Below are 72,089 nucleotides of genomic sequence, written 5' to 3' on the forward strand. Positions count from 1 at the left end.
AAACATGCGGTGGCAGTTTTGTAAATATTTTACATACTTCACGCAGTTTAAAAAATATTATAAATAGTATACACTACTTGATATATTAGTCAAGACTTCTATAGTCTTTTAATAACTTTATAAAAGTTATAAATCTTTTGCTTCACGTACTCAGCACTTAGCATTCTTTCAAACACAACCCTAATTTATGCCCTCTTTCTCTCTTGCCGCCTCTGTTCTCTCAAAGCGATTTTAGAAAACAAACCCAGAGTCCCAAACAAAACACTAAATCCCTAATCTCAGAGGGTAAGGAGAAGCAAAAAGGGATAGTTTTCAGTCTCTCTTCTTTTCTCGTGCGTACAAGCTTGTGGTCCAAGAAGAGGATGGCAATGGTGATGGAGCTAAGATATGGTTAAGAGTTGATATTCATTGTAGACGGAGCTTTCAAGAAAAATACAGTTTTCTTTTTCTTCGATCTAAAAATTTCCTAACCGCAGTGCTCTTCTTCTTCATTTTTCTCTCAGATCTAAAATACACTATTGACGATGGCGCAACAGGTGGTTCTCTTTGTTCACGGCGTTATCGATGGTGCAGCAGGTGGTTGGCGACGGAATTGTTTATTAGCGCTTCAACGACACCTAGATCTTCTTTGGCGACGAACATTGATACTCCTGCAGGCAGCGACGTCCGAGAGAAAGCTTGCGTGTTGAGGCTTCAACGTACGACGGGAGAAGGCTGGTGACGCAGGAGTACATTGAGGCGTACGATGGCAGGTGACCGGCGAGGCACATTTGGCGGCAGTGATGAATTTGAGGTATGCTCTATTTTTTTTTTTTTTTTTTTTTTTTTTTGCCACCGGCGAGGCACATTCAACCTACGAGTTTACATTGTAAAGTAAAACCCATTTGGAATTCATATTCAGGAAATTTGAGTATAAGACTAAGACCTGGATTTTGCTTATCTTCATTTCTGAAATTTTGTTTGACTGTACTGACACAATGACAATATGGCTAAAATTTTGATGTTTTTCTGCTCTACTTATGAAGCTTGTTCACTATTAAAATTTTATACAACTCTTAGAGAACCCAACCTCAATATTATCATGAAAATTGATGTTGTATAATGAGTAGTTGTATTAAGTTAAGCCTTTTTTTTTTTTTTTTGGTGAAAGTTTTATTAAGCCTGTGATAAAGGGTGACAAGGAACCAGTTGTCCTTCACTGTTTTGACAGGTATATCTATCTATGCTAATAGTCTGTTAACATGTTTCAATTTTTCAATTGACATTTGGCTTCAGTGATTGGTGGGTCTTATTTGTATTGTTTACTCTATGAACTCAGTTCATGCTTGGAGTGGAAGCTCACGTATACGTTACTTGAGGATATTGGTCTCGAAGCATGGGCGATAGACATTCTTGGATGTAGTTTCTCTGATTTAGGTTTGGTTCTCTTGCCTTGCTTCTACTTTCAATTAAAGCTGTAGTGCCTACTTTAATTTCAGTGTTTGCACATATCTACACTGATCAACATTCGGTGTGGCTTACCAAGATGTCAAGGTGTTGTTAATGATACTGATGCTGAGGAACGGATGGAAAAACTGGTTGTGCCACAGTGAATTGATAGACTGGATGGCAGAATAAGAGAAGTCAGTGAACCCATACTATTTTGCATGCTTTAATATCTTCTCTTTATTTTTGTTCCATGCATTAACAGTTATTGTTACTTTATTCTGCCGTCTGTAATTAATTTTCATATAATGATATTTTCTTTTTGGTAATTGATTGTGATATAATCTTGTCAAGCACTGCCTTTTAATGCAAGGTTATTGAAATTCTTACTTCATATATGGGAGGGACAATGTTCATATATCATGGTTACTTGTGAGTTTGGCATCCATAATAGTTCGAGTAAATTGTTTTACTTTGATGTAGATTGTAGATCATATTAGTCTTTCTACATACCTTGTGTAGTATAATTATATCTGCTGAGAAAGAATTTTCTTGCTGTAGGCCTGTAGCAACTTCATGATTTACTATTTAAAACATATGATTTTTTTTCCACATATTTCATTTTTGGAACTGCTTTTGGTATTTATCATACTCATTTGCATTTAAGTGCAATGTTGAAGAACCTATTGAATTTAGCATTGAATTTCGTACTTTTTCCCTATAGGATATCCGATTTAGGGTCACAAGAAAATTTGCTAATTTTACACCAAAAAAAAAAAAAAAATTGATTGACAAGGGCTCTCCACATTTTTATTTTTAGAAAATTAGTGATATATATTATGTTGAATGGTTTGGACCATATAAATGTTGTTTGGTAGTAGAATTTACTGTTAGAGCAAGGATTAGTACAGGATACTATTGAATTACATTAAGTATTAAAATTATATATATATATATATAACAGTAGGTGTTTTTACCTTCACGGTAAAGACGCCTATCGTTTTTTTTTAAATTTTTGTTAAATACAATACGCGTCTTTACTTAACTAGTAAAGACGCGTATAGTCCACCTTTACGCGGCATCCAAGTAAAGACGCGTAAAGTTGTCAACTTTCAGCGTCTAGGCCATACGCGTCTTTACTAGAAAAGGCGCGTATTGTCAATTAGTAAAGACGCGTATGGCTCATTTTGTACTAGTGTCAGTACCCACTAGTACAAAAAAAAGTTTTAGAGTCTCCCATAAAACACTTTCCGAGTCACCTGTACAGGTGACTCGGATCTTGGAGACTGTGAAAGTCCTCCGCTTTCTGAGTCACCCGTAAATGGTGACTCGGAAAGCGGAAGATGATTTTTTTTAATTTTTTAATACGGACTTTCCAAGGCACATGCTCCGCTGCAGGTGCCTCGAATTGTCCTTTATTATTATTTTATTAATTTGTTTCCAAGACACCCACTTACAAGTGGGTGCCTCGGATAGTCCTTTATTATTATTTTATTAATTTGTTTCCAAGACACCCACTTACAAGTGGGTGCCTCGGAAAGTTACCATTTAAAAAAAAAATTAAAATAAATAAATAAATAAATAAATAAATATATATATATATATATATATATATATATATAAATTAATCTCCATTACTATATAAATTTTCAACAATAAATTACTATAATTTTTGGTTGATTAGCTGTGTATTCATCACTATTTTAAAAAAAAATTATTTCTTTATAAAATTACGTATCGTAATATGTTTTTTTGTCATTATATTAAAGATATATTATCTATTATGATTTCATACAATGTTATTGAATTTGTGTACTCATTCAGTTTTAAATATTTGATGGAATGGAAAAGGAATGTTCCTTTTTATCTGGATTATTATTTTATATTAATGGTAAATGGGTAATCCATGTAATATGTTTATCTATATAAGAGTTGTGTTTTTATTATATTACCATCACTAGTATTTGCACCCGTGCGATGCACGGAATGAATATGTCGTAATATATTAAGAATATATGAATCGATATATAATTATTTAAATTAGAACATCAAATATTATATAGTGCACTTAAAGATATGATTTGAATCGTTTATATATTTTGATGTTATCATTGCTTGAATTTGTGCAAATAATTGCTCAAATTAATAGCTAATGTCTAGATGTACGGATGCGGTCCTATAATTTTGAAGATTTTTTTTTTTTTTTATCATTGTTTAGTATTTTCATACATTAGGTAAATGTGTTCGTTCTCTAACAACTCAGTTATAGAAATGAATTGCTATCCATATTCATTTTATGGAAGATATATTTTTTTGTCTAGATATATAGCAATTTTTTCATTTAAAAAAAATTAATATCACCGATTATATTTACACATTATTGAAACCTCTTTGTATACGACATTGGTAGTGACAACACAATCTTGTTCATCTTCGTCTAGAGCTAACATCTTCTCCATCAGGAAAGGTTACTTGGGTGAAAATATATAATGGTAGAATATCACTTAATTAGTTATCCTTTTATATTTTGAGTCAATTCGTAATATCATATTCATTTTAAGCCAATTATTCTTTTTTATTTTCAATCAATTAGAATATCAAATGCAGTGATATTTTTACCTAACTTCCGTTCCATTTTTAATTGATGATGTAGATATTATTATTGAAATATTTCCGTTCCATTTTTAATTTACCTTTACTATTGTTTAAAATATTCATTTACTATTGATAATGTAGAATATTATTATTGAAATATTTTCCTCCAATTTTTAATTTTCATTCAATTTTTAATTAAAATGCAATGATCTTACCAATTTTTTAGTCAATTATAGATCATTTTTTATTTGCAGTCAATTATTAATATTCATTTCCTTTTATATTTTCAATCAATTAGTAATATTAGATTCATTTTCAGTTAATTATTCATTTTTATTTCCAATCAATCAGTCAATTAGAATATAGATGCAATGATATTTTTACCTAATTTTCGTTCCATTTTAATTTGATGATGTAAAATATTATTAATGAAATATTTTCGTTCCATTTTTAATTTATCTTTACTATTTTTAAAAATATGTCTTTACTATTTGATGATGTAAAATATTATTATTAAAATATTTCATTTCCATTTTTAATTTTCTTTTACTTCTAACCAAAAAAAAAAAAAAATACTTGCCCACATTGATTTTTTGTTGTTGGTAAACCCAGGGTTTCCACCGTTGGACACAATGACTAATCCCCTCGCTAAATTGTAAGCACCTCTTTTGGGTGGGACAACTGGCTTAGAGATTTAAGGCTGCTCCATTCCCAAATCCAAGGATCGAACCCTTGACCTTTGGTTAAGGATGGATGAGTCCCTTACACTTAACCACACCCTTCAGGTTACTTGCCTACATTGATGGGCAAGCAATTATGTTTGTAAGAGGAGCATTGCTCCTCTTTCCAAACATTTTCAATGTGAGATCAAAATGATCCCACATCATTTACAAAGGGAGCCCGTGACTCCCTTTTGTCTTCTCCTTATTTTTTTTTAAATTTTAATTTTATTTTGTATATCGTTTTATTTGGATTATTATTATTATTATTATTATTATTATTATTATTATTATTATTATTATTATTATTATTATTATTATTATTATTGACAAATTCGTCATTTTAACAATTTATCTTTAATCAAAACATCAAAAATATTATTTAATAACTAAGTAATTTGCTCCAAACTGCTAAAATCTAAAACAACACATATATTTTGAGTTAATCTTTCCTAACCCCCAATAATAAATAATAAACGCTAAAATAAGAAGACAAAGCTAAGGTTTCTTAAATAAGAACCTTTTGACTTCTCAATACTCGCCACATCGATGGGCAAACAATTATGTTTGTACTTCTTATATAGAAGAGCTCAGGAGCTCATCTTTTCAAACATTTTCAATTTGGGATGAAAATGAACCCACATCATTTACAAAGGGAGCATGTGGCTCCCCTTTGCCTTTTTTTTTTTTTTTTAAAAAAAAAAAATTTATTTTGTATATAGTTTTGTTTGGATTATTATTATTATTATTATTATTATTATTATTATTATTATTATTATTATTATTGTTGTTGTTGTTGTTGTTGTTGTTGTTGTTGTGTTGTAATTTGATTATTTGGCAAATTCTCCAAAATTTTAAGAAATTCGTCTGTTTAATATTTTATATTTAATCAAAAAAAACAAAATATTATTTAATAACTTAGCAATTTCCTCCAAACTGCTAAAAACTAAAACAACACATACATTTTGGGTTAATCTATCCAAACCCCCACTAATAATAAATAAATAAATTAATAAAAACTAAAATAAGAAGACAACGCTAAAGCTTCTTAAATAAGAACATTTTGACTTCTCAATACTTGCCCACATTGATGTGCAAGTAATTATGTTTGTAAGATGAGTTTTGCTCCTCTTATATAGATAAGTTCTCTCGTTTCAAACATTTTCAATGTGTGATCAAAATGATCCCATCATTTACAAAAGGAGTCTGTGATTCCTCTTTGTTTTTTCTTGTTTTTTTTTTTAATTTTAATTTTATTTTGTATATAGTTTTGTTTGGATTATTATTATTATTATTATTATTATTGTTGTTGTTGTTATTGTTATTGTTATTGTTATTGTTGTTGTTATTGTTGTTGTTGTTGTTATTGTAATTTGATTATTTGGAGAATTCTCCAAAATTTTTAAAAATTCGCTTGTTTAACATTTTATATTTAATCAAAACATCAAAAATATTATTTAATAACTTAACAATTTTCTCCAAACTGCTAAAAACAACACATATACATTTTGGGTTAATCTTAGCCAAACCCCCTAATAAATTAAAAAAAAAAAAAAACTAAAATAAGAAGCCATTAAAATAAGGTTTCTTAAATAAGAGCCTTTTGAAACGTTGGGCTTCAATAGGTTGAGTAAGTCTATATGAACAGATACTACATGTAACACGGTGAATCAAATAGTTATGCTGTGGAACCGTGTCCACTCTGCAAGGTGGACACAGTTCTATGTTCATAATTACTGAACTATATGTTCATAATTATAAAGCTAAATATTCAGAATCTTTGAACTTCATATTCATAATTATTGAACTCTATGTTCATAATTATAAAGCTATATATTTATAATTTTTAAACTTCATATTCACAATTATTGAGTCTCTATATTCATAATTACATAACTATATGTTCATAATTATGTTCACAACACTATATTCATAATTTTAGAACTATATATTCATAATTTTTGAACTATATATATAATTATGAGCAATTTTAGAACCGTGTCTACCTTGCTAGGTGGACACGATTCTACAACATAATTTGACGGGTCAATAGTACTCAAAAAATAAAATATTTGCCTTTGGACTTCTCAATACTTGTCCACATTGATGGACAAACAATTATATTTGTAAGAAGAGCATCGCTCCTCTTATATAGAGGAGCTCAAGAGCTCCTTTTCCAAACATTTTTAATGTGGGATCAAAATGATCCAACATCATTTACAAAGGGGAGCCTGTGGCTCCTTTTTGTCTTCTTCTTTTTTTTTTTTTTTAAATTTTAATTTTATTTTGTATATCGTTTTGTTTGGATTATGATGATGATTATTATTATTATTATCATTATTACTATTATTATTATTATTATTATTATTATTATTATTATTATTATTATTATTATTATTATTATTATTATTATTATTATTATTATAAATGTTTGTATATCGTTTTATTTGGATATATGTATTCATAATTTTTGAATTTCATATTCACAATTATTAAATCTCTATATTCATAATTACATAACTATATATTTATAATAATGTTCATAACACTATGTTTATAATTATAGAACTATATATTCATAATTATAAACAATTTTTGAAATGTGTCTACTTTGCAACGTGGACACGGTGCCACGGCATAATTTGTCGAGTCAATAATACTAAAAAAAAAGTCTTTGGACTTCTCTATACTTGCCCACATTGATGGGCAAGCAATTATATGTTTGTAAGAGGAGCAATGATCCTCTTATAGAGCTCCTCTTTCCAAACATTTTCAATGTGGGATCAAAATGATCCCACATCATTTACAAAGGGGAGTCACCTTTGTCTTCTTCTTATTTTTTTTTAAATTTTAATTTTAATTTGTATATGGTTTTGTTTGGATTATTATTATTATTATTATTATTATTATTATTATTATTATTATTATTATTATTATTATTTACGAATTAATAAATTTTATTTAATTTCCATTTGAGATTTACTTATCAAATAAGCTTTACTACAAAAGTTTGGGGGGGGGGGGGGGGGGGGGGAATAAATTAGGATGATTTTGTTTTTAATTATATATAGATATAGATAAATTGATTCTATTTCATTTTTAAGCAAAATCTTCCTTAAAGATTAATAGTAAAATAAAGCTAACTTATTAATAACCGATTCTATTACTTTTTTTAGGCAGAATTTTTCTTAAAGATTAATAGTCAAATAAGGCCTAAATTATTAATAACCAATTCTATTCAATTTTTTATGCAAAATTTTTTCTAAAAAATTAATAGTATCTTAATGATTCTTTTTCTTATACTGCTTATTGATTCTTTTCCATTTTTCAGAGTGTAGAAAACATTCACATGAATAATATTTCCTTCCATTATTTTCCATACTTCCATATTATTATTAATTTTCTTTCCAATATTATTATTAATTGTTTGGGGGTACGACTTTCTTCCATTCTTTTTCATTTTTTCATATTATTATTAATTGTTTAGGCGGGAGCTTGTAAAGATGATTTGTGTCTATTAATTAATATAGAATATAAATATAGATTAATATAGAATATACATTACCCAATTAAAATAAGTTTTTTTTTAATATTATATTGAACAATAATATTACCAATAATAATAATAATAATAATAATAATAATAATAATAATAATAATAATAATAATAATAATAATAATAATAATTATTATTATTATTATTATTATTATTATTATTATTATTATTAGTATTATTATTATTGGTTCACATAGTTGAATTATTTATTTTTTGTTTAATTATTATAAACATAAATGATATTTTACTAATTAATTTATGATATTTATCAAATTGTATTTTTTAAATATAGTGTTTTATCCATGCATTGCACGGAATTTTATTTTTGTTATTATGAATTTAAAATAAAAATAGAAAAAATAAAAAGATGTTAAAATGTACAATATAATAATATAGTTGGACTTTTATATATTTAGTCAAGTATCTATTTCATAACATACAAAATTAAAATTAAAATTTTGTTTGGTTAATATATTCTCTAATCATGTACATATTTAGATAAATTTATAGAAAAAATTCATATAATTAAGTTGATTTATTCCAAATTGTATTTCATATTTATATATGAAATTTAAAAATATGAATAATAAAAACTAAGAGAATTGTACTTAGAAATCAATAAAAAAATGTAAATTCTAAATTTTGTATTAATAAATAAATATTCTAATCGGACGCATATCCTTATATGATTGTATAATACTTTGTATATACACATAATATTTATTAATATGTATATAGGAAAGTCCTATCATATAATTTCATTAATTATAATTTATATTGATAGATTTATACGTATTTAAATTATATTTAGAAATTTAAAGAGTACATGTATGTATATTTAAAAAAATTATAAATATTCATGTTTTGTTAATTTTATAATTTCATTTCTTTAATTATATTTTATATTTTATTAATTATAATTTAATAAAATTGTCACAAATATGTCTACGGAAGAAATCATATATTTCTCAATTTCATTACTTATATTAATTATAATTACAAAATATTGTGGCAATTACCACAATAATTTCATTAATTATAACATTTGTTTTCTTCCAATATTTAAATACATTACCATAAAATTACCATAATAATAACACAAAAGAATGAAAGAAAAATTATGAGAATAATCTATATCTATATATAATTAAAAGTAAAATCCTCCTAACCAAGTGTATCCCCAAAACTTAGGGGCATATATATATATATAAATTGCATATTTACCATACATGCATATTTTGTGTTTATATAGTATAATTTTTGGTATCAAACATTTGAATGGTAATAAACGGGGGAAAATGTCAACATACAAATGATAATTCTTTCATTACTATACTAATTTTAATGGTAATTCATTAATTATTATATTTCACGATGAGTCAGCCTGTTCATGCCCATCATTTTTCAAGAAACATAGAAATGAAATAGTCAATTATTAAAATTGTTTATGATTTCGTTTTTAATTTTTGTTTAAAGTTAAAGATATATATTTTCGGCGATTATAACATTTTTTTTATTAACTGAAAATTTGAAAGTTTTACCTTTTTTGAGATCTCTTACCATTTTATAATTTCAATATTGTGCTATTTTGAACTCATCCATGGTGTATAAATACACTCTATATGTCCATACAAAATCCATTGAGGAGACATTTGTACTCAAGAGTAAACTTCTTAAACTAAATTCGGGTGTCAAGAAAATCTCCGTTTTTATTCATAATGATATTCCTATTTCTGAGTCTCTCATCATCGTTCGGTACATCAATGATGTCTGGATTTCTGGGTCTTCGATTGTTCCCTTTGATCCTTATGATTGTGCCATTGCCAGTATTTTTTTATTTGGGTTCAGTACAACGTGGATTTGTTTGGGAGGTTTCTCTAATTAAATTTTTGGTTAAAAATTTATATTTCCTTTGTATTTTATTTTATTACTTTTTTATTTATTTATACTAATATGTGAATGGAGTAACACAAAATCTGAAATTGTATTTGTTATTTATTTCTTCTTTTTAAATAATCATTATTTTTGTGTTTTACACAAATTTAGAAAAAATCAAATATAGCGAGATTTTTAACAGGTTAAACAAACACTCTACTCAAGTTGTGATATATATATATATATATATATATATATATATATATATATATATATATATATATATATATAAATTATAAAAAATGCTGTAAAATGAACTCTGCTTGGTAAAAAAAAAAAAAACATAGAAACTTGAATGACATGTACAAATCTCGAAGTCAACATACTAACTCTAAGTTTCAGAAAATCTTACAAAATTATCAAAATTACTGTCTTTATCATCCTCAATCGCATCTCTACAATCTTCCATAAAAACTAAACCAATAGGGTTCTGTTACAAATGCTCTTCCTCCTCAATTTCCTTCTGTTGAAGCAGAGCCTCCTTAAGTATCTTCAAACTCATACCAGATGATATAAACTGCAAAACATATTGAAGTACGTGAGAATATAGTTAGAAAAATGTAAAAAATTCATACAAAAAGAAAGCAGAGAGATGAGTCTGAGATTCTTTGATTGAAGAAGCCATTGTATTTATAAGTAGAAAATACTAATTCAAAAGGAAAGTATAATAATTTATTTATTTAAGGTAATAACATTATTATTTTTATTTATTTATTTATTTATTTATTTTCTATTTGACATTTACTTACCAAATAAGTTTTACTACAAAAGTTTTGGGGGGAAAATTTGTTAGGAGGATTTTACTTTTATATATATATAGATTTGTTAATGGTGGTAATCCCAACTCAATACTTGACTTGATTTTGTTACGATTCAGAGCTATTTATTTTCGGTAATATTTTTGTGATATTTTCTTCTCTATTTTAAGGCACCTAATTATTTTAATATTATGTGATTATTATGGCTATTCATTGCAATTATGGAATTTTGCATTTGTCATAATTTGATAATATTTTTAATTATATAGTGTGATTTTTGTATCACGATTTTAGAAAAATATATTTTTTTATGACAATTGAATATTGTTTTCCATTGCAGACTTATTGCCGTAATGATTTTGATTATGATGTTAAGAAATATATTTTGAGATTCTTATTGTATTTGCTAATCCAAAACTTTAATGTTAATAATGATGATATTATGTAACATTTAATAACAATAAGTATAAGTATTATTAATATTAAATGTTGTTCGGTTACGATTAAGAAAATTGATTATTCCATTATTGGTGTTATGTAACAATTATTAGAATTATTATAGTAATAACCATTATCATTTTTTGAACGGATGGATCAATGATTTGTACCATTACTATCGTTATTAGTTTTGGATTTTGATAGTATGATTTGAAATCATAATTTTGAAACAATTTCATTTTGGTCCAAAACATGTGTTAATAATGATAATATTTTGTAAAATTTTATTGTTATTGCTATTAAATGTCAATGGTTACAATTGATGAAATTGATTGTTTAGTTATTACTGTCACATAATTATTATTACAGTAATAAGTAATAACGGTTATCGATTTTGAACTGAGGAATCAATATGTCTAACATTGTTATCATTATTGTTTTTGGATTATGATGCCCACTTTGATTGAGTATGAATATTTGATTATATATTCATATTTTTAATGAGTTTGTTTTATGCATATAATTAAATTAAGTGCATAATATTACAATTTAAATTATGCAATTTAATTTTGTGAGAATTTAATTTGTAAATGTCAACTTATCATATGATTTTGATATAGTTAGAATTTACAATTTTAAGCTAGTTCTCATACAATTTACTATATACATTGAATCATTTTTGTATTGGGCCTACAAGTTAAAACCATTCCATTATTGAAAAGTATATAGTTATTATAAATTATAATTCAAATTTTGTAATCCTTTAAGTTTTGATTTATGTTATTATTTGAATAATAATTTTATAGCTTATTTTAAATTGATATTATGGTATACAATTTATTTGGATATGAGCTTATTAAATTTCATGCATAACTGTTCGGTCACTAGCATACTATTATATTTTTTAGTTGTGTGAATTTAGGATGCTGCTGTTCGCAGCGCACTAGAAGAAAAAGCACGAATCGCGACAGAAACATCGCGACGGAACGTAATACGTTGTCGATTCACGATGGTTTTTTCTATGGAACGTGTTCCGTCACGATTTTGCATCGGAAATGGTGATGAAATTCAATTCCGTAGCGAGTTTTGGCGCAAAGTGAGAAAACACCCGGGAAATTTTGGCGCCCACATTTTGGTGATGGATTTTGCGATGGAATTAAGTTTTGTCACCACAATGGCGATAGAAAAGGCAACGACCGATGGTTCCATCACGGTTTTGCGACAGAATCGACGGCGATAATAAATTCCGTTGTGATATTTGCCGCAAAGTGGAAAATATTACCACGTAATCTTTGCACCAAAGAATTGACGACGGATGCTGACGACGGAAATTGCGACAGATATTTTTCTGTCGCAAAATATTTAAATTTTAAAGTAAAGTTTATTTTTGCTACAGAAAAGGACGACAGAATCAATTCCGTCACAAATATGTTGACACGTTGGCGACAGAAAATGCGACACCCTACATGTTAGTAGCGCTATGCCGATGGAATCGGCAACAGAAATTAATTTTGTTGTGATGTTTGGCGTAAAGATAGATTTGACGTTTGAGATTGGCGACGGTACTTGCGACGATCGTTCTTTCCGTCGCTAAAATATTTATTTTTTTTTAAGTAAAATTTATTTTTGCTACAGGATTAGACGACAAAATCAATTTCTTTGCCAATATGTTAACACATTGTCGATAGAAAATGCGATGCCCCACATGTCCGTCGCGCTATGGCAATGGAATCATCAATGAAAATTAATTCTGTTGCGATATTTAGAATTTGCGACGATCATTCTTTCCGTCACTAAAATATTTAATTTTCAAGTAAAGTTTATTTTCGCTATAGAATGAGACGATGGAATCGATTCCGTTGCAATAGGTTAACACATTGGCGACAGAAAATGTGATGCCCCACATGTCTGTGGTGCTACGGCGATGGAATTAACAACAGAAATTAATTCTGTTGCGATGTTTGGCGCAAAGATAGATTTGACGTTTGAGGTTGGCGACGATCGTTATTTCTGTCACTAAATATTTAATTTTTTAAGTAAAGTTTTTTTTTTTTTTACGCTACAGAATGAGATGACAGAATCAATTCCGTCGCCAAATATGTTAAAACATTCGTGAAAGAACATGTGATACCCCACATGCCCGTCGCGCTACGACGGCGAAATCAACAACAAAAATTAATTTTGTTGGGGTGTTTGGCACAAAGATAGATTTCACGTTTGAGTTTTGCGACAAAATTTACGACGATCATTCTTTTCTGTCACAAGAATATTTAATTTTTTTTATGTAAAATTTATAATTTTTAATGGTCGAATTTTGCACTAGATTTGGTATTACAATTGGAAAATTTTCAAAAATATTTAAAGTAAATTAAAATTGCATATGAATTATTAAAAATTATTAAGGTTATTTAATTGTATACATAAAAATGTAATAGGGGGTTTACTCATTTATAAATTTTTTTTATTTAATAATAATAATAATAATAATAATAATAATAATAATAATAATATTTATTTGTACTTTGTATCTTCAGACAAAGTAAAATCAAAATTGGGTAAGAGAAATAATCGTCGGGGTGTTTTAGATAGAGTTGCCCAATTCACGCATACCACAGGATAAACACCTCATGTCAAAGTTGCCATTCAACTTGTAAGTCCATTTGAATTGTTTAAGTTACAAGTGATTATGTTTGGATTGTTTGAATTATGTGTTATTGTGTTGGTAGAAAGTTTTGTTGAGATTATTGTGATATGATTTTATTGTGCCTATTGAGTTGATGTTTGAGATGTTTGTGTTATATATTAAGCAGAGAGATAGTTCTATTTATAAAGTAAAGTTTGCTGATTTTTTTTTCTTCAAAATTTCGTTTGTTTTAAAATTATAATTATGTATTTTTGTGTTGGTAGAAACTTTTGTTGAGACTATTGTGATAAAAACAATGTGATTATGTTATATTTTGCTTACTGAGTTGATGTTTGAAATATTTGTATTATATATTATAGTCTTATTTTTCTTAATTTTTGTTTTATTTTGTTTCCGTTTTAACTAACTTTTAGGAAGAGCAATTCAGTCATCGTCCATAATATTTTGAATTGTTCATGTATACACATACCAAAAAAATATGATGGCCAAACATTTATAGTTGAAAAAGACAAACGAATCCATGTAATTTTATTTATCTTAAATTTCCTTGAATATATATGAATTTTGATAAAAATTATACTAAATTTTTTAATTTTTTCAGGAGCAAATTGCACTGTAACGGGAGATATTAACACAAAATAGAGAGGGAGTAGTTGAGAGTCAATTGTACTCTGATGCAATTGGTGAGCATGATAAGAAAAGAAGAGTTTATGGGCTTGGCTCATATGGTACCTTCATTCGTTGTCCAATAAATGCTAACACATCAGACAATATAACATTAACCTCGCAACCATCATACAATGCTAATTCTACAAAGATGCAAGATGAGATTGAGAATGTGAAGGCTTCTATGATTCTTATGCAGCAAAGTTTAGATATTCTTGAGAGTAAGAGAACTGGTACTTCATCATCACCCTCATCGCAACCGAATTCAACTTGATATTGATTTTTCTTTTATGGATTATTATATTATTGTTTAGACATGAATTCGGTATTAAGTAAAACATTTAATTTTTTGAACTATAAAGTAGTATCACTTTTATATTAGAAATTATATTGTATTTTAATTTGCATTTTAATATTTTAAATAAAAATAATAGAATTTTAATAAAATAATAATAATTATCAAAATATTTAAATAATAATAATTTAGAAGAGTCGCGACGAAATATGATTTTAGCGATGGAATAATCATTGTCATTATGGCAACGAAATTGGTAACGGAAATATTATTGCCGCCTAAAACGCGATAGAAGCACGACAGTGATTAGTTTCGTTATTTTTTTACGACGAATTTTTGTGATGGAAAACAAACTTTGCGACGGAATATCTAGCGATGGAATCACTACGGAAATTTATTCCGTCGTTTTCTTACGACGAAATTTTGCGATATAAGGCGAAATTTGCAACAGAAAAGTTAGCGATGGAATCGCGACGATAATTTGTTCCGTCATATTTTAATGACGGAATTTTACAACAGAATACAATAATTATTTTCGTCAGAATACAAATTTGCAACGAAAAAGGATAGTGACAGAATCGCGACAATAATTATTTTCGTCGTTATAATTCACAACAGAAATATGCAACGGAATATGAGTTTTGCGATGGAATATTTGTTCACAGGATGGCGACAGAAAGAAACATTTTCGTTGCTAAAACCGCGATGGACTCACGACGAAGTGATTTTCGTCGCCTACTTTGCGACGAAATTTTCCATCACCACTTTCCGTCGCCATCTCTCGCGACATATTATTTCCGTCGTGAAATGAAATACGACAAGCCTTGACACTACGGAATGGATTATGTCGCAGAAATGTAAAATTCCGTCGCAAAATGCGATTTGCGACGGAATTTTGCATTTTCGCGACAGAATCTTTCTGTCGCAAATCACAATTTTTCTTGTAGTGAGCGGATTTAAGCAAATTTAAAATCTGCTACGAACAGTAGTAAGCTGATGTTGTTCGCAACAGATTTTTGCTATTCTCAGCATGTTCGCTGCTGTGAACAGCAAGCTTGTTGTGGACACGCAGCAAGCAAATTTGCTGCGAACAGCAGCAAGAAATTCTTGTTGTTCGCAACAAACACAAAATTGCATAAATAATAATAATAAATTACAACATATAGTATTATGAAAATTTTGAAACATACCGGAAATTGATGAGAAATTTGTCTGGTTTAGATAGAGGAAAAAAACTCTATAGGGAAAATTGAAAAGTTTGGGGTTGGAGGGTCGGATTTCATCGATTTATATTAATGAAGAAAAAGTCTACAGAAATCCTATTCTAATAGAGTCTATGAAAGTTGATAAATATTTGAATACCAGTAGACTTTTAAAGACTATAAAAGTCTTAAACGAATACCAGTATACTTTTAAAAACTTTTGAAAAGTCTGAATCGAATACCAGTAGACTTTTAAATACTCTTTAAAAGTCTAACTTGAATACCACCAAACATTGAAATTCGTTAAAAGTCATTAAAACTCTTTTAAAAGTCTGGATTGAATACACCCCCCTTAATTATGCCTTTAGGATTGCATAAGTTAGGAATTATAATAATTCATTGTTAAGTTAAACTTTATGTGTGGAATTATATACGGCAGTGCATTATGTTTAACCACCTTTAGACCATCTAGAATGTTCACTTGAGATTAAAAGTCTTTCTATACGTGAACTATTAAAGATTTGGAAAGATTACTCGTCAATTATGCCTTTAGTGCGAGAAAACATGAACCGGAGAAAAGTTTCTCGGGAAGTGGCCAATGTGCTACTAGATCCTTTGAAACATTACTCTGTGTAAGAATTGTTTATCACATTGCTGCATAATTATTTTTAGGCTTTAAAGTTGATGCCTAAAATATCAAGATAATCGTCTAGTGATAATATAATTTTGATTAATTAAGGAGTAGGCACAAAATCTTTAATTAATTGAAATTTTCTGAGGTCACATACCATCATAGACATATTTTTTTGGTTTCCCAAAGGTATCCCTCCAGCCGATAGCCAGAAGACTAATCCCCCGTCCTTACTGTCAACACACTAAGTTGTAGGGGACTGGCCAAATGGTTTGCTCCATTCACATGGGTGGGAATCGAACCCCCTGTTGGATACTTTGTTGGTAAAAATCTAAATAATAATCCTACAAAAAGATTATTATTTTATGGAAAAGTTGGGAAGGAAAGGGTGAAGAGAAATGGCTCGGGTTTGGTGTAGGTTGTTAGCACGAGTCGAGCGAATCACTCTTTCCTTAAAACCTTATTTGCTACCTCCTATAAGTGCTAGGAGCGTTGTAGCCTAGGTTTCCCAGGATAAAACGTACTACGATTCAACGTTTGAGCACCCAAACTTTGAACCCGTTGAACAAGAGCAAGGCTTAGAACACAGTAGGCTAAAGAAATGAGTAGAAGCAGTGATTTTGGAGCTAAAACTATGGTTTCTTGTTATGAAAATTCTGCTGCTCTTACCCCTTCTTATATTGGGTTGAAGGAGTCGAATAGCTTCATTATGGCCATTAAAACTAACATAAAGCCAAGTGTCGTAACACCTGAAACAGCAGCCCACTAACTGAGATTAAATTCAAAATTTAAAATTGAAATTAATTCAAAATTAATTCCGTAACGGATGAATTTAATCTCACAATAGTCCAGAATGATTCTAGTTAGTCGAGCCAACAAAAAGGCTCGTGGTGTTGGAAAAGTATACCGAAGTTTGACCAACAAATGGCTTGTGGTGTTGGAAAAGTATACCGAATTTGACGGAGAATCAATATAAGAATGCGACTTTCGTTTCCAGTCTTCTTTTTTTGTTTTTTGTTTTTTTTTTTTTTTTGATTTTTTTGAATATTTGTTGATTAAAGGAAAAAGGGGGGGTTCCCTCTTTTTCTAACTGAAAAAAATAAAAAAAAGATTTGATTGAAGCATTTTTTGCTTCAATCCGCGGAACGATAGACTCTGGTGGAGTTTTGGATTCATATGAAGGATATGGGGATATAATAAAGAAGACACTAAAAGAAAATGAAAAAGAAAGAGAAGAAATTCAGACTTATAATGAATATATGTAGTATACATAGAAATTAGAAGAATTTTTCTTAATCTCACGAACAAGATCTAAGAATCACATTACTTACTGGAATAAGAATGGGAATAGGTCTGAATATCCGTGGTATTGATATTGAGAGGGGGTATCGCTTGGTCCTTGAACAATTTTTTCAAAAGATTCGTCTATCTGATTGAATTGGCATCTTGTCTTTGAACAGTTTTTTCAAAAGATTCATCTATTTGATTGAATTGGCATCTTCTTCTTGAACAGATTTTTCAAAAGATTCATCTATCTAATTGAATTGGCATTAGATGACAATGACATTCGTGCCGGCGTACACGAGTTTAGGCCTGAATTAAGCCCTTTCAGTCTCATTTTGAGATTTGATTTACACCCTTCCCCTCCCCCCCTCCTCTTCACTTTTCAAACTCAAATGCTACTTTGAGAATCAATATCTCATTCACTCATTATCGGTTTTGAGCGTACAATATATCATTCTCTTCATCTCACTACAAAGAACCTAAATCCACTTTTACCGGATCCAAATCAGAAGTGGACCCCATTAGTAATTGTACCACAAAATAGCCACTTAATATGTCATTTTAAGCTATTTTTTCCAACAATCCCCCACATGAATGAAAAATTGATTTTCAGGGTATTTTGAAATCGAAAACAAATGTGTTCATCGGTCGATCCCTGCATAGGATAGGTAGGGATTACCGCACCCTTTGAACCTTCCCTTATGAAGATATGTTTACTCTACTGGCTGTACGGTAGAACTCGATGTCTTTGAACCGACTGCCGTTTCTGTAGATGATGACATATCTCACACAGGAACCTCCCAACCATGCTCTGTTCTCATGACTGTGCCCGTTTTGGTCGTGGGTCACCGTTCCTGGTTCTGCAAGAGTTTGTGAAGAAATGAGCCATATTCAATTCTCATTTGAAGCGATCCTCACTTCTCTCTCACATAGGTGATTCTTCACCGAGTATCCCACATACTCACACATGTCAACCGACATTCGAATCATTAAAGCATCGACGTGCTAACCTCGTACAGGAATCACTATTCTAACGAGGAGTGGTAGGGAGTCTGAGACCCCCACAGTGACACACTCCGTTCCAGAATTTAGTTGTCCCATTGAACCTAGGTTCCAGCTTGGTTGGGTATCCACTATAGAAATTTTTAATCCAAGGGCTTTAGACACATTCCTCGTGTAACACCCCTAATTTTTAAAATATTTAAAGCTTATGGAATAAAGGCAAGTCTAACATTGATTGCCAAACAGAGCATAAACTAAACATGATAGTCGGGGTGCTATGCCACACCTGAGTTGGAGAACCCAGATACACAGGCTAAACTAATTAACAAAGCGTAATTAATATCCAAATACAAATCAAGGCACGCAGGCCATCTCATCAAACTAGAACTATCTAAACTAAGTCCACGAATCCAACTAGCGCGCTCCTAAGCTACTCAACAGATCCTGAAAAACATTCGGTGTAACAACCGTCATCGAATAATGCTGGTAACACACTCCAACGCGTTAAGTAAAATATAGGTAGATATAGGAAAATCATTTTGAAACTGGAATACATATATAACTTACGAGACTCTAATTTAAATCCAAGATCAAGACACAAGACATAACAATAAGCTCGACACTATAGAAATATCATAAAGACTAGCATGCGTTCTAAGAATACGATATAAGACATAATAGACAAATAAGCTCATAAATAGAAAATAGAGACAATAATGACATTCAAAGACAATCAATTAACAAGTAATCATCAAGGCACACAATCCATTTTCCAACCTTATACCAAGTTCCAACCTTGTGGCTCCCCTCCGTCCTTATATCAGTTCCAACCTATACCTCCAGGCCACCCTTATATCGCCTCCCTTATTCCTCCGAACAACTACATGCCCCCACCGACGAACCACCTATCAACCACCAACATATCAAGATAGCGCCGCAGTGCCATTTGCATGATCTGCACCTCTAGTACCAATATCAAGGGGTCAGCGCATATAGCCCAGACATGGCACCGCAGCACTTATAACCTAACCCATGCTCAACGACAAGCTAGTCGATGGTGGGTTTCTGCCTTTAACACAGTAACCGCTAGGCCTATACCTTTAGTACAATGACTGGACACTTGTTGTGCCAACTGCCAACAATTCATTTCCACCAATCACAATCTCAACATCATTATCATCTGTCACACCGGCCATTGCGTAATGACCACGATAGTCATCATCATTCAATCAACACATAATCAATCAAGACATAACAACAATGACACGTACTACGCATAAAATCCTAGAACGGTATTCAAAACTGTAATTTTGCATATCCTCAGTATAAGACTATCGATAGTTTTTAGCAACTGGAATACTGGACTGATAGACTCAGAGACTTAATTTATCGGTCATCCAGTTAGAAAGCAGATTAGTTTAAAGCGGAAGACTAAAGCGGAAAATAAATCAACACATATGATGTTTACCCAGTTCGATACAGTGTGTATCTACATATGGGGGACGATCACCGAGGCATCCAATCCACTAAATCATAATCCAATGTACAAAGGTAGAGAAATAGCAATCTCACCCAAGTGCCCCACACAAGGTTAGTACCCAGTCTACAAAGGTTTAGTGGATTGTTGAAGTCAGAGAGCCACGCATGCAGAAGTCCAATGAACTCCCTTCAATTGTAGAGCTAACTCTGATGCAGTCTATTTTAATGACGCAGTCCCACGTTGTTCCTACAACTGAGTGATCTTCGCGTCCTTTCGTTTAAGCAACGTTGATTCTTCTCAAGTTCTTCATCATAATCACCAAGAACTTATTGTCTTGAGAAGAGGCATGACAATCAGAGATGTGTGTTTCTGTTTAGCATCGAGTATTTTTTGCTTCAATCAACGCAACCCTAAATCTTGATCGACTGAGGATATATATATATATATATATATATATATATATATATATATATATATATATATATATATATATATATATATGTGTGTGTGTGTGTGTGTGTGTGTGTGTGTGTGTGTGTGTGTATATATATATATATATATGTGTGTGTGTGTGTGTAGATGGTAGGACTTTTTGTGAAGAATGAAATCTTTAAGATTCGGTCCATACCTTCCATGCTGATCTGCTGATATTCTTTCCAAAACTGTCATCACAAACCGCGTTCAGCATTTTGGAAACATCTTCCTTTATCAGATCCTCAGTGGCAGTGCGTTTGTTGATTATACTGATCGCTCAGTCTTCTATAAGAACAAACAGACACCAAGCTAAACCCTATCTTAATTTGCCATAATAATATTGCCAATTATATGTTGGGGTTTTGAAAAAAATAAAACACTAACAAACTCCCCCTTTGACTATTATTTGGCTAAACAACTCGACTAAGGATCGAACAATTTAGCTAAAGATAGAGACGAATAAATAACTGGCACATAAAGGAAATAATGTATGAAATACAACCAATAAAGACATCAGCACACAAGCCGTGCTGGGTAAAAACAAGGAACAGATCAATTCTTCACAAAACATAAAGTCACCACAAAAACACGCCCAGACAGAACCAGAAGATACCATAGAACACCATCACAATCACAAAAACTCCCCCTGAGTTTAGGCACTCCCCCTTTTTGCCAAAGATAGACAAAGGACACGTTAAGTATTGGAGGGACCTTCACTGTCAGACTTCACAGTATCACCAGCAGCAGACTCAATCAAGCTCAATCGAAGTAGAACAGTTGCAAGTTCAGTGCGGGCCGCATTGATCTGCCTTGAGATAATATCACTCACAATCTCCAGCTCAGACACATGAGCCTTCAGACGCAGGGACAACTGTACATCTCGAGCATATGGAGTATCTTCAACAGTAGCATCAGCCTCAGAGGTATGCGGAGGATCAACAGGTGTAACATCCCTAACGTGTTTGCCAGTCAACAGGCGTGGATCGACAGTATATAGGAGAGAAGGAGTAACAACCTCACTTTGCATCGGAACCAACCCCTGAGAAGTTAATACACCAAAAATGAGATTTGGATACGGAAGTCGTACCTTCTGTTCCCTGGGATGTATCAGTGTAAGAATATGATAGAAGATCCATTTCCCCAAGTCAACAGTCATCTTGGTACCAACTCTAAACAGAAGAGCTGCGATCCCACTGCTCCTGTGATACATTTTTTATATAGACTACACCATCTAGTTATACATGGAGATGAAGTGGTAGACAAAACTCTAAAATTCCTTACAATCCTTCAAGCAATGCTATAGAGATGATACTTATGGCGGGGGGTACTCGATCCAATATGCTTCGGCTATAAGGTTATAAGGTTATATTATTACATGTATTATGATTGTGTTGTTAGATATACAATAGTCTAACTATATGAACCATAGTATACGAGAAACCTGACCTCGTATGATAGCGGAAGCGTAGCCGTGTTGATCTCCAGCCATAGTTGATGTTCATGTTACATTGCCTCTTAACGGTAGACCGTTAGCCATGTTTTGCCTCAGACCTGACTCAGAACCCTAGATGGTGTATTGGTATCTACTGAGCAGTCTGAGTACCGTAACTGAATGTGCTAACTAATCCATAAACCTGTATCCCATCAATCCAGGTTTATATTAGGCACAGAGTTTGGTTGACTAACAACTACTAGTTATTAAGTCCAACCAGACCACTTAATAAGCCTAGTCAACTTGCACCACTTAATTAAGGCCCTAATATATAATATACAATATATATTATAAGGGAAAATCTTACATTCTCCCACTTGGTGCAAGTACTAGCACAACCTTCATCAAAGAACAAAACACACGAATCATAGTGACATGTCCTCTATTTAATCAGAGTAGTGTCCATTATGGTCACATGCATTTCAATTCTCCAACTTAGGTCCTTAATGAACAAACCCTCTGTTTATTCTCGGTACCTTAAGGGATGTTTCTCAAAATACATTATGTGCACAACTGAAGGAGAAAACGCATCCAAATTGTACAAAAGAGTACACTGTATGATCTCTAAAACTTTATAAGCATGCCTTAAGTAGAGATCTCTTAATGTTAGCATAATGCTAACTATATTCCATGACTTCTTTATAAGTTAACTTTAAGTACTATCTCTAACAGCTAAGAGCTTGGAGTTGACACGTCTGTCACTCCCACTCATCAAAAATAGCCAAAAGATAGCCAAGTCACAGAAGCATTCCAATAACTTAGACAATAAACCAAAGGTCTAAGTCCATAAATTTGGAATCTTAATCATACACCATAACTTCTCAAATAACTTCAATGTTCACTTTAAATGAACTGAACATAATGAGTCTTACTTATATGTCCCACAAAATTGTTTTGAGCCTTACAAATCAAAATGGACCAGGATCAATTTTGAAGAAACTAAAGACTCTATTCATCACTGAAGAATTTATTAAATGACAGTGTACCACAAGTTAAATGCTTTTGTTCTAATAAATTCCTCAATATTGTTACAACATTTTAATAAATATGTTGCACAACAAAATGTTCAATAATTTGAACTTATGAATTTATATAAACAAATACAAAATTAATACTTGTGGAATCTTATGGACTTATTGTTTGACATACAATCAAATTTAGGATGTATGAAGCCATTTAAATCCATAAACTTTAGTGGAGTAACTTAATGATCTTTTTCTAAATGATCACTCCCACTGATTAAAACATTCTTCAGCAAAATTAATAAAATGAACTTAATAATATACATACTCATAATTGATTTATTGACCAACTAACAAATGAAGACATAATTCCCCACCATTAGTTGGACATACTAAATAATCAATTTTTGGTTCCAATTAAAGTCCAACTAAATAATGAAGATATAATTCCCCACCATAGTTGGACATACTAAAATAAAAATACACCTTCCAAAACCAAGTTAGAATTTGGCTCAAAAGATACATTTTATTATTAATGAAATCCAAAAGATGTATGTCAAATCACGTAACTTACTACAGTTTGTCCGAAGAACCGAGCAAGATTCGTGGATTAATTAATAGAAGTGACTAAATTTTGGAAAGTGACTGAATACATGTTTTGCCAATGCAAACCATGAAACTTAGAATTATAATTGAACTGAATTTATAACTCTAAGAAATTGTGATAAAATTATTATCTAATAGGTTGAAGGATTTATTGACATAAGACTTGCCTGTGGGCTAAAGTTTTAATTCTATTAAATCCAATTAAACCCTTATGATAATATTTTTCACAATTACTAAAGAGCCAGAAGAATCTAGTGACATAAAACTTGCCTGTGGGCTAAAGTTTTACTCAATTAGATCCAACTGAAAAATGTTATTTATGATGAAACCATTATCAAATGAGTTGAAGAATCAAATGACATAAAACTTACCTGTAGGCTAAAGTTTTATTCAATAAGATTCATTACAACCATTATGATAAAACTTAAGAAATCATGCTCCTTTTCTTAATCCCTGTGGGCAAATTAAGAAATATGATCTAAAGTTTACATCAAAAAATTAAACTTCATGATAGAATTGAAAATTATTTACAAACAACCATAAAGTAAATAAATTGATTTTTTCTATCATCACTGATAAAACTACTAAACTACATTCCGATACATAATTGCCTGTGGGCTAAATTATGACCGTAGTCCAGTATTTCATCCTGATTAATCATACAAACATAACGAAATTGCCTGTGGGCTAAATTCTATCATATTACATACAATTAATCACAAACGATATGTCCAAAACTTTATGTGATCAAAATAAACCGCTTAATATATAATTTTAACAGATTAAGGATGCTGTGGCTACTCCCAAACCAAATTAAAATTATAAGATCACTAGACAATTATCAATTCCTTGCCTAAACTTTATGTGATTAAAACTTAATAATCCTAGGTAGCTGAATATGCCGTAGCTATTCATTAATTAACCAAGATTGAAAACTCAAGATATTTCAGTAAATTAAAGATGCTTTGGCTATTCTTTAATGAACCGAAATAAAATCACATTGGCAAGGAATACTTCAAATTTTGACAAACAGATTATACCAGATTGTGATGGGAAAATCTAAATATACTCCAAGGAAAGGTGGTTAGAGACTACGTCTCACTGAAAACCAATTCCTTAAATAGAGTATCAATTTAAGGAGACTAGTGGCTCAAGATATTCTTAACTCATGGCCATTAAAACTAGTATGTCTCACCGATTCATATATACTTAATGTATAACTGTTTGGGGTATAAACCAGTAAACTGTATGGTATACACCAGAAAACTGTAGGGTTCACCTATGATTAAAGCTTAAATGGTGAACTAAATTATCGGACTAAACGTGCTTAAATTCAGGCACTACCGCAACTAAAGTTTATGCGTAAGTCCAACTTAAATAGGAACTAATATAATTCCATTTAAGTATGCATTGCTAAAGGCATAATAAAATTGCATAATTTAAAACATAATATTATGCTTAGGACAAATATGCATAAAATTAAACATTAAACTCATATACTCCAAAGAAATTGCATAACTTAAAGCAATTTACAATATGAGATTTTAAAGTATAAACTTAATATTCAAACACCGATGAGTCCAAACCAAAAGAGACCCAACAGTTTGAATAATAATGTACTGAATATATACTTTAATTTTTTTTTAAAACTGTAAGCCCATGGGAAAATGTTTTAATGCATAAAGATCAAATTCATGAGAAATAACTGAATTTACAAATTTAAACAATATCACACCAAAAGGATATGCTATAATTTGTAAAGCAAAATCTCACAAACTCTAATTGCATAATTAAACTTAATATTATTCACTTAATGTGATCGAATGCATAAAACAATCTAAAGAGTATGAACCAACTAAAAAATATGAATTTAAACCAAATATTCATTTATTCATACTTAACCAAATATGGGCAATCAGAACTTAAATCATAATTCCGAGAACTAAATGAATTATGGAATTAATGGCAAAAGTCAATTGCCTAGAAAATAAGTTTTTCCAAAATTACTAAATTGATTCAAAATCACTCTCCATAACTCGGATAATAATATTATTATTATGAATGGCAAAATTACAAATAACCAAAATAGCAATAAATAGCCATAATAATATTATCACATTATGTATGTAGGAGACTAAATATGGAAAAACAATGGTTAAAACCGCTAACATTTATAAACGTTTTCGGATAAAATTTTGAAAACTTAATAAAATTTGAAGTCCGAAAAATATTAATGTCCAGAAAATTATTTTCTGAACTGGAGTATTGTCACATAAATTTATTTGGAAACAGTTTAAGATGCATATCTAAATACCATAACAATATTAATGATATCATTAATTAATTATTAATAACAATAAGTAACATTATAATCACTATTAACATTAATAATAATGACAAATCAAAGTATGGTAATGCACTTTTAATGTTTCCATTTTCTAAAGATAAAATATGTGACTAGTCCAAATTAGCGGTTAACTGTAACTGTAGCACTAATTATCAATAATAACTGTAAAAGATAATTAATGGCTAACCTTAATGGTGCAAACCGCATCTGCCCATTGCGCTAACAACGATGATGATCCACAAGAGAAGAAAAGACTCCAGAATTCTCCCAATCTTCACTATCGGTGTCAATAAACTCGATGCAGCGTCCAATGGTACGTTTAAAAAATTTATTGGTAGGACTTAATTACCAACATTAATAGTCATGTAAAATGAAGTGGTAATCATGCCAATGTACCAAATATAGCAGATTACCATTAAATGCTAATTATTATGAAAAGTAATAAAATGAGATTAGCCCCTAAACTTAATAACAGTAATTAATAATGCTAATTAATAATAATTACAATAAAGGCAAAACTGTAATTAAGGGATGCCAAATACTAACTCAATTTACCACATAATAATTAATCATGACTATTATGATACTTAGGGAGACTGAAGTTAAGGTAATAACCAAATTACCATTATACAGATAATATACCAACTATATTGCTTTTGCCATGAAATTAAAGACTTAATATTATTATTAAGGCCCTGAAAAACTATTGATGGATTAAAAAATTTAATCAACTTAAACAATAGTTATAGTTCTTAATGGTCAAAATAACAATTAAATCCTTAAGGTCTCTAAACAGGCCAAAACAATAATTATAGCACTAATCACTCAAATTAGGCACATAAACCTCAATGACCCAAGTGAATTATAACATGAATAAAAACTGGTCTAAGTACTGAAATAGACCCAAAACTTAATATTATTACCAACGATGAATACCAAAATATGGTAGTTAGTAATAATTAAAACTTAATAAACATGTTATAAGGAGCTATAATTATTATTAAAATATCAATCAAATATCCATACTTTAATGACCGAAGATAGGTCCTGAATAGCTTGTTCAAAAATAGGTTCTATAATCCCAGAGACATATAATACTAAAATGTGCTCAAAATTAAGAGGAAACCAAACAAGCTGCTTTAGTAGGTCATAATGCCTAAAATTGACCTACGGATCCAAAATTGAATGATATTATAAAAATGAATTTATGAGTTAATAATATGCTAAATCCAACCTTAATGCATGCTATTATGAATGTACAACAATAACAATAATTTATGAATATACGTAGCATGCTTGAATTTGCATATTAATATATTATTAACCCATATATCTTAAATAAATTGCAATACTTAAAGCAATTTAACTTGCACCTTAACATTAAATTAAAATTCAAATAGCAAATTAAAACTTAATATTTGCTCCAAAATTGAATGATAATTTAATAATAACTTAAGGAAGAATTAATTTGATCAATTGGCTAGAAGAAGTCTAAATATGATGATGGAAAACTGAAGCAGAACCAAATAAATATAGGCCCAAGATTTAAAAAAAAAAAAAAAAAAAAAAAAAACTGGACCAGGTCTGCCAAAAATGGGCCTGACCTGGCCCATGTTTTTATTTCCATCATCATCTTCTTCCTTGTTTAATTAACCAGAAGACCAGCCACGAGACTTCCCAAGCTGCGAGAGAAAACAACAGCAATTCGGAGTCTGCAACGCCTGAACGAGGGAGCATACAACGATGGCCGAAGCTAGCATCGCCTGAAGGGAGGGGGACAGTAGCGGCGAGCCGGTAACCCAGCCAACCTCCACCGTCTCTCCTTGTTTCTTAATGTTGAAATTGAACAGTAGCTCAAAAACAACTAAAATTAATCCTAGCCATCCTAAATAATCAATTACAAATAATCCATCCAAATTCCAAAATATACATAATCAATTTGCTCAATTATATCAAACGATATATTTTTTTTATATGTATATTTTGAATAATTAAAGAATTGTAATTGGAAGCTAGATGAACATATACCAAAACTTAATGTATATGAAAAACTTAATGTTGATTTTAGGCAATACAATCAACTAGGCAACAACTACATATTTGCTAGCTATTTTGTTTTTCTTTGTGTAAAGCTTTGATGTATAGATGAACTTACGCAGTAGTTGAACTTTTTGTAAATTTGTTGCCTCTAGTCTGCAGTAATAGAGTTATAGTAGAGATGCTTCTGTTTGTAGTCTTCAGTCTGCTCTGGTTAAAATTAAAGATTGAAGCCTTATAGTTAAATTATCTCATGCTGTCTTCTGAAAGTTTTTTTGCATCATGACTGATTAATGCTATAAATACATTTATTTAATTAAGTTATGGAGAAATTCTTTAAAAGAAAATTTACTTTTGAAAATTTCATAGTTTAATATAAATATTATATTGTAATTTATAATGTATTTTGTATTTGAACCATATTATAATTGTTTGATATGTTATTGTTGACTTTTTTGAATCATTTGAACTTTACCCTACTCACAAATTTTTCTGGATCCGCCCTGATTGGTTCGGGTCGTTATATCGTGCATCGCGGTGCATAATCGATTATGCACCGCGTGTCAGACACTACAATGTGTTTAAACGACACTGGCTCACGTATTATTTTTATATGATCAAATGAAACTAAAGTTATATCAAAATGATACTGTATTTGTGGTGAAATGAAACTACAGTATATATAAAATGAAACTGAATAACATTTCACATATTTGAGTGTATATTGTACAATTGAGTGTATATTGTACAATGAAGCTGTAATTATATTCAAATGACATCTATTAACTTAAAATAATGAGAGTGAATGACCACTCATACTAACCAAACTGATTAAATTGACCTCAATATTTGACCCCAACTGTGCATGGTTTGAACCATGCATACCACAATGATTAGATGAGTAAATCCAAAGGAAAAAATATTGTAATTATATTTTAATTTATACCAAACTATGTAAGAGTTTCAACATTTTCAAAAAAAAAAAAAAAAAAAAAAAAATGTAAGAGTTTCAACATCCAAGATTTAAAGCGAGACAAATGTTTCTCTCGCTTGGCCTGGCCGATTTTTCGCCAGCCACCTTCCCAACTTTTGACAAGTACAATCCATTGTATTCATCTCATTAGTAAACATGATACACGAGGACTCTAATATTTCTCCAACAATGACAAGAACAACTTTTACAGTACCGACAGAAAATCTTTGGTTGGTGTGAGTGTGTATGTGTGTATATTTTTTTTTTGAAGACCAATCTGCCGATTGTATTAATTGATCAAAGCTATAATAGAGTTAGGCGGGATAGAATCCCAATACATAGAATTATCCTGAGAAAAGGCTAACGAAGCTAAAGTATGAGCATGTAAATTAATCTGTCTAGGAACATAGCTTAACGAAATAGAACTAAACAAAGACATAATAGTTCTGCATTGGTCAATCACAACCCCAATATAAGAGTAAATGGGTGTGGTTTGCTGCTGCATGGTACTCCGCAAAACCATACAATCCGTGAGTAAACTTGCTGATGTGATATTCCTTTCTGCAAGCCAAGAAAGCGCCTCCTTATAGGCCAGTGCCTCGGCCATGAGTGGTGAAAAACAAAACAACAATTTGCCGTTTTTTGCCGCTACGAAGGACCCCTCGGGTGATATTAATCTGTCTAGCTAGGACCATAGGGAAGGGATCAGGTGCAAGAATAGCTTCTCGTATGGTTGTGCGGTTGGACGCACACAGGGACGGAGCCAGGATTTGTTGGCGCGGGGGGTCAATTTCAATTAAACTAACTAAAAAGAAAAAAAAAAGAATAATTAGACAGAGATTAAAGTAGTAAAAATTTGAAGATTGGTAGCAAAATAATATTTTATTATTATTATAATAAGTATCATTGGAATGTATTTCATTTATAAAAATTAAAAAGCTAACTAGATAGCATCTACTGTGTTAGGAATAAAGTGTAATGGTTTTGATATGCCAAATTTGTATTTGTAGATCCCCCAATTTTATTTTATAGGTCTAGTAGAGTCTTAGACCATGATCGGGAAATTATTTAAATATGAAAAGAGAAAAACAGAGGAAGATGCATGAAAATAGAAGAAGAAGATATAAAGCCTAAAATCAAGAATTTGTCTGGAGAAAATGACAAATTGAAGAAGAAGATGAATGATATGAAATCACGTCAATGCTACTCAAAGAAGATATCCCAGAAGAATTTTCGTGAAGAAAATTAATGTTGGAAGAATGCATGAAATTGACTTGGAGATCAAATATCTATGGAAAGAAAGGAGTACATCAAATATGATTGGAATTTAATCAAAAGCTGTACGGATGAAGTGGATGATGCTTGATATATTATGCAAAATGGCTCAAGTTCGAAACTCACCATTAACAATTTTACAAGGTAAAATTTGAGAAGTCAAATTAAATTAATCTGATGGAGTTGGGTGCTAGTTTAAGCTTTGGGCGCCAATTACAAGTGGAAATTTGCGAGCTATGAAATCAATTGAAATTGGGAGCAAGTAATTCAAGATGAGGAAATTGGGAGCAAGTTTCACATGGGAATTATCAATTCAAGATGGGAGCCAATTGAGGAAATTCAATACGAGGAAAAGTCTGGGAGCCAATTTTGAAGTCAAAGTTGGGAAGCAATTGAAAGCACCAGGAGCAATTTGGGAGCATGGGAGCCAATTACAATGGAGACATTCAAATTGGGTGCCAATTACAAGCCAATTGAAATTGGGTGTCAATTACAAAGGAGAAATTCAAATTGGGTGGAAGTTCAAAGCCAGTTTGAAGTCTGAGAACACCCAAACGTGAGAATGAAGAAGATGAAGATGAACTTACAGTGAAAATATTCTCACAAGGAAAAATACTAGTTTAACTAGTATGGGATTAAATTGATGAATATTTTTAAATCCCAAAGATACAAGGACCACTTTAGAGCTAATCAGAGAAGCCGTTCTACACCCAGATATTCCCACTCAACGTTAAACCAGAGGAATATCAGATGAAGTTTGGGAGCTCATTTACATGGAGATGAAGCTCTAACAACGGCTAGCTTATCCTTTCTGACATCTTTGCAGAAGATAAGATAAGATCTCTGACAAAAAAGATACAAGATTTCAAAAATGAGAGCGTCTCTTTCCAACGGACAGATTCTCATTACCAGCTATAAAATGATGAAGATATGAAGACTTGAAGTGCAGAAGAGCATAACACGAACTTGAAAAGAGATAGAGCAGTTGAAAAAATTCGAACCCATCAAAGAGGAACGAATAGAGCAATTAAGCTTGAAAAGAGCATAGAGCAAAAATCTCATTTGGTACAGAGCATACCAAAAATCTTCAAGTGAGAAGTGAGAAAAGAAAAAGAACTCAGAGAGCTTCAAAAGAGAAATATTCTGAGAGTTCTTAAACAGAGCAAAGCAGAGCAAAAATATCAAGTGCTTTACTTGATATATTCAAAGAGAGAAAATACTCAGAGCTGTCAAGAGAAATCATTCCAGAGTGTTTATCTTCATCAAAGAGACCTGCACATCATTGAAGATCATCTACAGAGTCTCAGAAGTTGGAAGCAAGACAACACTTGTTTTGGAGCAAAACAAGAGAAGGGAGGAAAGTAGCACGGAGCTGTGAAATCCTGGATTGTCACATGGAGCTGTGAGATCCGAAGCAGCAGTGTCGGAGGCACTGGGCGTGATTGGTGTGGGCTTGGTGATCAAAGCACCAGATCACGGGATACGTTTCTACCGGAGTGTGGAAGACGGGGGGAGAGTAACGCGGAGTCGTGAAATCCTGGGATAGTAGCGCGGCGACGTGAAACCCGAAGCAGCAGTGTGGTGTCACTGTGCGTGATTAGTGCGGGCTTTGTGATCAAAGCACTAGATCACGGAAATTCATTGTATCTTGGAACCAAGGAGTGGTAGATATAGTGAATTGCTCTTGGAGATAAGAGCAAGTTGAGTAGGAGGATTACACCACCTCGCGAACCACTATAATTGTCTTGTGTTCTTTACTGCTTTCTTTACTTACCGCTCTTTACATATTCGCTCTACACGAGATACACTGCTCACACAATCTCACACACACTTTATGTTTATTTATTTCCGCTGTGCACCATACTCTAACAATCTAGTTAAGAGTTTTGGTTTATCTCTGGCTTAGCAATTGTTGTGCTGTGCGAAAAAGTTTGAAAGTCTATTCACCCCCCCCCCCCACCCTCTCTAGACTTTCACTTTACCTCTTTTGGGACTAACATATTGTCCAATGTCCACAGAACATAAACTCAATTTGCAAATCTTTACAAATTGGCAAGTCAATTAAAGTATGTACACTTAAACCTTCAAATATGGCAAGTAATCTTTACAAATCATAAGAATGAATAGAACATAGTATATGCCAAATTAGCATTGTTAAAATAATATGAAATTCAAATGGCTAATTGGAGCCTGAGAGTCTGAAACTGATTAAACTCATTTTTGAAGTACTTTAGAAATCAAAGGATAGAGGAAAAAATAACTCCAGAGCTAAGAAAGCAATAGCTCAAAACACAAGTCTATAAAATTTAATTAAAAAATTTACTCAAAACACCATCGACCACATGAGTTCTCGCACTAACAGAAAACTAACTCGGAGTTTGGAAGCTTGCTTGGGGCAAATTATGCCGTGAGCATGTGCCCACCTTGCAAGGTAGGCACAGTTCCATATCCATAATTTCTATACTGTAGATTCATAAAATTTATACTTTAAATTCCAATTGTTGAACTCTGTTTTCACAATCACAGAACTATATGTTCATAATTTGATAACTATACAGCTTAGAAATTATGAATTTATAGTACAGAAATTATAAATATACAGTACAGATATTATGAATCTGTAATATAGAAATTATGAATCTACTGTATAGAAATTATGAATCTATTGTATTTAAATTATGAATTTACGGTTTAGAAATTATGAATCTAAAGTATAAATTTTATGAATCTACAATATAGAAATTATAAATCTACAGTACAGAAATTATGAATATGGAACTGTGCCCATCTTGTAAGGTGGGCACATGCTCATAGCATAACATTTCTTTGTTTGGAGGGGCAAATACTTTGGTATTTTTGTGAGCTTTTGAAAGCTTAAACTTTTGTTTGGAGGGAAGATGCTTTGGTGAGGGGGGCCAAACAAAAAAGCAATATACTAGTAATAAAAAAAAAAATTGGGGGGGGGGGGGGGGCAAGGCCCCCTGCAATCACTATATACCTCCATTCCTGGATGCACATTAAGCATTAAAATGACGCATTTTAAGTACACAACACACGCACATTAAGCACACAAACAAAACACCTTAAGAACACAAATCACGCACCTTAACAATACTAACCACGCACCTTAAGCACATAACAAATCACCTTAAGAACACAAATCACGCACGTAAGGTTTTAAAAATGATTCACTTTAAGTTTCACATAACTGACGCACCTTAAGATGAAAACAACGCACATTAAGAAGGAAACTCACGCACCTAAGTTTCAGCAACTACTGACATTAAGCACAAAACCCCACGCACCTTAAGGATTAAACACAAAACTCATGCAGTTTAAGCACAAAACCCACGCACCTTAAGCACAAAACTCACGCACTTTAAGCACAAAACACACGCGCCTTAAGCATAAAACTCACGCATCTTAAGTTTCAACAACTACTACCATTAGGTACACAACCCCACGCACCTTAAGCACAAACTCACGCACTTTAAGCACAAACTCACGCACCTTACTCACAAAAATCATGCACCTTACATTTGACTTAAATGTAAAAAATTGTCAAACTGCCTCCGCATTTTTTATTTAATTTTGATAATCTAAACGTTGATTTAGGCAAAATCAATGGTTCTCATTTCACTGCACAACCGCACCTGGATCCCTCAACCGCACAGGAACCCCTTTATATATATATATATATATATATATATATATATATATATATATATGTATATATATATATATATATATATATATATATACATATATATATATATACATATATATATATACATATATATATACATATATATATATACATATATATATATATATACATATATATATATATATATATATATATATATATATATACATATATATATATATATATATATATATATATATATATATATATATATATATATATATATATATATATATATATATATATATATATATATAGGGCAAAACATTATAGTGTGAAAAATAATGAAACACTTAAAAAATATAGTCATAAATATTGTTGGATATAAATGAAAAATAAAACATATTATTAAAACTTAATTTGATAAAATAATTCAAATAAAAAAACACATTATAAATTACACATCTCATTATTAATATAAAAAATTTATTTATATATATACATAAGCTATAAAGAAACTCAGTTGAAAGCCAAAAGAAGAAAGTAAAGAAGAGACAAGGGACTCGAACTAAATAATTCATAATAAAATATGAAACATAATTAATTTGATAAAATAATTCAAATAAAAAAACACATTATAAATTACACATCTCATTATTAATATAAAAAATTTATTTATATATATACATAAGCTATAAAGAAACTCAGTTGAAAGCCAAAAGAAGAAAGTAAAGAAGAGACAAGGGACTCGAACTAGTTACTATTTCTAACCACACACACGGCTTAACCAACTCAACAAACTCACCTATTGTTTATTTCTATTAGTTTTCTTAAATTTATATGTAAAACATGTACTATATATACATACCAGGGCTATATATGAGGTGGGGGTGGGGTGAGTGGGGGCAGCTGCCCCCACACTAGATCCGCCACTGTTTATATATATATATATATATATATATTGAATCCAGTGAAATCCCCCTAGGCAGGTGAGATCGTGAGATTTCATCATGTTCGTTTATTTTTTTTTTCAACGGCTCTGATCTGATGCGAATTGAACACACGTGCTCTGTGTAAGAATGGAAGAATGTATGTGTATTCAATATCTCAAACACTGTACAACCAAGATATAAATAGGAGAAATACTAACAACAGTTCTAGACTACTTCTCTAGGAGATAAAATATAACCACACAAACTCAATCAATTGACTAAATATATGTGGACAAATATTAATGTTTAATACGCCTCCGCAAGATGGAGGAACCATCGGTGACACTAATCTTGGACCTGAACTTCTGAAATAGAGCACGTACCAATGGCTTAGTCAAGACATTTGCCACTTGATCACAGGCAGAGACATGTCGGACAAACAACGAACCTTCAGCCACCATATCACGAACGAAGAAATAATCTAAGGCAAGATGCTTCATCCTGGAGTTGAAAAATGGATTCTTACAGACATATGTTGAACCCGAGTTATCACACAACACAGACGGTGGTTGGCACAAACGAATGACAACCTCTTGGAGCAAGTTCTGAATCCAGACAAGCTCAGCTGCAGCATGCGCTAACGCCCGATACTCAGCTTCTGTTGAAGACTGAGATACCGTTTTCTGACGTGCAGACTTCCAGGAAATAATGTTAGGTCCAAGGTAAATTACATAGGCAGTGGTAGACCATCCTTTATCACGTAAGCTTCCCCAATCCGAGTCAGAAAAAGAAATTAACCGCAGAGGGGCATCAAACGTCAACAATAAGCCAAGATGAACCGTACCTTTTAAGTATCTAAGGACACGTGTTGCTGATCGCCAGTGTTCTGCATTTGGCGCATGCATAAATTGAGCTAACTTGTTAACAACATACGCCACATCTGGTCGGGTAATGAGGAGGTACTGCAAAAGTCCAATCAGTCGACGATAGCTTGTAGCTTCTATAACGTGAGTAGAATTATCAGCTTGCAAAGTCGAGTCGGAAGCCATTGGTGTGGACACAGGCTTTGCACCATCCATCTTGAATTGAATGAGAATATCTTCAAGATAATGTCCCTGAGGTAAAAACATACCAAATGCAGTAGTTATGACCTCAACTCCTAAAAAATGATGAAGGAGACCCAGGTCCTTGATTGAAAACCGGTTGGCTAATTTTGTTACAAAGGCATCCAGAAACGTATCACTACTGCCAGTGAGGATGATGTCGTCGTCATACACCAGGAAGTACGCGACAACACCGTTAGAGGCATAAACAACGACGTATCCACTTTCGAGTGTGTAAAACCTGTATAAATCAAGAAATGTGACAACTCCGACTACCATGCACGGGGTTCTTGTTTAAGGCAATATAACGCCTTACGTAGCTTACAGATATAGTATAGATACTGGTTATCTAGGTACCCTGGCGGTTGATTCATATAAACATCTTCGTACATACTGTCATGTAAAAATGCATTTTTCACGTCTAGCTGCCAAATGGTCCACCTGTGACTCAAAGCATCTGTCAGAATAATCCGAATGATTACCGATTTCATGACTGGGCTAAAGGTTTCAAAGTAATCCCGCCCGGACTCTTGTAAGAAGCCCTTCACCACCAACCGTGCCTTGTAGCGATCTACAGTACCATTTTGTTTTCGTTTGATACGATACACCCATTTGCAGCCTATTGAACAAGATCCCACATCTGATTGCGACGCAATGCCGCAAACTCATCATCCATGGCAGCACGCCACAGAGGATCCTTCAAAGCCTGCGTGATGTTAGACAGTTCAAGAGAAATAGGCAGTGGATGCACAGTGGTGGAGTTCACACATTTATCATTGTAATACTTTGGATTCAACTTGCGAACCCGAGTCGATCGGCGAAGGAGAATAGGGGGTTCTAGAACTGAGATTGGGAGTGGCTGTGGCGAAGACTCGGATGACGATGCAGACATATCAGACTCAAATAGAGAAGACTCGGACGACGATGCAGATATATTAGACTAAGATACAGAACATTCGGACGAAGACTGTGACGCTTCATGAGAGGGGTGGTCTGGCTGCGACGCGGGAAAGGGCGACTGCGATGCAGAACCGGATGATGACGGAGAGGCGGGGGTTGACACATGTGAAGGGTGCGCGGTCGCGGAAGAAGATGGATGCGACGTTGGTGGCGGCAGCGCAAACGCTTGTTCAGATTCCGAAGGCATTAACCGAGAAGGATTGCACTGCGGAGATGGACGAAGCTGACCAATGGCTGACACGTTAAGGGGAGCATGAGGTGGAAAAATCGGCTGAAAAATTGGAGTGACATGAGGCGGTGGTACAGTTTGGGTACAAATTGAATTACGGATTAAATCTACAGATGTAGAGTTCGGCTGAAAAATAATTTGCGCAGGGAAGGTATTTTCTACAAATTTGACATGTCTAGATACATACATTCGTTTAGAAACATAGTCCCAACATTTAAATGTAGATTGAGACGTTGAGTATCCGAAAAAAAATGCAAGGCACAGATTTGGCCTGTAACTTTGTTTTTGTGTAGGGGCGCAACCAAGGAAAGCAAAGACAGCCGAAACTATTTATCCTTTTAATGTTTGGTAATTTGTGAAACAGACACTCAAAACGAGATTTGTTGTTGAGAATTGGCGTGGGAAGCCGATTTATAAGGTACACCGCAGTTTGGACGGCATAGGACCAGAACGAAACTGGGAAAGACGCACTATGTAACAGGGCTAGAGCTGTTTCGACTATGTGCCGATGCCGGTGTTCAGCCGTACCGTTGTGTTCTGGGGTATGTGGAGGTGAAGTAAGGTTTGATATACCAAATGAATTAAACATTGGTATTAGCTTGACAAATTCACTACCGTTGTCCAAAAGAAATTGACACAATGGCGTGACCAAAGAATTTTTCTACCAGACGTTTGAACTGCGGGAATATCAAAAACACATCAGATTTTTTTTAAGTGGATATAACCAGATGTACTTAGTAAAGAAATCTACAAATATGACATAGAAGGAGTAACCGTCAATTGACTTTTCGGAAGTACTCCAAACGTCTGTATATATTAATTGTAGGGGTTTGGAACTAGACAAAGAATTTTCTAAAAAAGGTAACTTGTGACTCTTATTAATGTTACAAGATGAGCAATTAAAACCTGAAACAACCGCAGATTTAATTCCTAACTCATAACATTTTATTAGCTTTTTAAGAGTGCTGTTGGACGGATGTCCAAACCTGTGATGCCAAGCTGTGATTGTGGATTGGGTCGAAACATTTATTTGTGCAAACGAACCATTATGAGAATAGTAAACATCATGAATGTTGTCCCCCTGTAGAAGTGGCGCCCCCTTGACTAGACCCTTCACCAAAAAATAAGTCGGAAAAAATTCGACAGAAACTCGATTAGATTTACACAACTTCGACACATATAGTAGATTTGTATGTAACTTCGGGACACATAAAACGTTATTGAGACACAATGAATGAGATGTAGCAGGAAGAATAATATGTCCTATATGAGTGATGTTTAATGTCTTACCATCCCCCAAGCTTAATTCATCGGGCCCCTCATAATCCGTAAAGCCATGCAAAGTGGATGGAGTCGATGTCCATGATGGGAAGCACCACTATCAAACATCCATTGATGCGAGGTAGCAGGTGACGAGGTGGCTGAATTGGCAACCGGTTGATAAGTTCGGAAATTTTGAGTGTCACTAAACTGATAGTTGTTGTCATGTAAAAATTGAGCCACCTTCCTGCAAAACTTAGTGCCATGGCCTGAGAATTCACAGAAATTACAATACCTTCCTTGACGGTTGCCGGAATTATAACCACGGCCATGACCACGGCCTCTACGGGAATTGGAGTTGGTAGATTGACCACGAGACGATCCTGAACCCGATTTGGCCAAGTCTGTAGGAGTTTGGCGTTGGGTGACATTCGCCGTGGGTATAAGCGAAGACTGATCAGTGCATTGCCTCATTGTGCGTTCGTACTCGGTTAGAATAGTACCAAGCTCGGCAAACGTAATCGCAGTTTTGCGAACACTAATCGCTGCCATGATTGGATGAAATTCGTCACCTAATTGGGTGACTACATGAACCACAAGGTCCTCATCCGAGATAGGATGTTGAGCCAATGCCAGGTCATCAGCAATGGACTTCATATCTTGAAGAAATGCTAAAATCGTTCGGGATCCTCTTGGATTTCTGACCAGCTTTGCTTTGAGAGATATGACTCGGCCTTTAGACGAACTAGCATAGCCGGATGTAAGGCGGGACCATGCGTCCTCAGCTGTTGTTGCATAAGATATAACGGGTTGAATGGTGTTTGTGCAGCTACCAAAGAGAGTAGCCAGAATTATCTGGTCCTACCGAACCCAATTAGTATGGGTTGGGTTTGTGGTTGTTGAAGCAGTACCAAGGAATTCAACAGGTTCCTTGACTGTGCCGTCAATGTATCCCAACACGCCAAGACCAATGAGAGTCGAGTGAACTTGTCGACGCCAGACTGGGAAATTTGCTTCAGTGAGGCGGATTGGGAATGTAACACCCCCTAATTTTCATACTGAATTAAGCCTTAAACATGCAGATAACTAACCAAAACATCAAACACAGCGGAAGACTGAACAATGTTTATATAAACTGGAAATGAAAAGGGTGCTATGCCATGCTTACCCAGAGGTGAACGTACAGGCTAACATCTGCATAAACCACAATCTAAAATCCATACATAACAAAAGTACTAATGTCTATCCTTGGCACACAGGCCATAACAACACAAACGAGGGATCTACACTAACAGGATCTAGACCATGCTCACGTCTACACATCACCTGAAAGAAACACATAAAAGATGGGACGACGCCCGGTTAGCGAATGATGCTGGTAACCCACAAATACATGTGAAATATCATACATAGATAGGATATACGTATGTAAAATCATTTGCGAAACGGAATATATATATATATATATATATATATATATATATATATATATATATATATATATATATAATATATATATATATATATATATATATATATATATATATATATATATATATATATATTATATATATATATATATATATATATATATATATATATATTAGTTCAAAGCCAAGAGCAGAAGTCAACACATGACTCTAAACACTCACAACAAGATAAGGGAACACATCCCAAGACCACAAGGAACAACAACGACTCACAAGAACGGCTCAAGGCATAATCTACCATCACACAATAGATTAACAGCCGACATGCATAACACAAGAGAATAAAGACACTACCATGGGCAACACATGCCTTTGTGACAACACATGTCACAAATAGAGAAACACAACAACGGCTACACACGCCTTCGTGACATCACCCATCACGAATTGATATGCCTTCCTTATGCCCGGTTCCAACCTTATGGCTATCCCCAACCTTATAGCTAGTTCCAACCATTACCTCCAGGACCCCTGTACACCAAGTCGAACCTTTTCCCTCCGAGGACCGTCGTCCCCATCCGCCAACGACCGCCAACAAAACCACCGATTCATAGTACACGAGGGTACCGATCACATGCATCGGCAACACATGCATCGGCAACACATGCCTCCCAAGAAATACGTGAACCTGACACACAGGTCACAAACTCCATAATCGCGTCATGGCCACCACGAGGACCACTGCCGTACCTTGGTGACTAGTGTCCCATACCACTAATCGTGCAATCCAGGTACAGCCACACACACCACACCACAACAGGAATCAATCAACGGATCACAACGAAGATATGAAACTGTACTCAATCAAGGAATGGATCACAGTCCAACAACAACGATGATTAACACAAGTCATCATCAACCAATAGGAAAGCACAAAAAACACACATGCTAGCATTTAAACATTGAACTAGCATGCTTATCAAACGGGTAAACCAAACATAGTTCCGAAGAACACACAAGACTCATCACGTGTAACACCCCGTGTTACGACCCCTAAGATCAATTAAATCATTTAATCAATTACCCAAAAGAGAGAATTAAATCACAATAATTAATTAAGAAAGGCCCACCATAGTCCACGGGCCCTTATCCCTAAACCCAATCCTTAGTCCCAAAAGAAATAGAACTAGCAAGCCCATAATATTAGTTCCTAACTAGGACTTCTAATTATATAAATAGGGGACTTATGAGGCACCTAGAAACCCCCCCCCCCCCCACCACAGGAATAACGCCCACCACCCCAAAGAGCTCCAAGAACCCCCCTAGAAGAAATCAAGAAAGCTTAAAGAGAGACCCTTCATAACCAAGGAATTAATTAAGGCTAAGAGGTAACCCATGTCTCAACAAAACCTATTTTCATAGTTATGATTTCCCCCGTAGGATTTCCCCATATTATTGTGTATTGATGTTTTATGATATTATTATTGATGATTGATGGGATAATTCCATGGGTGATCTTGATATTGGGAGATTCTTGATAACTATGGTGTTCTTAACGATTACGTGGAGTTCTTGATGATTATATGGTGTTCTTGATAATTGTATGACGTTCTTGATGCTTATGTGTTATTTATACCGAATCTTGTAATTAGAAGGCGAACCATATTCTTGTTGTTATAAAAGTAATTAGAACCCTAGGTTATATCGTGGAATTCGGATGGTATTATTCTTGGTATATTAGGTGGGATTTCACATGATTGGGGGTTTATAGGGTCTAGAAAAGCATGATAGGTTATGTGCCGTTTGATTCTTGATTTTGATCCGTTAAATCGTCTACGTGTGTTGTCAATTGCGTTTAAAAGTGTCCAAGCATGGTCTCGGGATCCACGAAGGTTCCCGGGGCGTTTTTGGTGTTAATGAGTCAGTGGGGGGTAGGTGGGGGTAGGGGACCCGCCACTTACCCGCGGTCAAAAGAGGGCAGTTCCGGCAGTGGGCAGCAGGCGGGCGGGCAGCTGCCCGCTGGCGACCCGCTGCCCGGAACAGTGTTACCGGCGGGTGGCCCCCCCACCCACCGGCTACCCGCTGGAAATTCCCACACTTAGGACCCCGACTTCCCCGTTTGATGTTTCCCCGACCCCCGTGGTGTCCCAACGGACTCCGTCTAAATTTAACGTCGTTAGCTCGATGTTACCTCTCTAGCCATCAAGTGATTGGAGAAGAAAAATCCCCTTCTTTCCATCAACTTTCTCTTCCAAGTATTTCTTCAAGTGGTGTCCATTTATAAACTCTCTTAAGCTCGAACCCTTCACGTCATCATGTAAGGAACCACATTTGCCCGAATCAAGAATTATGCCTCCATTCTCTTTTCCTTCTTTTTCAACACTCTTTTGTTCAACAAGTAATGAGAGTCTCGGATCATTCACATGAACCAGCAAGTATTGGGAATCATTAGATATATAGATAGGCAAATGTGTGCCATTATCCTTAAGAACTCCAATGCCTCCCAAATTCAAAATTTCTCTGAAGTTCTCTCCCAGGGAAGTGTTCTCCATTAGTGAGACATCCTCATTCAAATCATGTGCTCCATTAAGAACTTCCTCATCTAATGGGCAACTCTCTATATGTTCCTTGCCATCATTACCTTGCAACTCTACATTTTCCTCCCAGCTTGGTGTCTCCATCTCAATGCATTTATCAAATATTTCTTCATCTCCCTCTCTAAGATCCTCATCATCCTTTTTATTTTTCTCAACTTCATGACCTTCATTTGGCAAGAGCAACTCCTCTAGAACATCTCCATTAAATGAATCATGAAGTGGCTCTTGAATTGTCAAATCTTGCTGTCGAGCCATCATGTGATCGAGTCGAGCATTCATGCGATCAAGTTGAGCATTCATGTGATCTTGTAACTCCAGATATTTCGAGCACAATTGCATTAACTTGGTCTCTTTGGACTTCATCTCAATTATTTGGTCAAGTGATTGACAATCTTGTTGAAACTCTTGGTACGGCAACTCTTGAGCCCGCCCTTGATACTTGTAATTGGGATCCATGATAAAGCAATTTTCCGCCTCATGAGATCCACCACATATCATGCACCGTGAGGGTTGTGGAGTAGGTGGTGTGCATCTTTGATAAGTAGCTTGACTCATGTTGGCACAAAATCCTTGAGTAGATTGTTGATGGATATGGTTGGTGGGGTTGAGCATGTAACAATTTTCCACAAAGTGATTCCCACCACAAAATGAGCACCATTGGGGTTGTGATGTTTGATATGAACTTTCTTGATAATATCCTTGACTAGAGTTGGCAAAATTTGAGAAAGGGAATTGTTGTTCCATTCCTCCATATTCTCGATTCATATTCCAACTCATCTCATAACCTTGAGAAGGAGGGTAAAACGGTGGCATGGTTCCTTGGAATGCATATCTATCCATAAACTAAATCACACTCAAAACAATGAACTTGTTATGGGTTAGCAAAATAAAATAAAATAAAATAAAATAAAAATGGACTAGTCTCCTAGAATAAAGATTTCACTAATGTTAATACTAGAAGCACCACTTCCCCGACAACGGCGCCAATTTGATGCGTAGTATATTTGCAAACAAATAATTCTCGGAGTACGAGTTATCGATCCACAGGGAAGTGGTTGTATCAAGCACTAGTTACTAACTTATTCATTAGAGCTAATCCTAACAATTACTTAGATGATTGATTGGCATAAAATAAATAAAATAAAACAGAGGTTCAGGATTTTGAAAACAATTAGAGAGAAGTTGAGATTCATGGGATTCAAGTATTTAATCACCTAGTGCCAATTATCGTTTGCAATATTTAGTTTGGAATTAAGATTTGTGTGGGAATGCAAAGTGGAATCGAATTACTCCCGTAATCTCTATTCCTAGTGAATTTCCACTCCCGTGGCTTAAACACCCAATAAGATCAAAGATCAACATTCAATTATTCCTAATTACTACCATCTCCCGATGAGCAATAATCTAGAATAAACTTCCCCTAATAAGTTCCCCTTTCCCAACGACCAACCATTAGGTGCAATCGTGTGTGCCCTAATTTATGCCCCAACTCCCATTGGTGACACAAACATGGCTATGAAGCTAGTAACTATGGGCATTAATTACAAGCATCAAACAATATTATCACGATTGCAACACAAGTATTAAACCCAAATAATAATATATTAAAGAAACTGAGAGCTCAGGCACATAGGTTCATAAACACTTTTACCCAAGAATCTCTAAAGAATTTAGCTAGACCTGGCAATTATCGACACGACCCGTTAACACGACACGAAAATAACGGGTTAGTGTTTAGTCTTAACATGTCCCGGGTTGTTAACGGGTTGACCCGTTATAGACCCGTTATGATTCGTGTCTTAACGGGTCAACCCGTTGAACCCGCTAAGAACCCGTTTAACCCGTTAATGTTATCGTGTTAACCCGTTTATACGAACCCGTTTACACGAACCTGTTTATAACCCGCTAAGAACCATTCTTATAATGTTATTTTACTTATTAAGAATTAATATAAAAGGAAATTAAAAATTAAAACCCTAAAAGACTTAGAATTTGGAAAGTTCTGATGCTCTATTTTTATTTAGTTATTTTTATTCTATAAAAAATTTATTCACGTGAGGGATTTAGATGCTTTCACAATTCAGATTTTAGTCTTTAGGCTTTAATTTTTAAAGAATGCGTGAAGGTTGAAGCTTAAATTGTCAAACCATTACTCCAGAGTCCAGATCACCAAATACTTCTTGAAGGTTGAAGCTTAACAAATAATCTAATACTTTGATCGTCACTTACGGTAAGTTCATAATACTTGTGATCTTTTATGTTTAATTTCTTTGTGTATAATATTATAAAGTTGCCATCTGCATTTGCAAACTGTATTGTATATATTATATGTATGCGAACTATATTGTATATATTATTATGTCTGCATTTGCGAACTGTGATATATTTAGTACAAATAATATCATAACATTAATATGTAATAAATCTGCCTGCTACTGTGTATAAATGTATATTATATATTATAGATTTAAATATTGGAAGTTTTAGAATTTTACCAACTGCTACCGTTTATAATTTATATTATATATTATAGATTTACATGTTTAGAGTTTTAGAATTTTACATGCTTTCTGCTACTGTTTATAAATTTATACTATATTTCACAGGTTAGGACAAATGGAAATTGGAGATACTACTAATATGAATGTTGAAATTGAAGATCGAGATGATTGTGTAGAAGTTGAAGAAGTTGGAGAAGAACAAAAAGATCCACAAAAGTCATTGAAACGCAAAAGGAAGTTGAGATCACAGAACCGATTTGAACGAGATTACAGAAGATATCATGAATATGATTGTGGAAGAATTTATTACATCAGGATGAATTATTGATGTTCAACAATATGTAATTTAAATTTTATTGTGTTTAATTTTGTTTTAAAATATTATTATGGACTTCTTTAATTGTGATTTTTGGATGTTATTTCATCATTTTATGAAAGTTATGAGTTGAATATTTTGTTAGTTTGTTTGATGTATTGAATTGTAGGTTCTATTTTATATATATATATATATATATATATATATATATATATATATATATATATATATATATATATATATATTGAATAATTGAATATGTTTAGTGGGTTTAAACGGGTTTCGTGTCAAATCGTGTTGACACGACCCGAAACCTATTAACAGAACGTGTCTATCGTGTCAACCCGTTTAACCTGTTTACAAATCGTGTTCGTGTTCGTGTTCAAAATTTTAACCCGTTAACCTTAACGTGTCGTGTCCGTGTTTAGTCTTATCGTGTTCGTGTCGTTATCGTGTTGACCCGTTAACGAACCCGTATACACGAATTGCCAGGTCTAAATTTAGCCAAGCATGACTAAATTATACATAGCAAATATAAATAAAGAATTACAAATCATCAAAAGAGTACAAGAATTAACCAGACGATTTTCCCAAATCTCCCTAGTCTTCTTCTTGCTTTCCAAGACAACTTGTGGCTCTTGATTTCTCTCCTTCTTGTCTCCAAGAATCTCTGAATTCTCTCCCTCTCCCTTAGGGTTGAGGAAGGAGGGATTTTATAGTGGGTACAAAGTTAAGATGAAATAGGAATCTTGTACAAAATTGGACTCAAATTATAATTCCTATATTTAAATAAGGAAATTGCCGTAATTAATTTAAAATTGAAGTTGGAATTGGAATTTGGAATTGAAGTTGAATTGGGAAACATTGCAGCCACTAATCACTTTGCATGTCGCGTCATTCTCGACGCGTCGAATTAAGGCTCGACGCGTCGAGCCTCTTTGGCTCAGTTTTGTGATGCTACTGGAAATTTTCGACGCGTCGAGTCCTCTGGGTCCCGGACTTGTCCAAAATTGCTCCAAACTCATCCTTGAACTTCCCTTGCTCATAGAATTAACCTACAATGGTTCAAAAACACTAACAAACACCGTAAAACATTCAAAACAAGTGTGAACCATAATTAAATGATAATGGAAAGGAAAACATGTTTTAAATAAGCAAAATTAAAGAACTTAAATACTAAGATGATTCAAAATAACTATAAAAACAAGCAAAGATGTGATAACATCACCTATGTCTAGTTTGATGTTTCGGGTACCGTTCGTAGGTTGTATGAGTCTTAGATATTGCATGCTAGTTGAATTGGTATCCCGCTGACTTAGGTGAAAGGAGTATGAACCCCTTAGGACTATCCTTAGTATGTGAAGGATCACGCATAGGTTTTGTTATACGTTTTCTCCCCCTTCCCAATATGTTAATGTGGGTTGCATGTGCTTGCTATGTGTTATGTGTGCATGTAACCCCGAATTGGTTAAGATCAATCGGGCTATACGGGCAGTCGGGTGGGCTGAGAACCATACCGGCTGTTAACCAGGCTGGTAGAGACCGGTTAGGTATATAAATATTATATAGGACTAAGTTCCACTATACGGGCAGTCGGATGGGCTGAGAACCATACCGGCTGTTAAAGACCGGTCAGGTATATACACATAAGCATCAAGAGCTCCAAGAACCCCCCTAGAAGAAATCAAGAAAGCAAGAAAGCTTAAAGAGAGACCCTTCATAACCAAGGAATTAATTAAGGCTAAGAGGTAACCCATGTCTCAACAAAACCTATTTTCATAGTTATGATTTCCCCCGTAGGATTTCCCCATATTATTGTGTATTGATGTTTTATGATATTATTATTGATGATTGATGGGATAATTCCATGGGTGATCTTGATATTGGGAGATTCTTGATAACTATGGTGTTCTTAACGATTACGTGGAGTTCTTGATGATTATATGGTGTTCTTGATAATTGTATGACGTTCTTGATGCTTATGTGTTATTTATACCGAATCTTGTAATTAGAAGGCGAACCATATTCTTGTTGTTATAAAAGTAATTAGAACCCTAGGTTATATCGCGGAATTCGGATGGTATTATTCTTGGTATATTGGGTGGGATTTCACATGATTGGGGGTTTATAGGGTCTAGAAAAGCATGATAGGTTATGTGCCGTTTGATTCTTGATTTTGATCCGTTAAATCGTCTACGTGTGTTGTCAATTGCTTTTAAAAGTGTCCAAGCATGGTCTCGGGATCCACGAAGGTTCACGGGGCGTTTTTGGTGTTAATGAGTCAGTGGGGGGTAGGGGACCCGCCACCTACCCGCGGTCAAAAGAGGGCAGTTCCGGTAGCGGGCAGCCGGCGGGCGGGCAGCTGCCCGCCGGCGACCCGCTGCCCGGAACAGTGTTACCGGCGGGTGGCCCCCCCACCCACCGGCTACCCGCTGGAAATTCCCACACTTGGGACCCCGACTTCCCCGTTTGATGTTTCCCCGACCCCCGTGGTGTCCTAACGGACTCCGTCTATCGTGCCTATGTCTAGTTTGATGTTTTGAGTACCGTTCGTAGGTTGTATGAGTCTTAGATATTGTATGCTAGTTGAATTGGTATCCCGCTGACCTAGGTGAAAGGAGTATGAACCCCTTAGGACTATCCTTAGTATGTGAAGGATCACGCATAGGTTTTGTTATACGTTTTCTCCCCCTTCCCAATGTGTTAATGTGGGTTGCATGTGCTTGCTATGTGTTATGTGTGCATGTAACCCCGAATTGGTTAAGATCAATCGGGCTATAGGGCAGTCGGGTGGGATGAGAACCATACCGGCTGTTAACCAGGCTGGTAGAGACCGGTCAGGTATATAAATATTATATAGGACTAAGTTCCACTATACGGGCAGTCGGGTGGGCTGAGAACCATACCGGCTGTTAACCAGGCTGGTAAAGACCGGTCAGGTATATAAATATTATATAGGACAAAGGTCCACTATACGGGCAGTTGAATGGGCTGAGAACCATCTCAACTGTTAACCAGGCTGGTAGAGACCGGTCAGGTATATAAATATTATATAGAACTGCGGTTCATTAGTCGGTTGCGATCGGCTCCTCCGTAATGTGAGACGGGGCAGGGTGCTGCGGGGCCGTGTCAGAGCTATATGCGCTGACCCTCATGTATGGGCATGCGATTGGTCCTGTGGCGCCAACAAAGTGTGCTCTGTGATGAGATATGGATGAGTGTGTTTATGATTATATTGGGGGATGTGACTATGGGATCTATGCTGGGGATTGTTTACATTGGGTTATGATCTGTCTTGCCTGTGGAGGATTGTATACGCCTGTTATAACTGTTGCTTGTGTCTAGCCTTATCTGTCGAGTCATTCCCAGTTTCAAAAGCTAGAGTCTCGTAGGATATATCTTCATGCTTCGAAATGGTTTTTGTATATCTATATATATCTCTATATGTAATGTATTTCAACACGTTGGAGTGGGTTACCAGCATCTCTCGCTGAACAGATATATTTGGCTTTCAGGCACAGACGAGTAGTTCACTGGAGCGCGCTAGAAGCATGGACGTAGCTTAGATAGTTTTTCCCTTTCGGCCTGCGTGCCATGATTTAGTACTGATACTATTTGAGGATATTAGACAGTTAGCCTGTGCACCTGAGTTCTCTAGCTCAGGTGTGGCATAGCACCCCATACTCGTGTACTATGTTTTGGGATTCAACGAGATTTCACCTTTATTTTATAAGTTTTAAATATCCTGAAAATCTGGGGTGTTACATCACGTTTCAACGAATCACAATGTTGAACACTTAGCACTATTCAAGACACCAAAACCTACATGGAATCCTACCATATAGTTCTAGACATACGAAACATCAAGAAGACGCTCAAATAGTTCCACAAAAGAACAACGAGAAGTCAAAAGACCAAATACCGAGTCAAAAGAATCACGGGGAACAAATCCCCGCCAAGCCAACATAGTGTACCCCGCGGGAACCACTCCCATGAGGCCTTGTACCCCGCGGATGGGGCGATGGGTGGTGCCCCACCCGCCGTTCTGCCCGCGGGTACACACCCTGTACCAAAAACAATCCTTTCGGGGATTTTCAAGTCCAAGCTCAAATTCAAGTCCAAAACATGTCAAATCTCACCAAATACAACAAAATGAATTGAATCAAAGGAATAGCCAAGCAATGGCATACATGAACCCTAATAACAAGCTCTAGATATGCATTTTCACAAGACAATGCATAAACACTAACATTTCATAGCAAAATCACATCTAGAATCCAAGAAATCTTCATATAGGTAAGCAAAATAGATTTTGTAGAGCATGGGTTACCTCTTGTAGACAAAAACCTTCACTTAACACTTCACCAAGCTCCTAAAAAGGCTCACCTGCCAAACCCACTTCAAGAACACACCAAAAGATCATAAAGATTTCATCTTTAAAGAAAGACACCTTAGAAAAAACTAAAAACACAAGATGAACATATATCTTACCCTCCTAAACATGCAGATAACTAAACCAAACAGCAAACACAGCGGAAGACTGAAAGATAGATGGATATAAATAAACTGGAATACGGGGTGCTATGCCACGTTCACCAAAGGGATGAACGCATAGACAAAATCTGCAATGTTTAAATCTAAACCAAATGTCTCATTGTTCTACATCTCAGCTGGCTCACAGGCCACAAAACGTAAGGGAGAAGCTATACTAGCAAGCACTAGACCGCGCACTCGTCTAGACATCACCTGAAAGAACACAATAAACATGGGACGACGTCCGGTCAGCGAATAATGCTGGTAACCCACCAATACATGTGAAATAACATACATAGGTAAGATATAAGTTTGTAAAGCCATTTTCGAAACGGAATACATACATACATACATACATACATATATATATATATATATATATATATATATATATATATATATATATATATATATATATATATATATATATATATAAGTGCAAAACCAAGAGTAATCGTCAACACAAGACTTAACACTCTCAACAAGAACACGGGAACACATCCTAAGACCACAAGGACAACAACAACTCAAAAGGATAAAGACAAGACCAATAGCAACACATGCCTAGGCAAAACATGCCATTGTGACTACACACGTCACAAGATGAGAACTCACAACAACGGCTACACAAGCCCTCGTGACATCACCCATCACGAGTTGATATGCCTTCCTTATGCCCGGTTCCAACCTTATGGCTACCCCCAACCTAATATCTAAACCTTTACCTCCAGGACCACTGTACATCAAGTCCAACCTTTTCCCTCCGAGGACCGTCGTCCCCTCTCCAACAGATCTCCAATAGAACCACCGATTTCATAGTACACGAGGGTACCGATCACACACACGAAAACACATGCCACCCAAGAATCACGTGAACCTTATACAAAGGTCACAACTCCACAATCACGTTGTGGCCACCACGAGGACCACCGCCGTACCTTGGTGATTAAGGCCCCATAAACCGAAATCGTGCAATCCAGGTACAGCCCCACACACATCACACTTCAACAGGAATCAATCAACGGATCACAACGAAGATATGAAACCATACTCAATCAAGGAATGGATCATAGGCCAACGACAACAACGATGAATAACACAAGTTATCATCAACCAATCGGAAGGTACAAACAACACACACGCTAGCATTTAAACACCGAAGTAGCATGCTCATCAAACGGGTAAACCAAATGTAGTTCCGAGGAACACACAAGACTCATCATGGTTCAACGAAACACAATGTTGAACACATAGCACGATTCAAGACACCAAAACCTACATGGAATCCTACCATATAGTTCTAGACATACGAAACATCAAGAAGACACTCAAATAGTTCCACAAAAGAACATCGAGAAGTCAAAATACCAAATATCGAGTCAAAAGAATCACGGGAAACAAATCCCACAACAACAATAACATGTTCCCCGCGGGTGGACCCACGGGTAGGCCCCTACCTGTGGTTCCGCCCGCGGGTACACACCCACGAGGCCCTTGTACCCCGCGGGTGGGCGGCGGGTTGGACCTCTACCCGTCGTTCTGCCCGCGGGTACGTATACCTGCACAAATAATCCCTTCGGGGATTTTCAACTCCAAGCTCAAATTCAAGTCCAAAACATGCCAAATCTCACCCAATACAACAAAATTACTTGAATCAAAGGAATAGCCAAGCAATGGCACACAAGAACCCTAAACACAAGCTCTAGATATGCATTTTCACAAGACAATGCCTAAACACTCACATTTCAAAGAAAAACACATGTAGAATCCAAGAATCATCAAATAGGTAAGCAAAATATATTTTGTAGAGCATGGGTTACCTCTTGAAGACTAAAGACTTCACTTTACACCTCAACAAGCTCCTCACAAAGCTCACCTTCCAAACCCACTTCAAGAACATACCAAAAGATCATAAAGATCCTATCTTTAAGAAAAGACACCTTAGATAATACTAAAAACACAAGATGAACATAGATCTTACCCTCCTAGATGCCCAAATATATGAAAGGTTGAATCTTGGAAGCAACTCTTGAAGTTTTGGCAAGGCTTCAACTTGGCTTGGAAGAAAAGCTATCTACCTTTTTAGAGAGACGGTGGAGCTAGATTTTTAAAAAGTGTAAGGAAAGAATGAAGGTGGTCTACTAGGTTAGGTTACAATACTAACACCAAGTGAAAGGTCAATAATACCCTTACTAACATAAGGAAATGTAAGGGAATAAGGGAACTCCCTATAAAGCTTAAGGTACAACTTTGACTTTGGGGTTGACTAGTCAATTACTAGTCCCTGACTATTGAATTTTCAGGATTTTTAGGAATTAAACCATCAATTGAACTAGGTTTAATTACTCAATTAATCCCTTAATTGAATTTGGATTTCGGGGTGTCACAAAAACTATCTAACTTTTAGAGAGAAGGAAGAGCTTAAGTTTAGATAGTGTATGATAGATTGGTGTGTGCATGTGAGTTATGAAGTCTGTGCGTAATTGTGGAATGCGTGTGCATATGTTATTAGTATGGTCAATGCAACTATTTTTTTGTTTAAAGTTGTTACGGAAAATCTAATCAAATGTGTGTGCGTATTCATGATGTTGTTTTTATTTTTAAAAGAGAAGATTAAAAAAGTACCTCGTGTTGGTTTTTTTTTTTTTTTTTTTTTTTTTTTTTACCGAAATCGTTTAGTAACAGTGATGTGTGCATGGCTGTTGGTTAGTGTATGCATGGCTACTGGTGAGTGTGTGCGTTGTTTATGTTGGTGTTTTGATAAACATTATTTTTATTGTATTTTAAATAATCTTTTTTATAATTAATTTACAATATTTGATTAATTTTATATCTATTTTATTTATTAATGTTTTTTATTTAGCTTTATTAATATTGTTAAATTTTAGGTTAGTTTTATTATTAAATTTGTTAATTATTTGAATTTTATCAATCCAATAATTCATTGAGCCTAATTTAAAAAATAATAATAATAATAGTTTTAGTATCAGTAGGAGTTTAATAAGTGTAGATTAGTTATATATGGTCTCTTATAAGTTTTTTATTATTATTATTACTATTATTATTATTATATTATGTTACGCCCAATACGACTTATGCATGTAATAAAGCATTGCCCGGTCTCGCGAACGATGAACAAGAGATGGAGGAATTTTCGGCGTCGGCTCCGAAGTGCTTGGATCATTCACAAAGTCGGTCTTCTGCGGCTACTTCTCGACGAGATTGATGGAGTGATCGTAGAATAGACCGGAGGAGCAGTTAAGCTGGGTGTATAAAAGGGAGGCCTAATCTTCATCATGGGATCGTCAATTTAGCTCCGGACCAATTCCGGAGGCTTCTGATCGGCGACGGATTCTGGTGTTCGGCGGTGACGAATTCTTCCGGTAGCAGCTTCAAATTCTTCCTTTCAACGGCGGACGTCTGTAGTGTTCGACGGCAACAATCAATCTGAGCATTAAAGTTGGTTGGTAGCAGCGTTAATTTATAGAAGGCAGTAACATTATTCTGATTAAATTCTTTTGCTCTTTAATTTGAGTTGCAATAATTAGTAATTACCTTTCCAATTCATTCTGTTAGTGTGAAATGCTAATGACAGTGATTAGTGCCTAATATTTGATTACAATATTAAGTTTAATGTTTAGTGCTTAATTATTTATTATTTACTATCGCCCATTCCTTTACTGTAATTGATTAATTAATGTTCTTAGGCTTTTCAAATTTGATTGTTATCTGATATTCTTTCCGAGTAATTCATTTGTTCTTTTTTCTTAATGCTTAGCTAAATTATTTTCCCTACGAATATGATGATTTTGCTATGAAATCTCTGCAGCAGTTCTAGTATTAATATTGCCACTTATATTTTATCTTACGGTTAGTATTGAGATTAATTGAGTTAAATTTGGCCATTTTAGCTTTTATTCCATGCTTTTTAATTTAGCTTTCATCACTTAGCTTCTTGAATTTTAATTCAATTCTCTTGCACTTGAGTTGATTCTTGTCTTTGATATATATGTGTTCCTGGCACTTTAAACTGTTAATTTAATTGTTTTATCCTAATTTTGACATTTGATTCTAGTACTTTACATTATCAAGTTCATTATCTATCCATTTAGTTATTAAATTGCATACTATCAATTCCCTGTGGGATCGACCCTTGCTTTGCACACTAAAACTACAATTGACTCGTGCACTTGCGAGGACATAAATAATAAAATTGTCCATCAATTTTTGGCGCCGTTGCCGGGGAATTGTTTATTTTGCAATTTAATTTTTGATTTTTTTTCCTATCCCTTCATTATTGTCTTCTCTTTCATTTTTAATCTTGGATTTTATTTAATTCATTCATCCATTTAAAAATTGCTTTATACTTGTTTTTACTTTCACTATTCTCTTTATTTTTTTCCAATTCCTTTAACTGCTTGATTCTTTAATTCTATCACTTTATTATTATTGTCGTTTGATTAACCTTTTTAATATTGCTATTTATTCAAGTCATTAGTTCATTTAAAAACTGCTTACTATTTGTTTTTGCTTTCCCTATTCCCGTTGTTTATTTTTCCCTATCTTAATTTCTTTTCCCTTACTTTCGTTTGCTATTTTTTTCTTCCTTCCTTCCAATTCAATTCTTCCACTTTCTAAATTCCAAATAATTTGTTTGAGTTGATCCTACTCAAGTTTGTGTTTCCCCTTTTTCTTAATATTACCTTAAAAACAAAAGAAGTGTTTAATAATTGTTTAATGTTCTCCATTTTCCTTTTACTCTTTATTGATTATCCTGTTTATTTATTTCTTTACTTGTTTGATTTTATTTACTTCTTTGTTTATTTATTTTTGTTATTTTGTTTATTTATTTGATGGAGGGTCGTCGTTCTTTCTATCCTAAGTTGTTGCCTTTAGACGATCATATTGATAGGAAAAAGAAAGAAATAGTACTTTTTGAAAACCCAATTTTTGAACCGCAAGAAATATTACTTTTTGAAAACCCAATTTTTGAACCGCAAGAAACAACTACAACCATAGATGCACTTCCTCCACCCTCTTGGGTTGATAATCAAAATGATTTTCAATTAACTCCATCCCAACTTGAAAAACCATTTTTGGAGGACTCCTTGAATGATTATATACAGGCTTGCAATAGGCGATCAGAAGCACATGATCAATGGTTCCAGATACACCAGATGCAACAAGAAGCTTATGAGCACCAAATGCAACAAGAAGCTTATGAGCACCAGATGCAACAAGAAGCTTATGAGCACCAGATGCAACAAGAAGAAGATGAACAACGATTGCAACAAAATGTGGCTTGCTTTAAAAGATTGGAAGCACATTTAGAGAAAATTGCTAAATTTGTGCAAGGGCATGTGCCAGGTAAGTTACCTAATCAACCTGAGGATGCTCTGAACGATGAAAACAAGTTAAAAGATAATATCATTTGTCAACAAACTGAAATGATTGAAAAATTGAATAATGATGTTGATGATATTGTTGTTGAAAAAGATGAGCTTCAATTGCATAAATCTGATAACCGTTATGAGCCTCTCGAGCTTTATGTGCCCCCAATTCCGTTTCCAAATAGGCTCAAAAGTTGTGTGCTTGAAATGGTAGGTGCAGAGTTACAAAAAGAACTGCTCCCAATACCTATTGATGCTCAAGCAGATAAATTGACCAAAAATGTGTTTGATGAAACTGTTGAGTTTCCAATTGTTACATCTATGCATTTCTCTGATAAATCTAATCAAGTTTTTGCAGTTAAGGGGTTGGATTGTGCAAAGGATGGTAAGTTGGGGTTTGAAAAACTCCAAAAAGAAAATCTTTTGAATGGCGTTGATTATAAATCATTTTCTTCTTGTTATCCTAAAATTACAGGGCTATATGAAAATTTTACAAATAAAAAATCTAATAAAGGAGGACTCTCTTTGTCTTCTTTTCTTTCTTCTCACAACATTGGGGGCAATGTTGAAAATAAGTGTGGGGAAGGGTTTTTACCTACAAATTATAAAAAATTGAAAAATTTCAAAATTTTTAATTTTCTTATGTTCATTTTCTTAAATCTTTTTATTTTAAAATTCTAGCATTAGTTTGAGCTTTATCCATAAGTCTTTTAAATATTCGGTGATAAAAATAATGTAGGTTTTGTCAGCTCTTAGTGTGTATATTGCTTTTGACTAGTTGTTAATTTCTTTATATTTTGAATAACTTTGTCAAAAAAAAAAAAAAAAAAAAACCAAAAAAAAATCAAAAAAAAAAAAAATAGAATTTGAAAATTACAAATACCCTTATGTGTTCTATACAATTTCTTTAGTAGTTTATATGCATCTTTCACTTTATTTTACCTTTTTCAAATTCTTAAACAATTTTTGAGTGCTATAAATTGTGGTGTAGTGTGTTGGTTCAAGGATCATCTTTATGGCATAAGTGAGGTAAAAAAAAAAAAAGATTTAAAAAATATTAATGAAAAATAAAAATGAGTGTTTTATTTATTTATTTTGTTTGCAATAAAGAGATTCTACTCCGCTGAATCAGCCACATATACACATGTACCATAAATAAATAAATAAGTGTCGTGGTCTGGTTTATGAGTACACACAAAATTGAAAATCCAAACAAGTCTGGCGTAAAATGGCGAGGTTTTTGGGGAAGTTCTATTTGGAAAAAGTCAAAATAGAAAAATAATGAGTGAACTTTGGAAGAGACGAGCAATTGCATTTCAATTTTAATAAATGCCTTGATCCTGATTTCCTTCATGTTTTGCACCTGCACTGTGATAGAAATATTTCTGAATTTGGTTTAGGTTGAATTTGGTGAAATTTTCATATTTTTCTATTGAGCTTTTGTATAGTTCATATAAGGGGTATTCACACGAGCACAAGTTTTATATTTATTTTAGTTGTTAAAGTTTTTAATTTCTAGTCAAATGTTTTATACATTCTTTGAGTTGGCACTAACTTTGCATTGATGACAATAAATTTGGAAGTCTATTTGGGTAAAGCTCGATCTTATGTTGATTTTATTTTAATTTTTTTTTAATAATGCTTTTGCTTGAGGACAAGCAAATAAATAAGTGTGGGGAATTTGATAAACGTTATTTTTATTGTATTTTAAATAATCTTTTTATAATTAATTTACAATATTTGATTAATTTTATATCTATTTTATTTATTAATATTTTTTTATTTAGCTTTATTGATATTGTTAAATTTTAGGTTAGTTTTATTATTAAATTTGTTAATTATTTGAATTTTATCAATCAATAATTCATTGAGCCTAATTTAAAAAATAATAATAATAGTTTTAGTATCAGTAGGAGTTTAATAAGTGTAGATTAGTTATATATGGTCTCTTATAAGTTTTTTATTATTATTATTACTATTATTATTATATTATGTTACGCCCAATACGACTTACGCCTGTAATAAAGCATTGCCCGGTCTCGCGAACGATGAACAAGAGATGGAGGAATTTTCGGCGTCGGCTACGAAGTGCTTGGATCATTCACAAAGTCGGTCTTCTGCGGCTACTTCTCGACGAGATTGATGGAGCGATCGTAGAATAGATCGGAGGAGCAGTTAAGCTGGGTGTATAAAAGGGAGGCCTAATCTTCATCATGGGATCGTCAATTTAGCTCCGGACCAATTCCGGAGGCTTCTGATCGGCGACTGATTCTGGTGTTCGGCGGTGACGAATTCTTCCGGTAGCAGCTTCAAATTCTTCCTTTCAACGGCGGACGTCTGTAGTGTTCGACGGCAACAGTCAATCTGAGCATTAAAGTTGGTTGGTAGCAGCGTTAATTTATAGAAGGCAGTAGCATTATTCTGATTAAATTCTTTTGCTCTTTAATTTGAGTTGCAATAATTAGTAATTACCTTTCCAATTCATTCTGTTAGTGTGAAATGCTAATGACAGTGATTAGTGCCTAATATTTGATTACAATATTAAGTTTAATGTTTAGTGCTTAATTATTTATTATTTACTATCGCCCATTCCTTTACTGTAATTGATTAATTAATGTTCTTAGGCTTTTCAAATTTGATTGTTATCTGATATTCTTTCCGGGTAATTCATTTGTTCTTTTTTCTTAATGCTTAGCTAAATTATTTTCCCTACGAATATGATGATTTTGCTATGAAATCTCTGCAGCAGTTCTAGTATTAATATTGCCACTTATATTTTATCTTACGGTTAGTATTGAGATTAATTGAGTTAAATTTGGCCATTTTAGCTTTTATTCCATGCTTTTTAATTTAGCTTTCATCACTTAGCTTCTTGATTTTTAATTCAATTCTCTTGCACTTGAGTTGATTCTTGTCTTTGATATGTGTTCCTGGCACTTTAAACTGTTAATTTAATTGTTTTATCCTAATTTTGACATTTGATTCTAGTACTTTACATTATCAAGTTCATTATCTCTCCATTTAGTTATTAAATTGCATACTATCAATTCCCTGTGGGATCGACCCTTGCTTTGCACACTAAAACTACAATTGACTCGTGCACTTGCGAGGACATAAATAATAAAATTGTCCATCATGTGTGCGTGTTTAATTTGTGGCCAGTGCATATTTTACTGTTTCGCATTTCAAATTACTTTTTGTATTGTTGGTTTTCAAGAGTCGTATTATTTTGTCTATGCTCAAATTCATGTTGGTTGTTTGTTTGTTTGTTTTTTTTTTTTTTTTTTTTTTTTTGTTAAAAGTTTTTGAGGGTACAAAGGTAAGTTATGTTTGATTTGTGCGACGTCGTGTGCGTAGTTAGTCTGGTGTGGTCGTCGCATTATTGTTTTAAGTTTTTTTTTTTTTTTTTTTTTTTTGAGTTTTTGAATGTTTTTTTTTTTTGTTTGGAGTTAGTTTTAATGACATTGGTAGATACAGTATGCTGTAATCATCTATGGCTTTTTGTATTTTAACAACATTTATTAAATGAATGTAGAAGGATTGGTGCATGTCACGGTGAGGGTTGTTTGGTACGTAGTTGTTGACAGGCGTGTGCATTTTTTAATATTATGGTCAATGCATCTTTTTTTTTTTTTTTTTTTTTTTTTTTTTGTTTACAATTGTTTCAGAAGAATCAAATCTGTGTGTGTTTTCCTTTTGTTGTTTTTATTTTTATTTTAAAGAATTATTTCACCAGTATGTGGTGTTGTTCTTTTTTTTTTTTTTTTTTTTGAATTTGGATATTAACGAATTTGTGTGTGTCTATTTTTGTTCGTGTGCGTGGAATTATTCTTTTGCTGTTGTTGATTGTGTGTCTCGCTGTTGTGCGCTATCATATGGAACTAGTAATTTCTAGATGCGGTTTTGGGGGTTCGGCTTGTGCATCTTGCTGGTATTTTGGTTTAAGTTTTAGGTGTTTGCGCTATGGGTTTTGAGTCTGTGCTTAGGTGCTTACTAACAGTTTTTATGATGTCGTGCAATTGAATTCTTTGTGTTTTGGTGTTTTTTTTTTTGTTCTGTGCATTATTTTTTGTCATTACCAGGTGACATTGCTGTTGAGTCGGTAGTTGTCGTAGATGTGGTGGCACCTTTGCCATTCTTTTAGCAAAAAGCACACAAACAACCAACATCTACCATTTCTTACAGTCTGTGTCGTTACACACTTTATAAAATTCATACCACACGCACACACATCCCATTACATTTAGTTTGTCATACAAAAAAAAACAAAAAACAAAAACCAATATCCACAACATTTGCACACGCCTGAACACGTATATGCACATACCTGTGTTGCTACAACACATTCGTCAAATGTCCTCCTTGTTCGTTTCCACACTCCCTCATGTTCGTTTTGTCCCCCCAGTCTTCTTCACGCGATTTTTATGTTCAACAGAGGTGGTAAAATAATTTTAAATATCTATTTCCATTTGTAATCTCCCTAGTATAATGCTAAAGATTCCAATTCAATTTTATCCATAATTAAACAAATAACTACAATTACTATTTAATCATTTTGATTTCAATATATCCTTAATTACTTTAAGATTCCCCTCTAATCTCAACCATTCATGGAGAATGAATCAATGGATATCATGAGGTCTCATGTATCATAGGGGTTGCACCGGATACGCAACGAAACCCTATATACATATATATATATATATATATATATATATATATATATATATATATATATATATATATATATATATATATATTTATATATATATATGCAACAATAGTGTTAACAAAATGCAACAATAGTGTTAACAAAATGCAACAATAGTGTTAACAAAATGCAACAATAGTGTTAGAAAAATGCACAACAATGAAATGCACAAATACACCCAAAAAACTCACAACACACCCAAAATAATACATATAACTCCCCACACTTAATTGTGCATTTTCGAACATTGTGTGGTGCTTTTATGCATACCTAATGGTGCGTTTTTTGGTGATGCGCACCTAATGGTGCAAATTTGTGTTGTACATTTTATAACATTGTTGCTGCATATTTGCATAACTATTGATGCGGCCGCATTGACCACACAGGAAGGCGCGGCCGCACCTGAACTCTGATATATATATATATATATATATATATATATATATATATATATATATATATATGTGTGTGTGTGTGTGTGTGTGTGTGTGTGTGTGTGTGTGTGTGTGTGTGTATATATATATATGTGTGTGTGTGTGTGTGTGTGTGTGTGTGTGTGTGTGTATGTATGTATGTATATATCAGAGTCAGGTTCCTATGAGAACATGTCCTCCCGTGCGGTCATTGCGGCATACACCATTAGGTATGCATAAATGCACCACACAGTGTTCAAAAATACACCATTATGTGTGGTGTATTTTTTTTTTTTTTTTTTGTATGTTGCATTTTTTGGCATTTCATTATTGTGTATTCTCGAACAGTGTATGATGTTTTATGTTAAATTTTATATTATATTTTTTAATATAATCTAACATATTCAAAGTATATGTTTAATAGTTATGTCAATTTGGATTGTGATGGTGTTGGAACCTAAGACCTTCCTTATGAAAATCAATGAGTAAGTTAAGAATAATAAATAGTTAACGGAATATATTCTGTTACTAAAGTTTATGCTGATGAAATGCAGGGATATTTAGGAAAAATAAATGATATAATATAGGGTAAATTAGGAAAAATAATAAAACTAAAGTAATATAAATCATTCATTTCAACAAACAATTACACCAACATTTTTTAGTTCCCGTTAGGGAGCATAACTTTATTTACTCTTATTTAGGTTTGTAGATATATATAGGTTTATGTTTAGGTGATAAACTACCTTATTGTATGAACCTGAGAACCTTTGCACACCCTTGATGTTGCATCATTCAACGGCCGAGAACATGGTGCACGTAACAAGTTAACCCAAGACGCGGTGCACAACGTGTGTGCATTGTGTTTGCAGTGTACTACTTGTGTGCATTGTGTTATAGATGACATGCAACGTCCACTAATATAGATAAAGGGCCCAAATTGGTTCTCAAGTTCACATGAAAATATAGGGGGGGTGTTCCGCACCCCGGATGACTACACGGCGGCCAACCTTCAACATCCCTGGTACGACATAGACAAGAAGTACATTCCCGAGACGAAGGAAGTCACTATTTTTGTTCCTCCTAGGGCGATCGAGCTGGGCACATGAGGTTTTCCTTTTATAATGTCGTTATAATGTGTTTTATAAAATCCTTATGACTTCCTAACTTTGGTGCTCAATTTTGCAAAGATACGTTTAGAGAAGATGTTTGCGACTAGCTCCCCCTGACTCGATCGCCCAACGATTGTCTTGGGCGGGAAAATGGTTGTTGTTTCTAAGGTGACGACCTCAGTTCCCTCAGGCCTCCTTTGACCACTATCGTATTGGTCAGCTCGGGTTTCGACTTGCTTGTCACCCGGGCTTACAGTAGACGGGGTAAGAACAAAGTCCCTGATGTTGAGGAGCGCAGCTTGACCAAGAATCATCCGGCCAATCTTATGGACAAACTCGGCGCCTTCTTGCCAGAAGTCGAGACTACTCAATATTTGTCGACTAATAAGGTTGGCGAACGCAAAGCTAGTGAGATCTTGCAGGTTCGTCCTTAAACCCAAGCTGCTTACCTTTGATTAGCCTTTAAATTAAACAACATGCTTTTTATTCGTTAGTTGAGCTACACTATGGATGGTCTCTTTTGTCGGACGAAGGTCACCGAGCAAAGCATCGCCCGTCGGGATGCTAAACCCAAGAGCTAGAGAAGACGGTTAAGGTGGCCGAGCACAAGGCCGAGTTAGCCGCCGAGCGAGAGATGAACGTCAAGGCAGCCAAACCGATAGCGGATAAGGTCATTGCATATTACAAAGCCTCCACTACTTTCGTTGAAGACGCCGCGGCCCATCCCGAGTGATTGACCATCACATCTTCCCTTCCCAAGCTATTGCAGACCTGTTCTTCTGCTCAATGCTTAAGATTGAAGTCAAGGAGAACATGGTCTGGAGTAGGGTAAGTGGGCCTTTACGATTGACAAGTGCAAGATGTGCAACGAGGTAAAGGAGGCCATCTCTGAGTCATTGGACGACGATGATCTAGCAGTTGTCCTCGGCGTCTTGCCTGAGGAGCCTGCCGATCCTAGCCAGGAATTGTACATGGAGTCAACATCTACCGAACCAGCTGTGAGAGAGAGAAGACTCCTCCACATGAGGAGTAAGGGATCATGGTCGGGAACCCGACCCCGTTTGTGTCGGGCGTCAGTTTTTTAGGAGTATTAACTCGGGGAGCTCGGCCACATATGTGCTAAATATCACTACTTGGTGCCCTCTGGTTTTTTTTTTTTTTTTTTTTTTTTTTTTTTTTTTTTTATCTAAACCTCTACTAGTTCTTTTCCTTTGTGCTTTAATATTTTCATTAAAAACTTATTCATATCGGGTTCTAATCAGGTCAGAACTGTGGGGTCCTCTCGATCGGGTTCATGGTTTGGGAACTCGAGCCCCCTAGGTCTAGCGAAATTATGACATGCATTAACCTTGGTATGATTCCACTATCGGGACATTATGCTTTGCCTTTTTACTCTGTCTCATATTACCTTTAATTTTATCCATTCGACTTAGTTTCTTGAGCAAGCTGTCGTTGTGTCGTCTTCTCTCCCCACTGAGAAGGAACAAGAGAAGGAACAAGGCATTTAGGTCGGAAGTTGGCTTGGGCGGAAAATATTAACTTGGTTTGCCTCTTTGAACAATACGATGAGCCTGGTCTCCCTGTATCGGACATTTTTAAAATTGCGATGTTAGTTATTTTTCTCTACGCTTTCCAGCCAAGTTTTTGCTTTTGATTTTACTTCCCTTTCAACTTCCCATACTCAGGTTTAATTACCCTTTTTACCGGCTTTCGACCAGTCTTAATTTTATGTTTCAATCGGCTTGGTCTTAACATGGTTTAAAGTCAAACAACGGCATGAACTAGGGATGGGGGCATACCCATCGGGAATTTGGGTTTGCACGCGATGCAGAGCTCATAATTTGCCAATTAAAAGATTGGATTTACTCGCCACCGGGTTGAGCTCGAAACTGACCGGGATTGGGTTGAGCTCGGTCGAACCCTAACCTAAATCGCTCAGGCTAAACGATCTCCCTTGCGCTCAGTTTTCAAATCGAGAGTCCCAGGGAGTTCTTACCTTTTTTTTGCTCTGCTTAGAAACGATTATGAGACCGGGAAAGGTCTCTTTGCTTACACGAGCTCCACCATCCGAGGGATGCCCTACGTTTGGTACCCCCACTCCCTGTGTTGCGAGAATCGTCAACACATGGGAGTAGATACGATAGCCTCCTAGTTTTGTTTTCAAGTTAATAGGATCGGGACATAACCCGAGCAAGCTCACAATGTCGGCATACCCCCGATCGATTTGCCTAGTCTGTAGGACTTCTGTGGTTGACGATCAAGCGGGTTTACCATGCGATTAAGCCGTGCAATTGATCATGTTATGACCTCTTCGATATGAGACCTGAACTGAAGGACCTCTGTTTTCTTTGGTATAAGATCGGAACATAAAGTTTATCGACACTGAGGTCGTAGATCGGAACCTTGTCCTCATCGGTATAAGACCGGAACATAAAGTTTATCGACATTACGGTCGTAGATCGGAGCCTTATCATCATCGGTATAAGACCGGAACTTAAAGTTTATCGACATTGTGGTCGTAGATTGGACATCCGTCCTCATTGGTACTAGACCGGAGCATGAATCGGTCTACGTGCCTTGAAATCTTGGGGGAGGAAACATTCACGCTGCGGTTTTGAAATCAGAGTCGTAGGTTACAACTGAAGCAATAACATTACGAATTCAACGAACGGGTACATTTGGCTAGCCACTATCCCCGATCCTTGATTACAAATTTTAGGAGAATGAAATTACATATTCAGCGGCTCGGTACATACTCTCTACCCTCTACTCCCGATCCCCAATTACAATTCCGAAAAAGAAATTAAAAAATCATTTATAACCAAAAGACTTTACTTATGAAACAGCACCAGGTTCTCAGAATTCCATGTTCGGTCAACCGGTCTGTCAGTGGTGGTTTGTAATATGTACGTCCCGGGATGAATTACTACTGAGACGACATAGGGGCCTTCCCAATTTTGAGCGAGCTTTCCGCCCTCTTGGGGTTAGATGTGAGCGTATGCGTATAGTATCCGATACGAGCACTAGAGCTCGGGACCCTTTTACAGTGGGTCGGGAGTCTCTAGTCAAGTAGCCTGGATGTAAAGTCGTTCCAAAAGTCCCCCCACATAGCAATAATTGTTGTATTTATGGGGGTGAGAAGGGGACATGTAACACCCCGTGTTACGGCCTTCAATCCCGGATTACTTATTTAATTAATCCCGTTAATAATAATTAAAAATGATTTAATTCGGTTAGGTTTCCTTTAATTAATTAATAAGGTCCACCATGAACCGTGGACCCTTGCCTAAATTAGAGTCCTAAGCCTATTAGGAATAAAGAAAGTAAACCGTTTACTATTCAGATTCTAATTAGGAATCCTAAACCTAGTTATCTATTAGGAATGAGTTATTACCATCTAAGGTCCTCCGAGTATAGTGGTCTTGCCACGTTTAGTCCTAAACTTTCAAATTGACCATTTGTAGTCCTTCGACTTTCAAATTTAACCATTCGTGGTCCAAGTTAACCACGCATGGTCTTCCAACTTTCAAAATTTAACCAACTATAGTCCTTTCAAGAGGACCACGCGTGGTTAAATTTTGAAAGTTGAAGGATCATGGGTGGTTAACTTGGACCACGAATGGTTAAATTGGAAAGTCGAAGGACCATAAATGGTCAATTTGAAAGTTTAGGACTAAATGTGGCAAAACCACTATACTCGGAGGACTCCATGTGGCATTAACTCATTAGGAATCAAGGAAGTAGGCCTTTTACTATTCAGACTACGATTAGGATTCCCTTTAATTAATTAATATGGTCCACTATGGACCATGGACCCTTATCCCTAAAATAAGCCCTTAGTCCTATAAGGAATAGAATTAGTAAACCCATACCATTCAGACCCTAATTAGGAGTCTTAAATATATAAATAGGGATATATAGGAGACACCTAGATCTTTCACCACCATAATCTCTCATCACACAAGAAGTTCCAAGAATCCCCTTAGGAGAAATCAAGAAAGAAGAAGGCTTAAAGAAAGACCCTTCATAGCCAAGGAATTAATTAAGGCTAAGAGGTAACCCATGTCTCAACAAAACCTATTTTCATAGCTATGTTTCCCCTCTTAGGATTTCCCCATATTATTGTGTATTGATTATTGATGATTGGTGGGATGATTCCATGGGTGATCTTGATGAGGAGATGTTCTTGATAATTATGGTGTTCTTGATGATTATATGACGTTCTTGATAATTATATGGTGTTCTTGATGTTCTTAATGATTATATGAGGTTCTTGATAGTTATATGATATTCCTACCGAATCTTGATTTTGGAAGATGAATTGTGTTCTTGTTAATTTAAAAATAATTAGAACCCTAGGTTATATCGTGGAATTCGTATGGTATTATTCTTGGTATATTGGGTGGGAATTCGCATGATTGGGTGTTGATTATGTTTAGAAAAGCATGATAGGTTATGTGCCGTATGTTTCTTGATTTTGATCTATTAATTGTCTACGTGTGCTGTCAATTGCGTTTGAAAGTGTCTAAGCATGGTTTCGGGTTCCACAAAGGTTCCTGGGGCATTTTTGGTGAAAAAGAGTCAGTGGGGGATAGGTGGGGGTAGGGGACCCGCCACCTACCCGCGACCAAATAGGGCAGCACCGGCAGCGGGCAGCCGGCGGGCGGGCAGCTGCCCGCCGGGCACCCACTGCCCGGAACAGTAACACCGGCGGGCAGCCGGCGGGTGAACCCCCACCCACCGGTTACCCGCTGGAAATTCCCACACTTTGGGATCCCGGCTTCCCCGTTTGATGTTCCCCCGACCCCCCGTGGTGTCCCAATGGACTCCGTCTATCGTGCCTATGTCTAGTTTGATGTTTCGGGTACCGTTCGTAGGTTGTATGAGTCTTATATATTGCATGCTAGTTGAATTGGTATCCCGTTGACCTTGGTGAAAGAAGTATGAACCCCTTAGGATTATTCTTAGTATGTGAAGGATCACGCATAGGTTTTGTAATACGTTTTCTCCCCCTTCCCAATGTGTTAATGTGGGTTGCATGTGCTTGCTATGTGTTATGTGTGCATGTTACCCCGATTTGGTTGAGATCAATCGGGCTATACGGGCAGTCGGATGGGCTGTGAACCATACCTGCTGTTAACCAGGCTGGTAAAGACTGGTCAGGTATATAAATATTATATAGGACTGAGGTCTACTATACGGGCAGTTGAATGGGTTGAGAACCATCCCAACTGTTAACCAGGCTGGTAGAGACCGGTCAGGTATATAAATATTATATAGGACAAAGGTCCACTATACGGACAGTTGAATGGGTTGAGAACCATCCCAACTGTTAACCAGGCTGGTAAAGACCGGTCAGGTATATAAATATTATATAGAGCTGCGGTTCATCGGTCGGTTGCGATCGACCCCTCCGTGCTGTGAGACGGGGCAGGGTGCTGCGGGGCCGTGTCAGAGCTATATGCGCTGACCCTCATGTATGGGCATGCGATTGGTCCTGTGGCGCCATCAAAGTGTGCTATGTGATGAAGTATGGATGAGTTGTTGTTATGAGTATCTTGGGGATAAGACTATGGGATTTATACCGGGGATCGTATATGTTGGGTTATGATTATTAATTGTGTTTATCTTATCTGTCTTGCCTGTTGTAAACTGTATATGCTTGGTATAACTGCTGTCTGTGCTTAGCTCTATCTGTTGAGTCTATCCCTGTTTTAAAAGCTAGAGTTCGTAGGATATATCTTCATGTTCAAAATGGGTTTCGTATATCTATATATATATATATATATATATATATATATATATATATATATATATATATATATATATCTATGTATTGTATTTCAACGCGTTGGAGTGGGTTACCAGCATCTCTCGCTGAACAGATATATTTGGCTTTCAGGCACAGATGAGTAGATCACTGGAGCGCGCTAGAAGCTTGGGGCGTAGCTTAGATAGTTTTCCCTTTCGGCCTGCGTGCCATGATTTAGTATTGATACTGATTGAGGTTTTAGAATTTAGCCTGTGCACCCGAGTTCTCTAGCTCGGGTGTAGCATAGCACCCCGTACTCTTTGTATCGTATTTTGGGATTTAATGAGATTGTATCTTTATTATATAAGTTTTAAAAATCTTGAAAATCTGGGGTGTTACAGGATAAGTCCCGGGCCTCCGGCATGGGCGGTATGTGGCTCACATGCATTGGGCAAAACCAGGGTCAAGAGAGCCTACGTCACGCGGTGTTGTATTCATGATGTAATTTTGCAATCTCTCAATTTAATGATATTAATTAAAAGACTGACGAATTAGTCTGACGGATTCAACGATGATATCAGTCAGATAGCTGAAACACTAGTTAACTTGCGGAAAGATAAAACTAAGGAAGACAGCGAAAGGAACAACACACAAGATGTTTACCTAGTTCGATACAGTGTGTATCTACATCTGGGGGATGATCACATAGGCGTCCAATCCACTAACAGATCATCAAATGTGCAAAGGTAGAGAACAGTAATCTCACCCAAGTGCCCCACACAAGGTAAGTACCCAGTCTACACTGACTTAGTGGATTGTTGAAGATGGAGAGCCGTGCATACAGAAGTCCAATGAAATCCCTTCACTTGGAGAGCTAACTCTGATGCAGTCCACTTCAATGACGCAGTCCAACGTTGTTCCCACAACTATGTGATCTTAACGCCCTTTTCGTTTAAGCAACGATATCTCTTCTCAAGTTCTTCATCATAATCAACAAGAACAAATTGTCTTGAGAAGAGTCATGATAATCAGAGATGTAATCTCTTAGTGTATGTTTGAGTTTTTCTTTCTTCTCAAAAGCGTAACCCTAATTCTTGATTGAATAAGAGTACTTATAGTTCCAATATAAGAACACTCTTCATAGATACCTCTGATTGTAGATGGTAGGACGATATAAGAAGAATGTAATCTTAAAGATCCGGTTCATACCTTTCCAAAGCAGATATGCTGATCTTCTTTCCAAAACAGACTTTTTAAACCGTGTTCTGCAATGACGAAACATCTTCGTAAAACAGATATTCAGTGTCAGTCCTTCTGTTGTTGAATCTGATCAATTAGTCTTCTGTAGAACAAACCGACCCAAGCTAACCCTATCTTAGTTTGCCATAATAATATTGCCAATTATATGTTGGGGGTTTTTTGAGCAATTAAAACACTAACAAACTCCCCCTTTGGCTATTATTTGGCAAAACAACTCGACTACTTATAAAGACACACGCTAGATAGGGCGAAGATAGTAAATGCATAAAAACCAAATATCTGATTACAGAACATAATTAAAAAAACACAGCATATAAGTCATGCTGGAACAAAACAACATTCTTCGTAGTGGTGCCATCACAATCAGTCGCCCAGACAGGGCCAGAAGGTACAAAAAACTTCAAAAAATACTCCCCCTGAGTTCCACACTCCCCCTTTTTGCCAATGATAGTCAAAGCACGGTCAAGCATCGGAGTGGTTCTCACTATCAGACTTAGCAGCATCAGCAGCAGTCGATTCAGTTAAGCTTAAGCGGAGAAGAATGGTAGCCAACTCAGTACGGGCTCCTGTCAGCTGCTTGGAAATGATACCATGAACAGTCTCAAGTTCAGATACACGGGCCTTTAGACGAAGAGAGAGTTGGACATCTTTCGCATGTGGCGAATCATCAGCCACTGTATCAGCATCAGTCGTGGAAGGAGCAATCACCGGCGTAACATCTCGGATGTGACCTCCAGTTAGAAGATGAGGATTAACAGTATACAGCAGAGTCGGACTGATCACCTCACTAGGCATTGGCTCAAGGCCCTGTGTTGTTAGAACTCCAAATATCAGATTAGGGAAGGGCAACCTTACCTTCTGCTCTCGAGGATGGATCAAGGTGAGAATATGATAATAAATCCAGGCCCCCAAATCAATAGCCATTTTTGTTCCAATCCGGAACAAGAGACCTGTCAATTGCTTGCCAACCGTATGAAAATGAGCCGATGGAAGCCAGTTGTGAAGAGCAAGACGATGCAAGATGACATATTTGGAGGTGAGCTGTGAGCTAGGTAGATAATCCTTTTCACCAGTAGGCCATGTATCAGTTTGTCCACCTGTGACGGTCTTTGCCACCAAATTCCAGTCCGTGATTGCTTCTTCGTGCACTGCTTTCAAACCATAAGATTCATTTATCATGTCAGGGCCGAAGACATACCATTTATCTCGAATGAAGATTTGCATGGGTCGTGGCCCAGTTAGGATGTCAATCTCCTCATTAAGATTACAGTAGAATTCATAAGTCAGGAGCTTCGAATAAAGGCAAATGGAGGTAACATTCTTCAACAGGCCCACTTCACTCAGCAATGGCAAGATGTCGCAAACAGAATTCATCTAGTGTTCATCAACAGACCTCTGAACAATAAGATCTCTCCGGATCATCGTGGACCATTTTCCTTGAGCAGCAGAGGAGACAAACTGAGGTCTATAGATGGATGTATCAGGATTTGCATCAGTAGGTTGAACCTCAGGTGTAACACTTCGTCCTCTGGAGCGAGTAATTGGTTTCCCCTTCCGGGTAGAAGATGTAGGAACCACAGCAAGAGCTTTTTGCTTGACAGATGATCGCAGGGTCTTGAACACTTGTTGGACAGGAGGATTAGATTCAGTATGGACAGACTCATCAGACTTTCTCTTCTTCTTAGGTTGAACCACATCAAGATTGTCATCACCAGATTCCACAACCACTTTCATAGGGATACTCTTCCGTTTGGATTTTCTTGTCTCTTTGGATGGGGAATGAGCAGAAGGGCTTGGAGACATAGAGTGGCTGGAATCAGAAACATGAGCAGAGGAACTTCCAAGCAGATTTGTAATTTCACGAATCTTGAAGGTGGTTGAATCAGGATGTGCAGTAGCTTCAACACAGTTGGGGGCTTAGACACAGGAGCTTGCGAGCCATAGACTTCAACAAGAATTTTATCGTCTTCACTAGATGACTCAGAAGGATGAATCACACGATATGGTTCTTTTTGAACAACACCCTCAACTTGTGACCTTGAGGGATCAGCAGTCTCAATTTCTGTGGGTAAACCGGTGGGATTTTCAGATGGACAGAGTTCTTTTGGAGATGCAGCAATTTCAGAAGGGGGCAGAGCAACTTGATCAGCAGAGTAAACAACCAAACTCAGATTGTTGGACTGCTCAGACGGTTTATCTTTCTCATCAGACACAACATCAACAACTTCCTTCAAAGGTTCAGGCTTCGTAGAGGGGATGCATGAGGGATCATCAGACACAGAGAATTTCACAGATATTAACACAACCACATTATCAGAAACAGTTGGCACAGCAGACGGAATAGCATCAGAGGCTAAATCATCAGGCTTATCAGGAGAGATTTCAAAAGGGGAATCAGAAGTATTTGACCTGTTACGGAGAATCTCAAGGCGGTGTCTAGTTTCATCCTCGGCAGCCTGTAGGTATAGGGGTTGTGCAGCTGCTCGACGACGGGAGATCTCTTCTGACTCAAGAGCCCTCTGTGCAAAGTAGTGAAGAAACGCCCCAGAACGATTTCCATCTGAGGGCTCTGGAATAGATACTGGACTAATCTCATCACTCGCTTCGGAGGCCAGCAACAAGAGCTCACTAGTGTCATCATAGGACCAGTCAGCGTAGAACTCTGGATAATCGGATAGCACGGTGACCATGATTTCATCGCGTAGAAGGGGATCAAGCTTCAACTTCTTCTTCATAGCTAACTGGAGCAGTGTTTTGACATGCTTGGTGGCTGTTTCTGGTGAATGGATCTTTCTCCCAAGCTTGATGATGATGTTACATACAGCATCCGCCATTGGTATAAAATTTGAGAGAGCAGAGGAAGAAACCTTAGGTAGAAGAGCAGAGAGAGACTAATCGGTGAGCAAAGATATTTTGAACTTCTTCTTCCTTACAAGCCTGACCCGATAAACAAATATAGTCCCAAGGGTGAAGTACCCTAATAAATGCAGCTTGTCATATTACATGCAGAGCCGATGTGATTGACGCAATGGTATACCTCCTTTTTAGGCAAGAAACAGATGCGAGGAAGATTTGAATTTTGAAAAAGGCTAATTACTTTATGGTAATTTAGGTTAAGATATTCTCTTAACAAAACAGAAGAGAGTTT

The 72,089-nt window shown here is 35.0% G+C and overlaps 2 protein-coding genes and 1 long non-coding RNA gene across 3 annotated transcripts; 1 reads left to right on the forward strand and 2 right to left on the reverse strand.

Moving 5' to 3' along the window:
• The first annotated feature begins 17,845 nt into the window (after positions 1 to 17,845).
• LOC109185320 lies at positions 17,846 to 38,345 on the forward strand. Its single transcript, XR_002054962.1, has 3 exons — positions 17,846 to 18,215; positions 35,751 to 35,753; positions 38,335 to 38,345. It is a non-coding gene; the product is annotated as an uncharacterized LOC109185320 (long non-coding RNA).
• Positions 38,346 to 69,403: 31,058 nt separating this feature from the next.
• Positions 69,404 to 70,315, reverse strand: LOC109185210. Its single transcript, XM_019335193.1, has one exon. The coding sequence runs from the start codon at positions 70,313 to 70,315 to the stop codon at positions 69,404 to 69,406; it is 912 nt and encodes a 303-aa protein (XP_019190738.1).
• LOC109185212 (protein zds1-like) lies at positions 70,316 to 71,775 on the reverse strand. Its single transcript, XM_019335194.1, has 2 exons — positions 70,847 to 71,775; positions 70,316 to 70,751 (listed from the first exon to the last, which is right to left on the reverse strand). Exons 1-2 carry the CDS (start codon positions 71,773 to 71,775, stop codon positions 70,316 to 70,318), a joined length of 1,365 nt encoding a protein of 454 aa, XP_019190739.1.
• Between the last annotated feature and the right edge of the window lie 314 nt (positions 71,776 to 72,089).

This window comes from Ipomoea nil, unplaced genomic scaffold (genome assembly GCF_001879475.1).
Source record: "Ipomoea nil cultivar Tokyo-kokei standard unplaced genomic scaffold, Asagao_1.1 scaffold1317, whole genome shotgun sequence".
In the NCBI taxonomy this organism is placed as follows: domain Eukaryota; kingdom Viridiplantae; phylum Streptophyta; class Magnoliopsida; order Solanales; family Convolvulaceae; genus Ipomoea; species Ipomoea nil.

Excerpts from the sequence above, each read along its gene's own strand:
- LOC109185210 (XM_019335193.1), bottom strand. The coding sequence starts at position 70,315 with ATGAATTCTGTTTGCGACATCTTGCCATTGCTGAGTGAAGTGGGCCTG.
- LOC109185212 (XM_019335194.1), bottom strand. The coding sequence starts at position 71,775 with ATGGCGGATGCTGTATGTAACATCATCATCAAGCTTGGGAGAAAGATC. Across the intron at positions 70,752-70,846 it reads GTGTCTAAGCCCCCAACTGT|CCACTCTATGTCTCCAAGCC; the intron begins GTTGAAGCTACT and ends TTCTGATTCCAG.